Raw genomic sequence first — 72089 nt, 5'->3', positions numbered from 1 at the left:
AGTGTTAAGAAAAAAAGCTAATAAAGAGAGAATTAATTTATCCAATCAGCTGAAATAATTAGATGAAGAATAGGCTTTGACCTCAGATCCTGTTGTATATAAAAGACAGGTTGAAATTAAAGCTAAATATGATTTTTTAATTAACATACCCTATTGAAATTCAACTCCTAAAGGATAAAAGTCAATTTTATAACCATGGAGATAAAACAGGTAAATTATTGGCTAACCAAATTAAAACTTCTAGTGCTAAACGACAGATTAAAGAAATTTATAAAGCTAACGGTACTAAGACAACTGATCATTTAGAAATAATTTATACCTGTAGAGAATATTATTCTAAACTTTATAGCTCTGATCTTCTTAAAGATAATACTGTAATGGATAACTTTTTAGACCAAATAAATATCCCTATGCTTTCTGTTGATGACCGAAAACAGTTGGATCAATATATTTCTCACGAAGAAATAGCCAAGGCTGTACGTTCGTTGGATTCAGGGAAAGCTCCAGGTCCTGACGGATTTTCTGGAGAATTTTATAAGGCTTTTTCTTTTTTGCTCATACCCCATGTATGTTCAGTTTTTTCAGATTCTTTTAAGTCAGGTAGGTTACCGCAATCTTTTTACAAAGCTTCTATTTCACTTATCCTTAAAGAGAATAAGAATCCAATGGAATGTTCTTCATATAGACCAATTTCTTTACTTAATGTTGATGCTAAAATTTTATCTAAAGTTCTGGCCCGTAGGATAGAAAATACCTTACCATCTATCATTTCTGATGATCAGATGGGTTTTATTAAAAATTGATATTCTCATTTTAATATTTGTTGATTATTAAATGTTATTTATTCTCCTTCTAAGGAGATATCGGAGTGTGTGATATCCTTAGACGCTGAGAAGACTTTTGATTGAGTTGAATGGCATTATTTATTTAAAATTTTAGAAAAATTTAATTTTGGGTCCAACCTTATTCAATGGATTAAACTACTGTATTTATCTCCTTTTGCTCGGGTTCTTACTAATTCTCAGAATTTTAAACCATTTAAACTTCAATGTGTAACCAGACAAGGTTATCCTTTGAGTCCTTTGCTCTTTGGCCTGGCTTTAGAACCTTTAGCTATTGCATTTTGAGAATCTAGCAACATCACTGGTATTTTGCGGACGGTTACTATCCACAAAGTTTCACTTTATGCTGATGATTTATTGCTTTGCATTTCTAATGTCGAAATTTCATTACCTTCTGTGCTTTCTTTACTATCTTGTTTTAGTCAATTTTCTGGATATAAACTGAACCCACACAAGAGTGAACTTTTTCCTTTGAATAACTTGCCCCTCCCACTTTCAAATCTCTTACTATCTCTTCTTTCAGTTAGTTTTGATGAAGGTTCTCGGCCCGAAACATCGACTGTACCTCTTCCTATAGATGCTGCCTAGCCTGCTGCATTCACCGGCATTTTGTGTGAGTATGTGTTGCTTGAATTTCCAGCATCTGCAGATTTCCTCGTGTTTGAGCCTTTAACTCGCATCTGTTTGAGCAGCTTTGCAAGGAAATGGATGCAGAGCACAAACGCCTTCACTTGCACACTGAAGTCAGGTGGCTATCAAGGGGGAGAGCCCTGGCCAGGGTTTTTGAGTTAAGAGAGCAACTACAGAGATTTCTTTCAGGAAAAAAGTCACCACTGGCAGCACACTTCAGTGACGAGGAGTGAATAGCAAAACTCACTTATCTGCGTGACATCTTCGACCTGCTCATTGAACTCAATTTGTCACTTCAGGGGAGAATGATAACAGTCTTCAAATTGGCAGATAAATTGTCTGCTTTCAAATCCAAACTGGAACTGTGGGGACCACGAGTGGACGGGGGCATATTTGACACGTTCCCAACATTAGCTGGGATTTTGGGAGAGACTGAGGCTGCACCGTCCTTCTCTCAGCTGGTGCGCGATCACCTAACTTCACTGTCGACAGAATTCAAGTGTTACTTCTCAACCACAAATGACCCAAGACATGCAAAGACATGGGTCCGTGACCTATTTGCGAATGTCCCCGGTGAATCATCCATGTCAGTGCGGGAAGAAGATCAACTCCTCAAGCTTGCAAATGACGGTGGGCTGAAAAGTATGTTTGACATAACATCTCTGCCAGCATTCTGGATCAAAGTCAAGGCTGAATATCCTGAGATAGCCACAAAAGCTCTGAAAATGTTGCTTCCATTTCCAACATCATATCTCTGCAAAGCGGGGTTTTCTGCAATGAATGCAATGAAAACTGAATTGCGGAATAGACTGGACATAAGGAACCCCCTTCGAGTATCGCTGTCTCCCATCACCCCTTGAAGGGATCGTCTTGTTGCAGGGAAACAAGCCGAGGGCTCCCACTGATTCAGTGATATTGGTGTATTGCAATAATTTTTTATGTTCATATGAGGAAAATATGTGCTGTGTGTTTAATATCCAAACGTTACTTAAAATCTTATGATGCTATTGACTTATAAATGACTTATAATTGACTTATCACTATACTCATGCAAGGAAAATATGCGCTGTGTGTTTAATATTAAATTCGTTAGATAAACCCTTTTAGAAACGAAATTGAGTGTATTAGCTACTTATAAGTGACTTATAGTTGACCTATCACCTATATTCCAGTCATGATTAACACCTCCCCCAGCACCTGTCTGCTGGTCCGCAAGAATATTGTCAATATTAAACCAGTCCGCGGTGCAAAAAAGGTTGGGGACCCCAGCTCAAGTCCCAGCAACATCCCTGTAAATTTTCTTTCAATCTTATTTGTATCTTTCCTATAGATAAATGACTAGAATTGCACATAAGACTTCAAATTTGACCTCACCAACATCTTATATAACTTCATTATAACATCCCAACTCCTGTACTTAATACTTTGATTTATGAAAATCAATACGCCAAAAGCTTTCTTTACAACCCTATATACTTATGAATTCGCTTTCAAGGAATTTTTGATCTGTATTCCAAGATCCCGCTGTTCAACCATACTTCTCAGTGCACTACCATTTATTAAGTCAGTCCTACCCTAATTTGTCCTCTCAAAGTGCGACACCTCAAACTTTTCTGTATTAAATTTGAGCAGTCAATTTTTAGCTGGTCTAGATCTTGCAACAAGCTTTGATAGCCTTCCTCACTGTCCACTACACCCCCAATCTTGGTGTGATCCACAAATTTGCGGATCCAGTTTATCACATTATCATCCAAATCATTAATATAGATGACAAACAAGAATGAACCCAGCACTGATCTCTGTGTTACACACTAGTCACAAGCCATCCAGTCAGAGAGGCAACCATCTATTACCACTCTCTGGCTTCTCCATCCATGCCAATGTCGAATCCAATTTACTACCTCATCCTAAATGCCAAGCAACAGAACGTTCTTCACCAGCCTCCCATGTGGGACATCTACTGTGATGAAGTGCTTTGAGAGATTAGTGATGCCTAGAATTAACTTCTGTCTGAGCAAGGACCTGGACCATCTACAATTTGCCAGCTCAACAGATCTACAGTGGATGCAATCTCACTGGTATCCCACTGTGCTTTGGACTGCTGGACAATAGCAATATATACGTCACACTGCTCTTCATCGATTTCAGGTCAGCATTCAATGCCCTCATCCCCTCAGTACTACTCCACAAGCTTCAAAACTGGGGTCATTGTACCTCCCTCTGCACCTGGATTCTTCACTTCTTCATCAGGCAACTTTAGTCAATATGGATAGGTGATAACATCTCACTGACAATCAACAGATGCACCTCAAGGACCCACTACTCTGCTTCCTCTATACTCATGATTGTGTGGATGTGCACATTTCAAACTTTATCAAATATTTTACAATGATACCACTTTTGTTGGCAAAATCTTAGGTGGCTATAAGGAGGCATACAGGAGCAAAATAGATCAGCTGGGTCAAGTGCTATTGCAACAACAACCTTGCACTCATCCTCAGCAAGACCGGGAATTAGACTCCAGGAAGGGGAAATCAAGAAAACGCACACCAATCCTATTGAGGGGGTCAGTGGTAGAAAGTGTGAGTAGTTTCAAGTTCCTGAATGTCAACATGTCAGAGGATCTATCATGAGCCCACCATATTGAAACAATCATGATGAAGACATGCCAGTGGTTGTCTTTCATTAGGAGTTTGCGGAAATTTGGTATGTCTCTGAAGACTAGCAAATTTCCACAAATCTACCTTGGAGAACATCCTGACTGGCTGCATAACCATCTGGTATGAAGACACCAATGTACAGGATCATAAGGGTCTTCATAAGGTTGTAGACTCAGACAGCTCCATCATGGACACTAGCCTCCCCACCACTGAGGACATTTTCCAAAGATAGTGCCTCAAGAAGGTGGCATCTGTCAGTTAGGGCCATCATCATCTAGATTATGCCTTCTTCTCATTATTACTATAAGGAAGGAGGTACAACAGCTTTATGACCACTATTCATTGCTTTAGGAATAGCTTCCTCCTCCTCTACCTCAGATCTCTTAATGGTCCATAAATGCCACCTTGCTATTCCTCTTTTGTATTATTTATTGATTTAATTTTACTGCAACGTATAGTAATTCGTTATGCCTGCACTGTAGTTCTGTCAGAAAACAATTAGGTCAGTGACAATAAACCTGATTTTGATTCTAAAAAGGAAATATTCAAGTGATACAATCATATTAATTCATCCATCATTTGAGATTTTAAGTATCTTCAGTGCTTTCTTATTCTCAGTATTGACTAATATGCTCTGTTTTGAAAAGTGGTAGAGAAAGCAATACAGATGAAGTGTTACCTGACACATGTACCCATTATAAAAGGAAATCCAGAACTTGATTAAGTCACTCTTTAAAATTAGGTTAATAAGCTTGCAAGAATTATATCAAAGTTACAATCAGATTTTGGAAATTACAAAGATATTCTTAAGAGTATACTTCACTATTTCAAATAATGAATTAAATTATTGCTTTGTCATCACTCTGAAATATTTGTAATCCCTGGGTAATGTAATCTGAGCATTCAGTTAATTTTACAATTATGCTTGAGCCATTCAAATGCCATACAGACTCATTTACTCTAAATATGTATATATTGTGATTTATATTTTGTGCAGTCACTGATTTGTGGCTTTCACATAAAAACTGAATGGAATTACAGAATTATTTTCATTCATGTAAAGAAAGTGGACATCACTGACAAGGGCAATACTCAGCTTTGAAAACTAGTAATGAGCCATTTGAACTGCTGCAGTACTTTCAGAGCAGGGCATTGAAACTGTGTTTCACCGGTGCCTCTTTCCCTCTTTTCACTGATATGACATTCCCTCATCCATCTATCTACCTCACAGATGGTTACTACTGAGGCATTTACTTCAGACAAAGTAGTTACAACTTTAATTTTGTCAAGTTGCCCAAATTTTAAATTCTCAATTCATTCTCATTTATTACCAGAAACAAAGTTCAACTTCAAGTTCAAAGCTCAAGTTCAACTTCATTGTCATTCAACCCTACTCAGGTATACCACCAATCAAAACAACATTCCTATGGACCAAGTGCACAATGCAGTACATATAACTCACACACACCACAAATAAATCAACAACTGACGTGCATTTATGACACAAGTTGAAAATAAACCAAAAAAACACTATGAAAACATCATGTGTGATGATCCTGGTTGGTGGCAGGGAGTTCAGTAGTCTCAATGCCTGGAAGAAGCTGTTTCCCGCCCTGACAGTCCTTGTCCTAATGCTGTGGTACCTCCCGCCTGATGGTATAGGGTAAAAGAAATCATTGGATGGATGGAAGGGATCACTGATGATGCTGAGGGCCCTGCATACACAGCGCTCCTGATAAATATCTCTGATGGGTGGGAAAGAGACCCCAGTGATCCTCTCAGCAATCCTTGCAATCCTTCATAGGGACTTGCTGTCAGATATTTTGCAGTTCCCATACCAGACGGTGGTGCAACTGGCCAGAAAATTAAAAATACTTAAAATTAGAATGAGGAAAACTGAACCATTATTGAGAGAGATTGAGGCTGGAGCCAGCACGTTCTGGGCCAAGTGGATTTTGAAGAATGCTGCTAATGCAAGGGAAGGGAAGATGCATTTAATAGATGCTTTAGGTCAGGGGTCCAAAATTTGATGAGGCAATATGTTTCAGTAGGAAATTATATAGATTATGATGTCATAAACCAGCAATTTTCCAAGTACAAATGCAATCAATTGATTTACAGCTAAAACTAGAGTGATATTGGCAGTACAGCCTTGAAAGATGTCCAAAAACAAATTATAGTCATCTAGAAGTACAGCACAGAAACAGGCCTTTCCGCACATCTAGTCCATACCAAACCATTGAGACTGCTTACTCCCATCGACCTGTACCAGGATCATAGCCCTCTACCCCTACTATCCCTGTACCCATCCAAACTTCTCTAAAATGTTGAAATCGAACTTGCATACACTACTTGTGTTGGCAGCTCATTCCACTTTCACGACCCTCAGTGTTTCCCTTCATGTTCCCCTTAAACTTCTCACCTTTCACCCCTAACCCATAACCTCTGGTTGTAGCCCACCCAACCTCAGTGGAAAAAGCCTGCTTGCATTCACCCCTTATAATTTTGTATACCTCTATCAAATCTCCTCTCATTCTTCTATGATCTAAAGTATACAGTCCTAACCTACTCAATCTTTCTTAATAACTTGGGTCCTTCAGACCCGCAACATCCTTGTAAATTTTCTCTGTACTCTTTCAACCTTGTTTACATCTTTCCTGTAGGTAGATGACCAAAGTTTCTTTCAAGTATGCAAGATTTCTAAGACTATACAAGTAAATCCAAGGCACTACTAAAATTTAGACAGCAACAGGATTTCAATACTTAAAAGAATTTTGTTAGCTGGGAAACCTGGATGATCCAATGTGGGCTGCATCTCATGAACTGAAGGCAATATGAACTATGAGTCTTTTGGAACCTGTCTGGAAAGGGCTTGCTTTCAAGCACTGGCTGATTTTGTGGAATATGGAAGAACTATGTATCTTAAACTTGCAGAACAATCTTGATACTTATGTTCCGAGCTCTTCTATGAGCAGATTACAAACTGATACTGGGTAATGAATGCTCAATTCAGAGCAAAAATGGATACATCAGTTAATTTGCATACAAAAACTGCCTATCTCCCCTTTGCAGATTCCAGCATAAAGTAGTGAGGAAGGGTAGGGCAACTAGACATACAACAGCAACAGGGCAGTTAAGATATTCTGCACCATTTTCATGGAGCTATTGCTCTTTTATTGTCCACAGAAGGAAGTATCAAAATTCATTTTATCTTTGAAGAAAAAGATCCTAACTGTGATGGTGAAATTGAAGATCCTTTCTAAGTCTGATGACATTAGACGCTGCTTCCTCATTTGTGCTTCTCTTGTCAATTTGTGGTACAGTGTTGCAGTCATACATGACCAGATGTGAACTCTCTGGAAGTTTATTTGAGGTCCAGAATTAGATAAAGATTACTGTACATCATAGTATTAATATTTTATTCTGAATAGGGACAAGTACACTATATGCTCATTTTATATTTGGAAAAGACTTAAACTTGCTTTAATCCTTCGAGAACTGGATGTTATGAATTCTTGTGTGCTTATGTGGTAGTTGCATGCAAATAGAAAAGAGTATAAATTATAATGCCTGATTCCTATGAAAATTACTCTGCAATCAGTTTTCAATTTAGCTAAAAGAGTTCATCCTGGATTACTCAAGAGTTCTGTGGAAGAATCCTAATGACGTTTTCTGTAATTATCTAAAAAATATAATGAAGCACAATAATGCAATATCATAAGGCTTTTTCTTTAAGTGATTTTCACCATTTTAAATAATATTTTATTTAAGAAAGAACATAAGGAGTGGAATGATTGACAAAAACTTCTGGGATTCCTTCAACATATAAATAATCGTAAAGATGGTGGTTGTATCGCAATTTAAACATAGTGAACACATTTTACACTTATTTCAACCACAAGATCCGGGCAATGGTACTAAAGTTTTAGAAATTAGGGCAGGTTTGCTAATGTAGATTTAAATCATTTTTTTTCTTACTTGCAAGTTCATCTGAAAAGGTAAAAATGTTTACGCTAGAAGAGAATAGTCACAATAGCTTTCCAAGGTTCCTCTTGATTTGAATAGGGAGAATATTGTTGCTGACACCTATTTCCACATCTTACCTATCGTCACCCTGCAGAAAAATCAGTTATAAATCAAAAGCAACAGTGCTATATTTTCATAGATCTGTGACCTATTTACAACCAGAAGCAGCTCATTCATGATTATAGTTTGTGACATTGACAAGCATGTGACCTTGAACATGTTGCTAATCACAATGTTTTATTCGAAGTCAATCAATGGGTATTTGATCTGCATGAACTTTATTCACTTTTTTTTCTCTTTTGCTTTTCCCATTGGCCCTGATTGGCCTGGCAAGATGGTACCAGTGACCAACAGTGACATCCTGCAGACAGCTCACAAAACTACCAGATATTACTCTTCCTCTAAATATATTTCTTCAGCTCTGCGATTTGATTGCAGCCTGTAATTTCCTTTTTAAGGATATATTTTTGAGCCAACTAAATGATCTGGCACTTCTGCAATCTCCTGGGGGATTTGGTATGGATGAGAGCAGAGCGTTCAGCGGCCAGCTCTTAAGGGTGGAACACAAACTAGTGTTCAGCTCCCTTACTCTGCATCAACTAAAGCGTCAAGCAAGAGTGAAATGATCAAGGAACAGCAGAAAACAAACAAGTGTTCAGCACCATCTGCCTGCATTTGACCAGTCTCTTCTCACTGCTGCCAGCGGGCGTAAGGTGCAGGGGTCTTAGGTCCCACATCACTGGGTTTGGGAACAGCTGTTGCACTGTAGCCATCAGGCGATTGGACGGGTTTCACTCTTCGCAGTGCTGAACATGTTCCACAGCTGTGAACTCACTTTCAGAGATTCTGCAGTTCACGTTCCTTTTGTTTTGGTTTACTTCTTTTTAACTGTTTTAGCAATTTGATCAAGACGCTTCAGCATTCAACTGACTCTGCCTCGCCTCAGTGGCTGTGGACTCACTTTCAGGGATTCTGCAGTTACTATTATTTGTTTACTTTTTATTGCACAATCTGTTCTTTTATTTCACACACTGGCAGCTTGATGGTATTGTGTGGGTTTTTATTTCTTTAAACTGGTTCTATTGTGTTTCTTTCTTTTGTGGATACCTGCAAAAAGATAAATCTCAAGGTTATATACAGTAAATATGCTTTGATAATAAATGTACTTTGAATTTTGTTATACAAAAGAACGATACAATGATATGTATAGTAATTTTCACACCAGGTACATTTTTTCCTCCCTTGTGACCAATATTATTCAGTGATCCTAGAAAATAAATGGTCAAGTCCTTAATTTCTTTAAGCACCTCCGCATTTGCACAAATTTTGTTCTCTAGAATTTCTGAGATACATAATCTAAGTGAAGAGAATTTTTACTCATCTTAGTCCTAAACAGCAGAACACTTGAAATAAAATATCCTTGTTTTGGTTTGTTCAGATTGTGAACAACCTTTAGTTATAACTGTTGCACATTTCAGTGAGATAACTATTCAGTGATCTCAACTTGAAAAGTTCCATATTACTAGCACTTCCAACCATATCTCTGTATATTAGGTTTCCCAAAATGAATCTGGCTTTTAATTGATTTGAAATTATAATTTTCAACCAATATGTCATAGTCAAAAAAGACAAAATTGATAAATATGACCTTATTAAATTCTAAGCTTTTAACTTTTCATTCTAAAGTGTTGTATTTAAGTTTCTGACTTCAGAAAGTAGACCTCACTATCCATGTTCATTCCAGTTCTGCTTAATATGTTCTCAGTTTTTTTTTGTCTTTCCCAATTGAGAAGCCTTTTGCATCTTTTATTTGGCTTTTAAGATTATCGAACAAAACTAAGAAAATTTATTGGTAAAGTCATAGTACAATGGATTCTGGTTAATTGGGGCAACTGTTATGTGTATGTGGGAGAATGCTTAAAGAAAATAAACTTATTAAAGGAAATTGCCAGGAATCCCTTTGTTTATTGGGGACACTATGCCCCTTAACTGTGGCATCAGACTGGTGCTGAACAGGTTCTAACTAGGGTCAGTTGCGTGCATTTATGTGGCCGTTAGGTACTACACTGAGCTTTGAGTAAGCAGTTTTTAAATAGCGTCAATTGTTAGTGTTTGCGTTCGAAAAGAAGTGATCTATGTCATTGATAAATTGTGAGAAATAAGCAACAAGACAATTCAGGATTCTTTTGCTCATTGCATTTTCAAGCATTCAGGCTTGGAGATGCCAACACTGGCTGGGAGTGAAAATGAAATGGTATCACAACTTCAACAAGTTATCAACTACAATGAAATTGAAGGTATCAGCAATCACCTTGAATGTTACAATGACAATGAAGATTAAGAATGCAATCGTCAGCAGCACTATGTGAAGGCAGTCCATATATGCATAGGTGTCTGCACTGATTTTGTTCATTATGTACATTGGATGAATTCCTGTTGATAACTATTAGGAACTAATACAGTTTTTTAGCACTCTAGTACTATTGGTAGTGTTCTAATTTGTTCTGTATTTCACTTAAATACATAATTTGTTATTTAGGTCTTTTTAATACCTTTTTAACTATTTCCATGAAAATTCAGCTAAATGGGACAGTCACTTAATTGGACCAAAACGTACTGGTCCCGATGTGACCCAATTAACCTGAATCCATTGTATATATTCTCAGGTAACTGGAGCAATCTTTAAGTAGATACACAGAATTGTTTTCAACCACTGCCTTAAATGTTACCATTATTTTTCTTTACATGGCTTTCTTTCTTAACTTGCCCTCAGTTAGCTGAGGTGCTTGACAGAATTTTTACCACATGCCAAGCTGAATGAAAATTTTCCAGTTAACAGTGAGACCAGACTTCAAATATGTGAAGTTGTATTTTAAAAAGCTACTCATGGACACTCATCTAAGTCAATATTGCTCTACACATACCAAAACTTTCCTAAACTTAAAAGTCTTAATTAAAAGTACATATACCAAACTATATATTAAAGCAAACACATTTTTGTCAGTTTCTTTCTCCAATTTACCATTACCATGATATAAAAGTAATTTCCAGAATTTATAGTTGTTGCCACTGCATTATTTCTATCAGTTCAGTCTATCAAATTTCCATTTTCAGTGGGGGCCTGTGTTCTGGTAATTAGAGCAGCCGTAGGTCCACATCTATAGCATTATTTCCCCTACAATGTGTCTTAGAGGTGTGATAGTGTACCTTTCGATGAATAAGTCGGCCCTTGGCTTGTATATTATTTAGCTAGTTTTAACATTCCAGAAATGGCAAACCTTACCAATCCTCTCCCTCACCTACCAATTTCTCTTATTGGGGCTATTTAAAACTGTTGAGACCGCTTTTACGTTTTGTTTAATGGGACACAAATCAGATGAAGACAATATTTAAAAAGAATTGTAAAGGATAGTTGTCAACGAGTGACACGTCCATGGGGCCTGCACTAATTTTATCCCTGGACAAATTTTTGCGTGTGCAAAAACAAACTCCTCGTTTGCAGGATTTGATAACGCACCTTTTACCCTTTCGTGCGCTGCATTATTTTGTTGCAGTTACTGCAGATTTTGCCCGATTCCCGTGGTTTTGTTGTTGCAGCGCCTCTCAACCTGCGCTCTGCTCTACCCTGCGGCTCAGACTGCAACTCCTCAGCTGCCTCGCTCTGACGTAACCCGAAAAGCCGGTGCGGGCGGGCGGGCGCGCGCGCTCGCTCAGCCCGCCGCCGCCGCCGCCAGATCGAAGCCTAATTGGCGGGGCCTGGCGCCGGGCAGCGTTCGGCCCCTGTCAGGAGACGGCATCGCGCCGCGACTCACAGCACAGCCGGCTGCAGCACGACGAGCAAGTTGCCGGCTTACATCGAGTGGGCCCGCCCAGCGGGGGGGAAGGGCGCCGAGATCAAGGGCGCGCCTCGGGCCCCGTACTGAGGTAATTGAAGGGCGGAACTAGGCCGGGTTAAGGCCGCAGTTAGGCCGCGGCCCTGTTCCTCCCGCCCCATTTGGCTAGTCCGACATAGGGCTTGAAATCTCAGCGGACCAAAAGGAAGAAGCGCAGCGAGATAGGAAGAAAGAGACGGGGGAAATTTCGACGGTTAGCTCGGACTTTCGGCCGTGGTGGTGGAGGAGGAGACGGCGATCCGAGAGAGAAGTTGGGAGTGAGTTCGTCTTTTGTGCGCGACCAGGTTCAATTAAGTTAAACAAAGTGAAATACCAGGGAGGAAAGGAGGGTGCGGTGGCCTGAGCTGGAAGCTTAGGTGTTGGTCACCGGTTTGTGCTGAGGTAACCTCCCCCAAATCAGCGAGGACAAGCGCAGGGGGGCAGAAAACGTAATATGGCAGAAAAACAAGATGTCGGCCGCTGGGCGGGTGATTGGTGTCTGACTCCGGGGGAGGGGGGTAGTGGTGGGGGAGGGGAAGCGGCCATGATCGGCCTTCTCTCCTTTTCTCGTGTTTCAAATTCACTGCAACCCTTTCACCTTCCACGGGGCTGTGGCTCTGATGCAGTTGGAAAATAGCGTGTCTGTCTGTGTGTGTGTGTGCGCGCGCCGAGCACACACAGCAGAGTGATTTGCAGCATTTTGCAACAGACATGACTGTCCGGATAGTGACACGCACACATTTGCCGCTCGTTTTTTGCGGTTTGAGATGGTACTCGTCTTCTCTGAGCGAGATTACCTCTAATAAAGTCACCCATTGCAAATCCTCCGATGTTGCATCTTGTTGGTTTAGCTTTAAAATATTGTTTTAATTTATTGTACTCTTAATATTTTCCGATTTAAAATATGATAAATTAGAATAGAAGATTTATATCTTTGTGTTTAATATTTCTACGTATTGTCACTAAAATGGCATTAACGGTTTTAAGCTAAATATATTTGATCTGATGTCTCCATTCCCTTTGTGCCAAGATTCACAAAAACAGTTCCCGCATTTCAAACATGTCGTGAGGTTTCCGGTTTGAAATGTGCATGTGTCATATCTGCCAACGGGCAATACCTGTGGGAAAATGCTTTCGGGGAAAAGTGGTTAAATCTTCTTTAATTCTGTAATTTTACAAGAGCCTATTTAGAATAATGTTTCGACAGTAAAGCACGTTTTGTGCAATCCATTAAATATTGTCAGTGTTGATAGAAAAGAATAATATGGATCCTAGAAATATGACCTAAAACAGAAACATTTGGAAATACTTGCCAAGTTAGGAGGTATTGGTGTAAACAATGGAGGTGATCAATGACCAAAGGTCACACATTTGATATACTTACTGTTTCTTCTACTAAGGTACAATCAAACCTGGTGATTATTTTCAGTGTAAACAACAGGAATTCTGCAGATGCTGGAAATTAAAGCAACATACATCAAAGTTGCTGGTGAACGCAGCAGGCCAAGCAGCATCTATAGGAAGAGGCGCAGTCGACGTTTCAGGCCGAGACCCTTCGTCAGGACGAAGGGTCTCGGCCTGAAACGTCGACTGCACCTCTTCCTATAGATTATTTTCAGTGTTTCCATTTTATCCTCATGGTGCAGGAACAAGAGTTGATGGGTTTATGGTGTTAGTTTCCTTATACTTTTAATATAGTTTCCCTGAAGTTTGTATTAATTTGCTGAAATTGCAGCAAATCAAATATCTCGTTTTAAGGCAACTACAAAAATTATAATAAATACTTTTTGGTGATTGCATTGGAGTTTCTTATCTAGCTATTATTGGTTAAAATGGATTGTACTTTGGAAATATAACTGCTGAATATCTGACTTCTAACAATGTGATATCTGACCTGTGAAATTATAACTGCAGGGATAATGTGACAGTTGTGTATTACTATATACTGTGCAGTAAATATTGGTTGTCAGTCATTCTCAATAGAAAAACTGTTTACTGCTACAAGCAGCAGCTTGTAATTTTAGGCGTCCACATATGCCAGTGGTATAATTTTGTAATCTTGACATTTCTAGGATGAAAATCTTTGACTGGGCTCTTATTGTCCAATGTTGCATCTGTGCCTGTTTCTCAAATATCTGGTTATAACAATACAGTGCCGTGTACAGTACTACAATTTCCCGTAAAGACAGGAATTACAGTAAAAAGTATTGTGATAATTATTTCACCTACCTTGTGCTCTCATAGGCATTCTCTCCATCAGATGTATTTTGAGCAAACTATATTTGACATAAGTAGTTTTCAGTGCAGAAGTTCTAGCTTTTTGGCTGGTTATAATATGATGTAAATTCATACAGAATTATCATTGAATTGTTAAGTAGAATTTGTTCAAAATCAGAATCCTAAACTTAAGTTTTGATTTTTAAATGACTTATGATGCCATCTAATTGTACAAATGTTTTTACACTGGATCTGAGAAACTGGTTGTAGATGATCTGAAATTAAACTGTATTGAAAGAAATCAAAAGAATGCTGCAAATTATTTTCAAAACACCCCATCTTGATATTGTGCAAACAAAATAATTCCTGTTAAAATGTTGATTTAAAATAAAAGTAAATTGGTTTATTATTGTCATGTGTACCAAATTACACTGATAAAGTTGCCTTGTATACATTCCATACAAATTGTTTCATTTCAACAGTACATGGAAGTACAGCAGAAGGAAAAATAATAACAAAATGCAGAAAAGGGTATTACAGAGAAAGTGAGTGTAGACAATAAGGTGCAATGACATAAAAAGGTAGTTTCAATAGTCTTATAACAGTGTTATAGAAACTATCCTCAATTCTGGTGTTATGTGCTTTCAAATGTTTGTACTTATTACCTTTGGGAAAGGGGAAGAAGAGAATGAATATCTGAGGTTGGTGGGAATCTGGGAAATGTAGACAAAGTCGATAGAGGGATAGCTGGTTTCCATGATGTGCCGAGTTGCCCACAACTCTGGTTTATTGCGGTCACAGGGCATTTTACAAACTAAGCCATGATACCTCTGGATAGAATGCCTTCAATGTTGCATCAATTTAAAAATTGGTGAGGGTCAAAGGGGACATGTTAAATTTCTTTGGTATCCTGAGAAAGTAGAGGCATTGGTGAGTTTTCTTGGCCCTGATATCTATCTGGTTGGATGAGGTCAATCTACTGGTGACGTTCACTCCTCGGAACTTGAAGTTCTCAAGCCCCTTAACCTCAGTACCATGATGTAAATATGGATCTACAACAGGATTTTGCTTTTGCTTTCCATTTAGTAAGCTTCAGTTTTAGTCAACTATTTAAAAGTTCCAGGTACATTTATTATCAAAGCATGTACGCAGTATAGAACCCTGAGATTCCCACAGACAACCAGGAAACAAAGAAGACCGTGGAACGTGTTCAAAGAAAACATTAAACACCCAACTCACAAAAAAGCACAAATTATGCAAATGACAAAAAATGAGCAAAACACACAATATAAAACATCAAAAAAATGAGTCCTTGAAACAGTCTAGGAATGTTGAATTGAGTTCAGTTCAATTTAGCACTGTCATTCATTGACTGTCGGCCAAGAGCCAGTCCACCTCAATCAAAATAGCATTAAAAAAAAGAGTAACCAGAAACAAGTAACCTGAACTGCAGAGGCCGATCCACAAACCACATTGATTAATCCTTGCCTTGGACCTAAGACACCGGCACCATCCTCTGGCAGTGGCAAGCTAGAGGGAGAGAGAGGCCAATCACGCATAGGCAGATACCACTGAACACCCGCTCGCCTTCTACTCTCGTCATTATTGATTTGATTTCAATCTTGCTCGATGCTTTAAACGGCAAGAAATAGAGTCTCCAGGTTTTGTGGTCACCAGGCCACTTACCCCACTCCGAAACTCACTGTATTCCCTTGGAGACAGCAAAGTGCCAGGTCACACAATCGGTCTGAAAACACACCACCAAAATGTAAATTACAGGTTCCAATGGCACACAGCTTAATAGGAGAATGATATTTGAAAGAGGTAAAAGTAGTACTTTTGTAAACTGTCCGTAGGACGTTGCCATTGGTCGCTCACGCCATCTTCTTCTAAAAGCAGAATGCCACTGCATTCCCGTTTAAATTTTGGCATAGTGTGTTCTGGTTTTATTGGTTATCAGAACATATTTCTTTCAGATAATTAAGGTGCCATTATTAGGCTTTTCATGAGTCTTTAGGTGGTTGAATATGTGTGGTGATATAACAGCACCCAATTTAGCACCTCACTCTGAAATTTCTTTTTCCTCCACAATCTTGCTTAAAACCCATCTTTTCTTTTTGGATTGGCATCCATTTATTTCTGATCACCCCTCTGAGGTGGCTTGGGAAGTTTTATACAAATCCAAGGTATATAGGTGATGAGTTAGGCTTGAGATTTTATAATTTTGTTTTGCAGCTCAGTTATATGTGACTGCTGCAAAGTAAATAAAATTAAGCATTGAAGGAAAAAGATCATAAATGTATAGCCTTGTGAAAGATTTTAACGAGAAATGTGCAAGTGACATATCCTCTGTTCATGATGGCCTGATTAAATTTGCATTGACCAATAGTGCTTCACTCTTTAGTATGACTAAGGAAAATAGTAAACAGATTAAAATAGATTCATTTTATAATATGCATTTTTCTAAACTGATGCTTTTAAATAGAACTTTTTTCATGTGAACAGCAGTATAAAAGGTCAAAGCAATCTGCGTTTGGAAATTTGCATTTGCAGGAGCAAGTGAGTTTAGAATTGGCAGTGTTTTTTTTAAGACTAGAGTTTGTCCTGGAGCTGGTATTGTGTTACTCTTATTTTGCATAGTTTGAATTGCAAACAAAGATTTTGTTACTTCTAATATAGAATCAATTTAATTTTTCCTATGCTTTTTAGGTTGCTGGGGATTAGTTTTAATCCTGAAGTTTAATAGAGTATGCTTTTGATCACCGTGTACTTTTATTTTTGGATGATAACAGAAATTGCTGTAGCTTTAAAGTTATGATTGGGCTTTGAAATTCTGTATGCCCCTTGTACTGAATTTTCTGTTTGGTATCTTTTCAATTGCTATCTAGGACTGAACAGGAAGCTTATTTGCCTTTTGTCATTTTGGATAGAAACAATGTGTGCCATAGCCTGAGAAAGGGAGTTCTAGTGATGACCTTGTTGATGTGTTTTTGGTACAGTTCACCTCTTTTTGCTGTCTGCAAGACCATTCCCTATATGCAACAGCAGGAATTCTGCAGATGCTGGAAATTCAAGCAACACACATCAAAGTTGCTGGTGAACGCAGCAGGCCTGACGAAGGGTCTCGGCCTGAAACATCGACTGTACCTCTTCCTAGAGATGCTGCCTGGCCTGCTGCGTTCACCAGCAACTTTGATGTGTGTTGTTACCATTCCCTATATGACTGTTTTGTCCCACCCCATTCTCTTCTTGCAAATGCAGTAGGTGCCACACTTGATTTTACATTATCTCCTTCACCACCATCCAAAAAATGAATCAACCTTGTGAGGCAAAGATTCGTGTGCACCTCCTCCAACATTGTTACATTCAGTGCTCCCAACGTGGTCTCCTTTACATTAGCAAGATTTAGTGTAGACTAGGCAAACAATTTACAGAGCACCTGAGCTCCTGCACTATTTGCACTGCCATCCCAAGTTCCTAGCTGCATGCCATTTCAACTGCCCATTCTCCACTGCCAGGGTGAGGCCCAACTCAGACTAGGTGATTGACACCTCATTGTGCCTGGGTAGTCTACAACCCAGTAGTATAAATATTAAATTTTCCAATTTCTGGTAACCTTTAAAGCTCAAAGTAAACTTAGTATCAAAATACATATATATCACCGTATAAAAAACTGAGTTTCATGTTCTTGTGGGCATAGTCAATAAATCTAATAATCAAAATAGGATCAGTGAAAGACCACACACAAATCATGGACAATCTGTGCGAAAGACAACAAACTGCACAGATACAAAAATAAATAATTATTATAATGGATAAATAAGCAATAAGTATGGAGAACATGAGATGAAGAGTCTTTGAAAGTGAGCCTGTAGGGTGTGGGAATAGTGTAGTTTTTGGGGCAAGAGGAGCTGAGCAAAGTCATCCCCTCATGTTCAAGAGCCTGATGGCTGAGGGGTAATAACTGTAACTCCTGTCTAATTTTCATGGCTTTTATTATGTCCTTTATATGTATGCCAATGATGATAAACGTGAACCTGATCTTCCAATTGATCTTTGCTCCTCCCATTCTTGTTCCCTTTCCCAATCTCTCTCTCCAGCCCCACCCTCCCCTACGACCAGTTCCTATACTCCATGTTTCATCCACTATCGCCCACTGGATCCTCTCTTTCCCTACCCCCATATGGTTCCCTCTGCTTTTTTCCCTCCTAATTGTTCCCATTATCATCTTCCTTACTTGTCTTGCTGTGCACAATAGCATCCATTTTTCTTATCCAATAGTCGTCACTTTAACTTAAAATAATTCAATGTTTAAAACAGGTATCTTGAGTTGTAATGAAGTTTATGTATATGAAAGTTAATATTGATCACTATTGAACCTTGAAGCTCTTTATTGCTTGATTTAGATAAGAATATTGTTTCTGGTAATTAACAATTACATGAATTTCACGTTCAAATTGATTTGTAAGTAATAGTGATTAAAAAGTTATTTCATCTATATTTTGGCTGCGGGAAAAATGCAGCAGTTTGTAATTCAGTGCAACTTTGTAGATCTACTGTCATGCTCATTGGTAACGGCTAAGCATTTGGATCATTATGGGTTTTTGATGTAATGCAGCAGGTTTATGGAAAGTTGTGCATTACATGATTGATGCTAGGGAAAAAGACACATTAAAACAATTGAATGTCACAGGCACGTTTGCAATGTATCACCTTACAGAATTACTAAAGATGTAAGTAGTTTTCTTTTCCCTATTGTCAAGACTTTTAACAGTTTTTCGGTTGCTGGTTTGCGGTAGCACTGAGTCTAGTATTTGACACATTCGCAGTGCCAGACCATCTGTACACATTTCCCTCCAAAACCTTCTTGCAGATTGGTTATTAACTATTAAATACGTCTCTGTAATTTTCACATAGTTACTTGAGATCGGCATCTTGAATGATTGCTTACATGGATTTGAGCCTGACTTGCAGTGGCCACAAAATCCACATATACATTGTCAGTATTAAAGAATTCTACACAGATCTTAAGTTTGATGCAATGGTCAACCTGTTTACAACAAAAGAAACAGCTCAGTACAACTGATTGCTCTTTTCTTCTTTTTATGGCTTAACCTGTAGTAACACTTGTACTGGATTCCAGTTACTTGGGTCATTGGTTAATCGGGGAAGCCACTTGTTTAGGACAATTCTTAAAGAATTCGAAACTAATAGAGAGATGTTCAGGATTCCCTTTGTTTACTTGGGACACTAATTAAATAGGCAGGAGACCTAAAGAAATTAGCATCAGACCTGTACAATTGTGTGCCCATTAGACACTACATCATGCTTAGAGCAAACAGTTTTTAAATAGTGTCAGTTGCATGTATATGTGTTTTTAATAAAAAATAGTGAATTTTGTCACTGATAGTTGGCAAGAAATAGCAGTAAGACAATTCAGAACTCTTTTGCTCACTGAGGTTTCAAGAACTCAGGCTTGAAGATGCTAGAGATGGCTGGGAATCAAAATGAACTATTTCACTACTTCAGAAGTTAACTAAAAAATTTAAGGTATTGACAATCATCTTGAATGTTACAATGATCTGGAGGATGCAGTCATCGAACGGATTAAATGAGGGCAATTCATTATCTACACTGAGGTGTCTGTGCTGATTTTGTTCATTTACAGCCAATCAAAAGAACACAGTAGCATACACTGGATCCATTCCTCCCTCAATAACTTAGGAATGAATACAGTTTTATAGTGCTGTAGTACTGTTGGCAGTGTTCTAATTTGTTTTGTGTTTTATTTAAATACGTAATTTGTTACTTAGTTTCTCATTTTTATACCTTTAACTATTTCCATGAAACTTTGGCTAATTGGGGCAGCTACTTAATTAGTACAAAATGTACTGGTCCCAATGTGCCCCAATTAACTGGAATCAACTGTATTTCTTTTCCATTATTTTTTATGTTCCCTGACAGGTGACAAAAGCTCAAAGTACATCTCACATATGTTTCAATAAGAACATGATTTAAAAGTGTCTCCTCCCTTGATATTTTGGTCTTGTATGCGCTCAACACTGCAATACAAGCAACTGAGCCAATGTTTCCGGCCGAGACCCTTCATCAGGACTGGATAGGAAGGGGAAAGAAGCCAGAATAAGGTGGTGGGAGAAGGGAAGGAGTACAAGCTAGAAAGTGATAGAGGAGGGGAGATGAAGTGAGAGGCTGGAAGGTGACAGATGGAAGAAGGAATCTGATAAGAGAGGCAAGTGGATCGTGGGTGAAAGGGAAGGAGGAGTGCTGGAGGAAGGTGATAGGCAGGTGAAGAGAAGAGAAAAGGTTAGAGGGGAACCAGAATAGGGAGGGGCAAGGGGGAAACATTACTGGAAGTTAAATTGATGTTCATGCCATCAGGTTGGAGGCTACGGAAACAGAATATGGGGTGTTGCTCTTACAAGCAGAGAGTGGCTTCATCATGGCAGTAGAAGAGGCCATTAACCATGCAATTAAAATGGTTGGCCACAGAGAAATCCTGCTTGATGTGAGAAGGTGCTTGACAAAGCAGTCCCCATTCTACATTGGCTCTAACCAATTTAGAGGAGGCCTCATCAGGAGCACCAAACAGAGTAGATGACTCCAGTAGATTTCCAGGTAAAGTATTGCCTTACCTGGGAGGACTGTTTGGGGCCCTGAATGGAGGTGAGGGAGGAAGTCATTGGGCAGGTGTAGCAGGCTTCAGCCGCTTACAGGGATAGGTGCCAAGAGGGAGATTAGTAGGGAGGGACGAATGGTCAGAGGAATCAGAGAGAGAGCGATCCTTGCAGAAAGCAGAGAATGGGTAGGAGATAAAGATATGTTTGGTGGTAGGGTCCCATTGAAGATGGCGGAGGTTGGGGAAAACGACGCACTGGATGAGGAGACTCACGGATGATTGTTAAGGGCGAGGAGCTCTGCCCCTGTTAAAGTAGTGGAAATAGGGTACGGGTGAACGTCCAGGAAATAGAGTGAGGGCAGAATCAGTAACTCTTACAGTAGTTTATTAAGTTAGCAGTTAAAGAAGCTTGCACACTTTCTATTGAACATCTTTTGTTTTGGCTTCATGAAATTGAGCAATTTGATTTTATTTATTGTTAGTTACCTGGCTCCAGAAAGCTAGATATTTGATGCTCCTTAACAGGTAAAAGAAATTCTCCTAACTGGTTAATAAATGAAATTGTTTTGATTGAATTAGAATAGCACCCTTTAGTTATTTATCATTTACTTGATTGAAGAGTCCGGCTTTTTGGATATTTGCACTGTACTTGAGTTCATGCGTAATCGATTCTGGACTGCTTGTGAAAATTATGCATAAAATTTGCATTTCTGGGAATATAATAAATATATGTAACTGAAGTAATATAGAGATTATTTTTCACTTAGAGTGAAAGAAGTGAATATTTTATAATGATAATGGATAGCCTTTTAAGTTTTCAATTTCTGTTAGTCCATCAGCATAGGCTCTGGAAAACTAAGGGTTAATCCTTTTTTAATTAAAATGTTGGTGTCTTGAAGTACTGTAGACATCATACATTTAGTGTCAGCTTAAAAAAATACAGCCACTGTCTCATTGGTGATTTTTCCTGCACTAGTAATTCTGTTTTCCAAACTTTATTGGCTAGTACACTCTTGTAGATTTTATGTGTGTGTGTATATATCTATATATATAAAAAATATGTCTATAAACTGCTTCCTTTACAGTTTTGAGGTTAGAAACAAACAATACCGTGATTTAGAATTTTCTGTTACTTGTATGCTTTAACCAGACAGACTGGGTTTATCAATAACTTTTGTTTTCCCTGAAGTGCCTTTTAATTCTTTTTGGGAAAGTCATGATTTAACTATAGGATAGCCCTGAAATAGCAAATGTGCACATCGATTTAACAAATAAAGACCTCTAGCTGCATCAACTGGGAAATATTTATATTTATGCCCAATGCTATATCCTTGTCAGGCTAAATATGTAGTAAAGAGATTTGACTAAGGATTTAATTAACTAAGGAATAAAGCTGTACCCTACAATGATGTTTTATATTTCAATGATTGGTTTATTTATGTTTGCATTTAATTAAGATTGAAAGGTATGGGGATTGAAATGTTGTTAGACAGATGGAGAGGTATGTTTAAACTTGACATTAAACAGTCACTGATAGGAAGGGGACCAATGGTTCGGACTGTTTCCAATTTATAGACTGCTCTGAAGACTGAATAACCTCAGCTGAGTGGAGGCCACATGTCTCACTGAAGAAAATCAAAGGAAGAGTTATTGCTGGCCAGCTGTTGCCAAGCATATTATAAATTCAAAGCTGCTTGTGCATGTTGGTGAAGTAGAAGGACAGTCTATCAAACATCTGCCATTGAGTCCTAGACTGTCTTTTCCACTAAAAACTCCTTTTTTTTTCAACCTAGCACTATTTAGGACATGCTATATAATTTGAACCCCTATCCATGTATTACCTTTGAGGCATTTTATGGTCTAAAACATAAAAGTTCAGAATTGTACTTAATATTTATGCAAGTTTCTGAGAAGAAAACATGATTTGCTTCATAAAAGTTGGTAATAACTAAATGGCAGGTCTTTTGTTGGCAGATATTTTGGTGCTTAAATGAAGGTACAAAAAGTTCTCAAGCTTATTAGTTCCTATATAAACTAATCTTTTACAAAATAAGTCCTTTTAATATTCATCATGATATATTTAGAGAAATTTTTGAGATCAAGCTTGGTTCTCAGTTCGAAAATAAGGTTTATTGTACAGTGGTTACGTTGATTGTGGAACACAAATAGTGTATTTTCATTTCTTTGTGATCTTTTGAATTCAAAGTTCCCTTTTTCTTCAAAGGAAGTAATAAGCAGGCATAAGATATTGTTTAAAATGTGTCCATAAAGATTGTTGTTGAATGCTATTTGGTTTACTAATTTCCATTAGACTTATGACAATAAAATTGATATGGTTATGGGTGTCAGTTCTCTTGTTCAAAGGTTCAGAGGTCCAAGTTAATGTTAGAGAAATTATACAATATACATCCTGAAATGCTTTTTCTTCACAAACACCCATGAAAACCGAGAAGTGCCCCAAAGAATGAACAACAGTTAAACGTAAGAAGCCCAAAGTCCCCCCTCCCGCGTGTAAGTGGTGGCAAGCAACGATCCCCCTCCCCCCACCAGCAAAAAAAAAGACATATCGGTACCGTCACCAAGCCCAAGCGTGTGCTAAGCTATAGCAAAGACACAGACCATTTTTACCCCAAAGGCTTCGCATTTCATTCAACATTTGACAAACCACAGGTTCTCTCCCTCCCTGGCACGGGAAAGGGAGGTGTCCCCCATTTCCACAGCGAGCAGGAGACATAACAATAACCCGCTGGTTTACGATGTTAAAAGTCTGCTTTTTTCGAGCTCTGTGTCCGAAGATCGCAAAGACCTTGGGTCTTCAGGCCCACAGTGAAAGATTTTCCGGCCTCCTGATGACACGAGTCTCCTGTCGTGACACCGACCCTTGATCCGCCCATTGACAGAGCCCCGAGATCTTAGGCTTCCAAACACAAGCGAGACTCTCAGGCCAAACCCTTGGCATGTTGAATAATGGCCTGTCGTAGAACCCCGAGAATGGGTCCCATTCCTGCAAAGAACCGCAGCCTGCGTGTTAATCCAGGTCAGGGTCTTCAAAGGAACCCTGAAAGAGAAAAATAAAGATATTAACGGTGGAAATAGAGCTGTTTCTGAAGATACAAGCAAAGGAGTCGCCGTTAGGCACCATTAACCCTCCAAAGCTCTTGTGCTATATATAATGTGGGGTTAGCGTCCATCATTGTCTCTGACAATTCAGCTTTGCTAAGTGGGATTGATTAAGAATAGATTTAGCATTTCAGAACTGGGGAATCAGGGAACCAATTAAAAGATTTGTATGCTGATTTAATGATGTGGTCTTTCCTTTGTCAGCCCATCAAGACGATACAGTGGCATGCAAAAGTTTGGGCACCCCGGTCAAAATTTCTGTTACTGTGAATAGCTAAGTGAGTAAACAGTGAACTGATTTCCAAAAGGCATAAAGTTAAAAATGACACATTTCTTTAATACTTTAATCAAAAAAACTTTTATTTCCATCTTTTACAGTTTCAAAATAACAAAAAAGGAAAAGGGCCTGAAGCAGAAGTTTGGGCACCCTGCATGGCAGTACTTAGTGACACCCCCTTTGGCAAGTATCACAGCTTATAAACGCTTTCTGTAGCCAGCTAAGAGTCTTTCAATTCTTGTTTGGGGGATTTTCACCCATTCTTCCTCGCAAAAGGCTTCTAGTTCTGAGATTCTTGGACCGTCTTGCATGCACTGCTCTTTTGAGGTCTCTCCACAGATTCTCGATGATGCTTAGGTCAGGAGACTGAGAGGGCCATGGCAAAACCTTCAGCTTGTGCCTCTTGAGGTAGTCCATTGTGGATTTTGAGGTGTGTTTAGGTTCATTATCCTGTTGTAGAAGCCATCCTCTTTTCATCTCCTCTACTATAAAGATGAAGCCACACTCAGGTTGGAGGAACAACACCTTATATTCCGTCTGGGTAGCCTCCAACCTGATGGCATGAACATCGACTTCTCTAACTTCCGCTAATGCCCCACCTCCCCCTCGTACCCCATCTGTTACTTATTTTTATACACACATTCTTTCTCTCACTCTCCTTTTTCTCCCTCTGTCCCTCTGAATATACCCCTTACCCATCCTCTGGGCCCCCACCCCCCCCCCGTCTTTCTTCCCGGACCTCCTGTCCCATGATCCTCTCGTATCCCTTTTGCCTATCACCTGTCCAGCTCTTGGCTCCATCCCTCCCCCTCCTGTCTTCTCCTATCATTTTGGATCTCCCCCTCCCCCTCCAACTTTCAAATCCCTTACTCACTCTTCCTTCAGTTAGTCCTGACAAAGGGTCTCGGCCTGAAACGTCGACTGCAGCTCTTCCTAGAGTTGCTGCCTGGCCTGCTGCGTTCACCAACAACTTTAATATGTGTTGCTTGAATTTCCAGCATCTGCAGAATTCCTGTTGTTTGCTCTTTTCATCTTCGCCTTTTTTACTGATGGTGTGATATTTGCTTCCAGAATTTGCTTGTATTTAGTTGAATTCATTCTTCCCTCTACCAGTAAATGTTCCCCATGCCACTGACTGCAACACAAGCCCAAAGCATGATTGATCCACTCCCGTACTTAACAGTTGGAGAGGTGTTCTTTTCATGAAATTCTGCACCCTTTTTTCTCCAAACATACCTTTGCTCATTGCAGCCAAAAAGTTCTATTCAAAAGGTTCAAAGGAACATCTAAGCAAGCCTGATGCATTTTGGAAACAAGTCCTGTGAACTGATGAGGTTAAAATAGAACTTTTAGGCCACAATGAGCAAAGGTATGTTTGGAGAAAAAAGGGTGCAGAATTTCTTGGAAAAAACCCCTCTCCAACCGTTAAGCATGGGAGTGGATTGATCATGCTTTGGGCTTGTTTTGTAGCCAGTGGCACGGGGAACATTTACTGGTAGAGGGAAGAATGAATTCAATTAAATACCAGCAAATTCTGGAAGCAAACCTCACACTGTCTGTAAAAAAGCCGAAGGTCAAAAGAGGACGGCTTCTACAACAGGATAATGAACCTAAACACACCTCAAAATCCGCAATGGACTACCTCAAGAGGCGCAAGCTGAAGGTTTTGCCATGGCCCTCACAGTCCCCGACCTAAACATCATCGAGAATCTGTGGATAGACCTCAAAAGAGCAGTGCATGCAAGATGGCCCAAGAATCTCACAGAACTAGAAGCCTTTTGCAAGGAAGAATGGGTGAAAATCCCCCAAACAAGAATTGAAATACTCATAGCTGGCTACAGAAAGCGTTTACAAGCTGTGATACTTGCCAAAGGGGGTGTTACTAAGTATTGCCATGCAGGGTGCCCAAACTTTTGCTTCAGACCCTTTTCTTTTTTTGTTATTTTGAAACTGTGAAAGATGGAAATAAAAAAAAGTTTTCTTGCTTAAAATATTAAAGAAATGTGTCATCTTTAACTTAATGCCTTTTGGAAATCAGTTCATCTTTTACTTGCTTAGCTATTCACAGTAACAGAAATTTTGACCGGGGTGCCCAAACTTTTGTATGCCGCTGTAGCTGAATGATGAGTGCAGAAGAAAATATTCAGGGCAACTCTTCATTTATTGATAACTAAGAATTTAACTGGTAATTTTGCAAAATATGCTGCTCTTTGCTAAGGGATCAGATGATTTTTCCAGTTTGTAAGTGATGATCAGCAATGAAATAATATAGCAGAAGACAATGAATGACACTACTGTTTGCAGAATCTCAGATGGCAGTGAAGAGGCATGTGGGAGTGAGATGGATCAGCTGGTTGAGTGATGTTGCAGCAATAGACTTACACTCAATGTCAGCAAGACCAAAGAATTGATTTTGAAACTCAGGAAGGGAAAGTTGAGAGAACATGCACCAGTCCTTATTGATGGGTCAGCAGTGGAAAAGGTGAACAGCTTTAAGTTCCTGGGCATCAACATCTCAGAGAATTTACCGAGTACCTGACACAAAGAGGGAAAAAAAGGCATACCACCATCTATACATCATTAGGAGTTTGAGGAGTCACCAAAGATTGTAGCAGTTTTTAACAGATGTACAGTGGAAAGCATTCTGACTGTTTGCATCAGTAAATGGTCGGGCTTCAAGGTTAGGAACTCCTGCATAGAGGGTTATGGACTCAGCCAGCTCCATCACTGGCACAACCTCCCTCACCATCAAGGACATCTTAAGATCCTCACCATTTGGGACTTGTCCTCTTCACATTACTGTAATCGGGGGCAGGGGGCAAGTGCCAGAACCTAAAGTCCATGAACATTGCCTCACTATTCCTCTTTCACACTATTCATGCACATTTATTCATTTATTTTTTTGTGGCATAGTAATTTTTATGTCTTGCACTGTGCTGATGCCATGAAACAACAAATTTCAGCAGTACAGTGATGATAAACATGATTTCAGATTCTGACATAGTTACTAGTTATGCATCCTTTGCATAGCTAAGACTAAGCTGTTTTCTGGAAATTCCTCTAAGGCCAATGGGCTCTGACAGCATTCCAGCTACAATATGAAAAAACTGCTCCAGACAGGCTATGTGCTTCACTTTCAGTCAGAGTAAAAGATAAGGAGATATACTCAAAGCCTCTCTTGTGGGGAGATGCAACTTAAGTAGCAAAGTAGAAAACTGGTGGGAATCTCAGGTTCATAATGAAAACACCAATGATGAAACATTCAGCAGGTCAGGCAACAGGTTCAGGGCCGCTTAGAGTGGAGAAGTGGTTTTTTAGGATGGCATTGAGAATCTTATGACCATACACAATACCTAATGTGAACAGGGGAAGGGCCTTGCAATATCTCCATCCATCTATCCTGTCAGCATCGCCTGTCTCATCACATTAATCCCATTAGTCACCTCAGAGCCCACTACATTAGAATGAATTGCTTAAGAAAAAGAAGAACATTCACTGTGAAAATTTCTACACCAGGTTGGCCTGCCTTTGTAGTCAACTTGGTGCCAATGACGATACCCGAACCAGCACAAAGCTAGGAAAGTTTCTCACCAATTAAGGTAAAGCTTATTAAATATTTAGTTAAATTACAATAAATGTGATTGAACTTATAACTAGAAGCTTCAAGTTTGGAAATTGTGTTGGTTTTAACCGTCTAATTTTTGAGAGTTAACTTTGAACTAAGATTGACATATGAAATAAATTCCTTTGCCAGTTATTACATTACTGTGTAGAAAAAAAATTGATGTGCTACTTCTGAGGGTAAAAATGGACAGCAAGCAAAGATGGCCAGTTCTCTTGCCAGACCTGAAACCTTTAACAGTTTTTCTTTCCACAAACACCAGCTGACCTGCTGAGCCTTTCTACTATTTTCTGCTTTTACTTCAGGGATCATTATTGTCTGGTAGACCATGATTTTCGATCTAGGTTTGAGGTCCTGATCTTCAAACACCTGATTCCTCTGGGATCAAGTGTATAGATGAAATAGTCTCACAAATAATATGAAAAGACTATGTGAGCACTTGGATTATTTATCATGGAGCCCAGACCACTTGTGCAATAGATTGTGGTGAAATTTATTAAGTACCAAAGTTGATTAATCTTCAGACCCCTTCCTATTATATAAAGTGCTGTTGTTGATTTTATTGATGTGAATTTCTTTTGATCTACTTCAGACCAGTGACCTCAGTTGAATAAGTATCAGTTTTGGAATGCATGTTATTTATAGCTTGTAAGTTTTACTTAAAAACTGAATACTACAACTTGATATTTCCCTGTAAATGTAGTTGTAATGTCAGTATGTTAGGAAGATCTAAAGCTTCCTATGGGGTGAGATCAAGATATCTGCCTTAGTGTATAAAAATAAGAAAAAGTTGCTGTTTCTTTATGGAAATCTGAATAGTTCAAGTTATTCGATTTTTGCGAAGAACGAACTGAAGGAACTTTGTGGTGTGAGACTGTGAGTGGGAGGACATTTCCTCAACTGAGTATCCAAAAGGATGGGTGAGATGAAAGTAATCAGACAATTTTTGGGTTAAAGTATCCTAAAAGATATTATCTGATAATATCAATACCAGATCATATCATTAGACATTGAAAGGACATTGAATATTTAAATAGTTATGGTGATGAACAGTACATCAGTAATGTACTGATTTAAATAACTGATAGTCTTTCCATAGGGGAATTGTAGATGCACCACAGCTTGGTATGGCAATTGCTCTGCTGAAGACTGCATAAATTTGCATAGTTGTGGATATAGCTCAGTTCATCATAAAAATCAGCCTCCCTTCTATTGACTGCCTATACTTTCTGTTGCCTTCGAATTGGAGCCAACATCATCAAAGACCCCTCTTAATCTGGTAGTTTTCTCCATCCCTTCCATCAGGCAGAAGATGAAAAAGCTTGCAAACACACACCAGCAGGTTCAAGGGCACTTTTTATCCAGCTATCATAAGACTCTTGAACAAAACTCTTGTACAATAAAGATGAACTCGTGATCTCTCAATCTACTTCGTTGAACCCCTTGCATCTTATTTGTCTGTATACTGCATGTCTCTGTAACTATAACACTATATTCTACATTTTGTTACTGCTTTTTCTTTTGTACTACTTCAATGTACTTGAAATGGAATGGATGGCATTCAAAAATTGTTTTTCACTATATCTTGATACACATGAAAATAATAAGCCTATTACCAATTGGGCTATAGTTTTCTATATTTTCAGTTTTGCTCTTCTAGGGGTACGAGTATTGATGGAGTGAAAGAACTCTGTTTTCCTATGGCTGGAGAATCAAGACAGCTGCATTTACAACTACTTTCACAGGCAGATTATTCCATATGCTGACTATTTTCTGGGTGAAAATATTGCTCCTAAGGTTCCCATAAAATCTCTCCCCCTCTCATCTTCAACCCATGACCTCTAGTTCTTTATTCCCCAACACTGGGAAAAATACTATGCACATTAACCCTATCTGCACCTCATGATTTTAAATACCACTGTAAGATCACCTCTCTCCTACGGTCCAAGAAAATAGTCACAGCCTGCTCAACCTCTCTCCATAACTCAGTCTTTCAAGTCCTGGGAACATCCTAGTTAATCTCCACTGCACTCTTTCCAGTTTAATTACATCTTTCCAAACCTGAACAGAATATTCCAAATACACCCTTACAATCAGAATCATGTTTAATATCACCGGCATATGTTGTGAAATGTGTTGTTTGTGTTGTTTTTGCGGCAGCAGTACAATGCAACACATAATAAAAACTCTGAATTACAGTGTATACACACACACACACACACACACGTATATATTAGTTAAATTAAAAAAGTAGTGAGGTAGTGCTTGGTTCAGTGTCCATTCAGAAATCGGATGGCAGAGGGAAAGAAGCTGTTCTTGAATCATTAAGTGTGTGCCTTCAGGCTGCTGTACCTCCTTCCTGGTGGTAGCAATGACAAGAGGGCATGTCCTGGGTGATGGTCCTTAATGATAGATGCAACTGCAGCACAACATTCTAACTTCTGTACTCAGTTCCCTGACTGATGAAGGCCAACACGTCAAAAGCCTTCTTCAGCACCTTGTCTACCTGCAATGCTACTTTTAGGGAACTGTGTACTTGTACTCAATCTCTCTCTGTTCTACAGCACTCCCCCCTATCGTTGACTGAATGTCCTACCCTAATTTGTCTTTCCAAAATGCAACATCTCACATGCATCCATTTGTCATTTCTTGGCCCACTTACCCAGCTGATCAAGATCCCTCTGTATATCCTGATGACTATCTTCATTGCCACCCAAGATGTGTAATAGGGAAATACAAGGAGATGTTAATGGGCATATAAGAGTGAATAGGTTACAGCAAAATAGATGGGGAATGGGATTGATGGGAATACTCTGAGACTTAGTGGCCTGAATGGTGGCTTCTTCCATTGTGAGAAAATATGAAATTCAAAACGTGGTCACAAATTCTTTTAGGTACCAAAAAAATCACAATGTAACTTAAGTATAATTCTTTTGCATCTTCACATAACTGTGGAAATCAGGAACAACGAAAAATTCTGACAGCGATGGATCTGACCTGCTTTGTGGAAACAAGGGGCCAATAAATATTTATATCCACCCACGTTGAGGAATATAGATTTGAAATATGAATTGACAGGTTGAACAGGCCAATGGGACAAAATTTTCCAGCAGCACCAGTTAATGGACAACTGCTAACCTACTGCACTATCCATACCCAGCCTACACCCCAGTGATGAAGCTATGCACAATGGCAGTGCATTGTGCAAGCAGATCTCTTTGTACAGAATGAAGGGGATCAAAGTATTTAGAAGAATTCGTAGTTAACTTCCATTTTGGGTTTCTTTTGGTGCTTAAAAGAATTTGTGACCATTTTCTTAAAGTTAAGTGTAGAGTTGAGGCATTCAGAAAGATTTCATGTTTTTGACAGCTTACTATGTCAGTTTATGTAGCTTAGCTGACTGCCAATTCATTCAGCGGTTTCTCTAAAATCTTTACTTAAGTACTTTTATCTCCCACATTCTGTACAAAGAGATTTGCATGCACAATGCACTGCCATTGTGGATAGCTCAGCTATCACTGAGGTGTAGGCTGGGTATGGATAGTGCAGTAGGTTAGTAGTTGTCCATTAACTAGTTCTGGTGGGAATTTTTGTCCCATTGCTCTGTTCAACCTGTCAATTCATATTTCAAATCTATATTCCTCAGTGTGGGTGGATACAAAACTTGATTGGCCCCTTGGTTCTGCAAAGCAGGTCAGATCCATTGATGTCAGAATCTTCTGTCATTCCTGATTCTCATGTTGTCATGTGAAGATGCAAAAGAAGAGAAAATGCTGACTGGCAAATGGACTGCAGTAGAAAATTAAGCACGATTTGGTCTATTATCTACACATAATTGTCATCTGAACAGTGGGATGCAAGGCCATTTCAGAAGATATTGAAGAGTCAAGCATATTGTTGTGGGTCTAAAGCAACCCAGGCCTGAAGGATACAAATGAACAATGGGTTTTATGACACTGATTTCCTATTCATCATGTTATTTTTATTTAATTACTTAACACCATGATCCACAGCTGCCAAGACTCCAGGGCCTCAGGGCAATAGTTTCATTATGTAACTATTATGCTACTTTTGAAGGTCAGGTGAGGTAACATGGTGATTCCTAGAATGTTATGTATGAACAGGTGAATTGAGAATGTCTTGTTAATGATTTTACGACTGAATATTACCATTATAGTTGATAATCCTTGCCATCTCAATCACAACATTCTGTAAATCGACTCCATGTGGGATTTTCAAAACAATCAGAGATGCCATGAAGACACCTGGTATAAAGCCAAAGTGCATTTCTTGGTATGGTGATGGAAGCAAACTTAGTATTTTTCAAGACAAAGTTGGTTGAAAATGAGAATCAGAATTAATGGGTAGTTCAACCAAAGAATTGACACAGGTGAAATCTGTCAAATGGCCTACTGTGCTGTATGATTCCATGATCTTGTGATAGGAGTTATACTCTATTTGTGTTAGAGGAGTGATTTGAAACTACTTCTTTCCTTTCTGGACAATTAGGGCTGGTTAATGTGCAACATAACTTATTTGTTATCTTACGATGTAGTTAGCCTCATGAATGCTTGAGGAAACACCTTGAATGCTTAAGCACTAATTGTTACACCTTTTCTTTAAAGGCTGATGAAAACTCTAAATCATGGATCAAGGAGGGGGAGGACTTGAACTGCATTCACAGGAGTCAAAAGTCTCTCATGCAATGATAATGCAGGATTTTGGTAAGTAGTTTATTTGTTTAAAAATAAGTATATGAAACTCAAGCTGCTACTTTTTAAATAGAATAATTAAGTACATAGATCACCTAAATATTTAAAGAGATTTAATAGGGAGTCTTAAAACAACAGTATTTTGCTCTGCTGTACCAATTTGATTCTCGCTTACCTCGATATGATAAGAGTCTAAGCAGGTAACTAGACAGATTTAACACAAAGGAAATTAACATAAATGGGATGATGTGTGGACTAGGAAATGTAGTGAGGTATGGTATGTTGAGTTTTAACTACAGCCAACTCAAATATATCAGATACACGTTTCACTTGTTAAGTTGAGAGATTCAATGCAATCCTGGGTAGAAATGCACATGTAATGAATATAAATATTTAATTTTATTGGAGTAAAATTGGATTAAAGTAGCTTTCCTACATTTCCCGTAAGATGTGTGTTTTGCATATCTGAGCGATAATAACATTGGCCAAGTCTGTTTTGCTGTTGTGACCATATTGTAGTAAACTTGGAATTGTAATTAGTAAAATGTTCACTGAAGTTGTCCCTAACTAATCTGTTTGTGTTGCAGTGTCTGGAATGGCTGGTACAGCCCACATTGATGGAGATCATATTGTTGTATCTGTGCCTGATGCAGTACTGGTCTCGGATGTCACTGGGGAAGAAGTTACCATAGAACATGGTCTCACAACTAATATTCAAGAAGTTGTACAGGGTCCGGATATTATAGCTGAAAGTGATGATGTGACAGATGGTGTGATGGTTTCAGACTCTGTCTTAGAAGCTAATGTTACACTTGAAGAAGACTTGAATGCTAATTCAGTTCCTGACCATGTTCTGGCTTCAGATCTTATAACAGAAACTGTTGGTGTTCCAGATCAAGTATTAGTATCAGACCTTGTATCAGTGCAGGATGAGGAGCAATTTGAACACGTGGTCCAGGATTCTGTAACGGATGTTCTTTCTCCTGCAATGGTCTCAGAGGAAGTTATGGAAGTAGATTCTGTGTCAGAGACTGTAATTCAAAACCAAGATTTAGTAGTTCAAAACGAAGAGGCTATTCCTGGCTCAACCATGACTATTGAAGCCCAGATAGATGGAAAAGATGCATCTGAGGATTTCTTAATGATATCTTGTAAGTGAAAATTAATGTGCCTTTTCATGTTTAGCGTTTTTGGGAAACAAAGTAGTTATTAGAGTAATTGTCAGAGTTACACTAGTGAAGATTTGTAGCAAGTGTCCACAAATGATCAATATACAAATAATTTACACACACACAATAAAGAAATTTAAGAAATTGTGAAAATACCATTAATACATTGTTAAGTTGTATTCTTGTTACAAGACAGAGGAGCAGAATTAAGCCATTCAGTCCATCAAGTGTTTTCCACCATTCCATCATGGCTGATTAATTAGCCCTCTTAAACCCATTCTTCCCATGACCTTCGACACTTTTACTAATTAAGAACCAATCAACCATTGCAAGTCAGGGACATTTTATTCAAGTTTTACAGTTTTGGTATTTTGCCAACACTGCCATATTGTAGAAAATTACTGAGCTTGTAGTCCATCTGCTTGACTTAGAAATGTTGAAAGCTGGAAAAGATCATTACTCTCCATCTTAGCCTCTGTCATTCTCTGTCAAATTTCTCCAAATTTGTCCAATTTTCTGTGTATTTGTTGATAGCCATCAGACACCAGTATTTATCTAGGCTGTCTACTCCATACCTTTACTGCCGTCTGCTGAAAGCCATTAAATCTAAATGATCTTTTTATCCTCCAAGTTTAAAGTTTCTAGGCCCCTGAATCTGATTTGCTTCACAAAAACATTTGAATGTGCAACTTGCCATTTTGTATGAATATGTAGAATAAGTGTCCTAACATTTACAACATACTATGCATCACAAATATTAAGTCCTTCTACCTGTAATTACACAAAAATGCTTGTTATTTTGTGCCTATCAGTACATGGAAGGCCCTGTAGATAATTTACTCAAATAGCAAGATTTTGTACATGTGGAGATGTAGAATTACTGCCTGGCATGTAAATTGCATTGTACCACACAATATAGTTTCTAGTTCGTGTGACTGGCTAACACAAGAACATAAGAAATATAGGCGGGATTAGACCATCTTTCTTGTCATTGTAAGTTCTTTTAGAATGTTGAACTAGTTTTGTGTCAAATAATTTACATTGTATACATTTTTATTTTCTGCATCCAATCCTCAGTTCTTTCCTCATATTTTCAGCATGTTTATTTAAACCTTCTACAATCTATTTTTTAAAAATAGATTGAACAGAATTGCACAAACTATGTTTGCTGTGTACCGACCAATAGTCTACCTACTTGAAATCATACCCTGAAAATTGTGCTGTATTTTGACAGTCTTGTTTCTAGCTCTATCAATCATTAAGGTAGAACATAAATAGTGATGAACTATTCACCTGTAGGGCATTTTGCTAATTATTTGCCACCATGTTGATGCAGCTTCTATTGCTGTTTATTTCAGCCAATTTTAATATTACTGCTTTACCTGATTAATCCATAAAATTTGATGCCCCCTTTTTAAAACCTCTTGAAAAATTTTCAAGGTTGAGCTTAAGTCACAGAAAAGGTGATGCATGTTGTGCCTTGCATGAGTATTAGGTATTGCAAATAAGGTACATCTTTGTTTGAAAGACAAACCTTCTTTCTCTCCATGCATCTTTTCATATCTATATTTCTTTCACTTATCCATTTCTCTTTCTTGTTCTCTTGACATATTTCAGCAATTGTTTACAAAATCACTAAAACAGTGCCCAGTCACATCATTATAAGCATAAGTTGCTTCTGTGATGCATTATAGAACTTCAGGGCTTAGAGTCATAGAGCATTATGCACAGAAACAGGACCTTTGACCCAATAAGTCAGTGCCGAACTGCCTGGTCCCATTGATCTGCAACTGAACTGAGCCCTCCATTTCTCTTTCATCCATGTACTTATCCAAATTATTGTTAAATGCTGAAATCAAACTTGTATCCATCACTTCCACTGGCAGCTCATTCCACATCCTCACCATCCTGAGTGAAGAAGATACCCTTGCGTTCCCCATAAATATTTCCCCTTTTACCCTTATTCTATGACTTCTAGTTCTAGTCTCACCAAACCTTGGTGGAAAAAGCCCACTTGCATTTATCCTATCTGTACCCTTCGTAATTTTGTATACCTCTGTCAAACCTCCCCTCATTCTCATATGCTCCAGAGTATGAAGTCCTAACCTATTCCATCTTTCCCTACAACTCAGGTACTTGAGTACCAGCAATATCCTTGTAAATTTTCTTCTGATTTTTCTTTCCTGTAGGTAGGTGACCAGAACTGCACTCCAAATTAGCCTCACCAATATCTCATGCAACTTCAACATAACATCCCAACTCTTGTACTCAATACTTAGATTTATGAAAGCAAGTGTGCCAAAAGCTCTCATTATGATCTGTGATGTCACTTTCAAGGAATTCTAGATTCCTCTGTTCCGCTGCCTCCTCAGTGCCCCACTGTTCATTGTGCAAGTCGTAGCTTGGTTTGTTCTCCCAAAGTGAAACACTTTGTTATTATTAAATTCTGTGCCATTTTCCAGCCCATTTTTCCAGCTAGTCCAGATCCCACTTCAAGCTTTGATACCCTTTTTCACTGTCCACTATGCTCCTGATCGTGATGTCATCTGCAGACTTGATGATCTAGTTTACCACATTGTCATTTATATCAATAATCTGGATGATAAACAACAAGACCCAACACACCAGTAGTCACAGGCCTCAGGTCAGAGAGGCAACCATCTACTATTAATCTTGTGACTTCTGATAAACCATTTGCTACCTCATCCTGAATGCCAAGCTATTGAACCTCTTGACCAGCCTCCCATGTGGGACCTTGTCAGAGGCCCTGCTAAAGTCCATGCAGACAACATCCAGTGCCTTGCCTTCATCAAGTTCCCAGATAACTTCCTCGAAAAATTCTATAAGATTGGTTCGACACAAGCTAACCTGCGCAAAGCCACGTTGATCATCTGACATCTACTATCTGATCAACTGACTGGTGTGTTCACCGATCTCGACAGTCTAAGTACCAACCTGCTTCAAGTGGGCTTCAATTATTCTGGTGCCAAGAAGCATGTGATAACCTGACTCGGTGATGATCGTCCGGTAGCACTTACATCCACTGTGGTGAAGTGCTTTAAGAGGTTAGTGATGAAACATATCAACTTCTGCCTCAGAAGCGACTTGGGTCTGCTGCAATTTGCATACAGACAACAGGTCTACAGCAGATGCCATTTCTTTGGCTCTTCACTCAAGCCTGGAGCATCTGGACAGCAAAGATGCATACATCAGGATGCTCTGTATCGACTACAGCTCATCATTCAACACTATCATCCCTTCAAGCTAATCAATACGCTTCAAGACCTTGGCCTTAATACCTCCATGTCCAACTGGATCCTCAATTTCCTCACTTGCAGACCCCAGTCAATTTGTTTGACCAAAACAGCTCCACAATTTCCATTAGCATAGATGTACTTAAGGCTGTATGCTTAGTCCCCTTCTCTACTCGCTTTATACTTATGACTGTGAGGTTGAGCCATAATGCCATAGCTAAGTTTGCTGAAGCATATAGGAGGGAGATTGAAAATCTGGCTGAGTGGTGCCACAACAACCTCTCACTCAACGTCAGCAAGACCAAGGAGCTGATTCAGGGGGAAACCAGAGGTCCATGAGTCAGTCCTCATCGGGGGATCAGAAGTGGATAGGGTCAGCAGCTTTAAATTCCTCAGTGTTATGGTTATAGAGGATCTGTGCTGGGCTCATCAATTATGAAGAAAGCACCCACACCATCAGGTTCAGGAACAGTTATTACCCCTCAGCCATCAGGCTCTTGGAACAGAAGGGATAACTTCACTCATCTTACTCGTCCCATCACTGAACAGTTCCTACGAACCATGGATTCACTTTGAAAGACTTCGTCTCATGTTCCTGATACTTATTGCTTATTTTTTATTATTATTATTTCTCTTTCGTATTTGCACAATGGTGGTCCTTTGCACGTTGGTTGTTTGTCTGTCCTGTTGGGTGCAGTCTATCATTGATTCTATTGTGTTCCTTGTTTTCCTGCGGGAAACAAGAATCTCCAGGTTGCACATGGTGGCATATGTATTTTGGTAATAAATTTGCTATGAACTTTGAACTATGTTCCTTCATCAACTTTTCTGGTAACCTCCTTGAAAATCTATAAGATTGGTTAGACATGACCTACCACACACAAAGCCATGTTGACTATCCCTAATCAGGCGCTGTTAATTCAAATACTTTATGTATCTGGTCCCTTAGAATACACTCACTGGCCTATAATTTCTGGGCTTATTCTTAGAACCTTTAATAATAAGGCATTTGACAAGGTACCCCATGCAAGGCTTTTTGAGAAAGTAAGGGGGCATGGGATCCAAGGGATATGTGGATCCAGAACTGGCTTGCCCACAGAAGGCAAAGAGTGGTTGTAGATGTGTATATTCTGCATGGAGGTCAGTCACCAGTGGTGTGTCTCAGGGATCTGTTCTGGGACCCCTGTTCTTCGTGATTTTTATAAATGACCTGGATGAAGAAGTGGAGGAACGAATCATAAACACAAAATAATCTGCAGATACTGTGATTAAAGCAACACTTACAGTACGCTGGATGAACTCAGCAGGTCGAGCAGCATCAGTGGAAACGTCGACTCATCGTTTCCACTGATGCTGCCCGACCTGCTGAGTTCATCCAGCGTACTGTAAGTGTTGCTGTGAAGAAGTGGAGGGATGGGTTAGTAAATTTGCTGATGACACAAAGGTTGGGGGTGTTGTGGGTAGTGTGGAGGGCTGGCAGAGGTTACAGTGGGACATTGAGGGCTGTCAGCGGTTACAGCAAAACTGGGCTTAGAAGTGGCAGATGGAGTTCAACCCAGATAAGTGTGAGGTGGTTCATTCTGGTAGGTCAAATATGATGGCAGAATATAGTATTAATGGTAAGATTCTTGGCAGTGTGGAGGATCAGGGGGATCTTGGGGACCGAGTCCATAGGACACTCAAAGCTGCTGCGCAGGTTGACTCTGTGGTTAAGAAAGCGTACAGTGTATTGGCCTTCATCAATCATGGGATTGAGTTTAGGAGCTGAGAGGTAATGTTGCAGCTATATAGGACCCTGGTCAGACCCCACTTGGACTACTGTGTTCAGTTCTGGTCGCCTCACTATAGGAAGGATGTGGAAACCATAGAAAGCCTGCAAAGGAGAATGACAAGGATGTAGCCTGGATTGGGGAGGATTCCTTATGAGAATAGGTTGAGTGAACTCAGCCTTTTTTCCTTGGAGCAATGGAGGATGAGAGGTGACCTGATAGAGGTGTGTAAGATGATGAGAGGCATTGATCGTGTGGATATTCAGAGGCTTTTTCCCAGGGCTGGAATGGCTAGCACGAGAGGGTTAGGGTTAGGGTATCAGGAGGTACAGAGGAGATGTCAGGGGTATGTTTTTTACGCAGAGAGTGGTGAGTGTGTGGAATGGGCTGCCGGCGACAGTGGTGGAGGCGGATACGAAAGGGTTTTTTTAAGAGACGCCTGGACAGGTACATAGAGCTCAGAAAAATAGAGGGCTATGGGTAACCCTAGGTAATTTCTAAAGTAAGGACATGTTCAGCACAGCTTTGTGGGCCGAAGGGCATGTATTGTGCTGTAGGTTTTCTATGTTCTATGTTTCTAAAGAACAGAACAACATTAGCTAACCCCTAATCCTCACCCATGCCCAAGGACTTTTTAAATACCTTTGTTGGGCCATTGCAATTTCTACACTAGCCTCCCGCAAGGTCTAAGGGAACATCTTTTCAGGCTCTGACAATTTATCCACCTTCGTTTGCTTCAAGACAGCAAGCTCCTCCTTCTCTGTATTCTGTATATGGTCAGTTACCTCTGCTGGTTTGCCTTAATGCTATAGATTCTGTGTCCATCTCTCATGTAAATGCAGATACAAAAAATCAATTTAAGATCTCCCCCCATCTCTTTTGGCTCATGCACAGATGACTACACTGATCATTCAAGATGAGCAATTTTGTCCCTTGCTATCTTTTTGCTCTTGGGATTCGCTTACATCTTGTTTGCTAGAATTAACCTCATGGCTTCTTCTAGCCTTCCTGATTTCCCTCTTAAATGTTCCCTTGCATTTCTTATACTGCCTAAGTACCTCATTTGTTCCTTGCTGCCTATACCTGCTATTTAGCTTTTTTTAAAACCAGAGCCTCAATATCCCTCCAAAACCAAGGTTCCCTGAACATGTTAGCCTTGCCTTTAATTCTTATAGGAACATACAAAAGTGAAATTTTGAGAGTATAGATTTTGAAGGCCTTCAATGTCCTTCATCAGAAAACAACCCATCCCAATCCACACTTGCCAGACCCTTTCTGATGTCATCAGAATTGACCTTTCTCCAGTTTAGAATCTCAACCTGAGGACCAGACCTATCCTTCTCCATAATTATCTTGAAATTAATGGAATTATGATCACTAGATCGAAAGTGTTCCCCCTACACACGCTTCTGTCAAGTGCCCAGTCTCGTTCCCTAATGGGAGATCTAGTATCACACTCTTTCTAGCGGGACCTCTATATATTGATTAAGGAAACTTTTCGGAATGCAATTGACAAGCTATACTATCCAGCCCTTTCACGGTAGAGGAGCTCCAGTCAATATGTAGAAAGTTAAAAATCACCTATTATCACAACTTTGTGTTTCTTGCAACTGTCTGCTATCTCTCTGCTCTTCCAAATCCCACTACTGAGTCTAATGGGGTTTAACCCCATTAACATGATCATCCTTTTCTTATTCCTCAGTTCCATCCATATAGCCTGAGCAGACAAGGCTTCCAGTCTGTCCTGGTTGAGCACTGCCAATACATTTTCCCCGACTAATAATGGCACTCCATCCTCTTTAATCCCTCCCAATCTATCATGTCCGAAAACAGAACCCTGGAACATTGAGCTGTCAGTCCTACCCCTCCTGCAACCAAGTCTCACTAATGGCTACAATGTAATAATTCCACATGCTGGTTCATGCTCTAAGCTCATCTGCCTTATCTACAATAATCTTTGCATTGAAATGGACGCCAACTCAGAACATTATTCACACCATGCTCAACATTTCTATTCCTGTCTTTGTATGTGGGATTAACATCTTTCTCCACAAACGCTCCACTAATAGCCCTGGTAGTCTGGTTCCCATCCCTCTGAAAACAACAGGAATTCTGCAGATGCTGGAAATTCAAGCAACACACATCAAAGTTGCTGGTTAACGCAGCAGGCCAGGCAGCATCTGTAGGAAGAGGTGCAGTCGACGTTTCAGGCCAAGACCCTTCGTCAGGACTAACTGAAGGAAGACTGAGTAAGGGATTTGAAAGTTGGAGGGGGAGGGGGAGGGAGAGATCCAAAATGATAGGAGAAGACAGGAGGGGGAGGGATAGAGCCAAGAGCTGGACAGGTGATAGGCAAAAGGGGATACGAGAGGATCATGGGACAGGAGGTCCGGGAAGAAAGACAAGGGGTGGGGGGGACCCAGAGGATGGGCAAGAGGTATATTCAGAGGGACAGAGGGAGAAAAAGGAGAGTGAGAGAAAGAATGTGTGCATAAAAATAAGTAACAGGTGGGGCCTTAGCGGAAGTAAGAGAAGTCGATGTTCATGCCATCAGGTTGGAGGCTACCCGGACGGAATATAAGGTGTTGTTCCTCCACCCTGAGTGTGGCTTCATCTTTACAGTAGAGGAGGCCGTGGATAGACATGTCAGAATGGGAATGGGATGTGAAATTAAAATGTGTGGCCACTGGGAGATCCTGCTTTCTCTGGCAGACAGAGCGTAGATGTTCAGCAAAGCGGTCTCCCAGTCTGCGTCGGGTCTCGCCAATATATAAAAGGCCACATCGGGAGCACCGGACGCAGTATATCACCCCAATCGACTCACAGGTGAAGTGTTGCCTCACCTGGAAGGACTGTTTGGGGCCCTGAATGGTGGTAAGGGAGGAAGTGTAAGGGCATGTGTAGCACTTGTTCCGCTTACACGGGTTATTGCCAGGAGGGAGATCAGTGGGGAGGGATGGGGGGGGACGAATGGACAAGGGAGTCGCGTAGGGAGCGATCCCTGCGGAATGCAGAGAGAGGGGGGGAGGGAAAGATGTGCTTAGTGGTGGGATCCTGTTGGAGGTGGCGGAAGTTACGGAACCCCCCACCCCTTGTCTTTCTTCCCGGACCTCCTGTCCCATGATCCTCTCGTATCCCCTTTTGCCTATCACCTGTCCAGCTCTTGGCTCTATCCCTCCCCCTCCTGTCTTCTCCTATCATTTTGGATCTCCCCCTCCCCCTCCCCCTCCAACTTTCAAATCCCTTATTCACTCTTCCTTCAGTTAGTCCTGACGAAGGGTCTCGGCCTGAAACGTCGACTGCACCTCTTCCTACAGATGCTGCCTGGCCTGCTGCGTTTACCAGCAACTTTGATGTGTGTTCCCATCCCTCTGAAGCTAGTTTAAACACCCCGGAGCAGCAGTAGCAAACCTTGCCTGTACAGGCCCACCTTACCTAGAAGAAAGCCCAATGACTGAAAAATTTGAAGTCCTCACCTCTGCACTATCTTCTTACCCACTTATTAAACTGTATTGTCTTCCTATTTCTGCCTCAGTAGCACAGGGCATGGGTAGCAATCTTGAGATCCTAACCAATGTATCTCTTGTACATAATTAATTACTCCTGAATTTCAATGTCTTTGTATCTAATAATCTTCTTATCTTGATAAATGAACATTTATAATCAAATTTAATCAGTGATCAAGTTTAAAGATACAGAAAAGAAATTCTGATATTGGTGCCATTTTTTTAGTTCTCCAAAGTTAAGTATCAGTAGAGCAGGATTTCCACATTGTACCCATCTGTAAATGCTCCACCAGATGTTTAGAATAGTACAGCACAGCACAGGAGAAGGCTGTACAAATTTAAACTCATAATTAAATACCTAATTAATCCCTTCTACTGACACAATCTTCATATCTCTCCATTCTCTGCATTCATCTAGCTTCTTAAAACGGCTCTTAAACATCTGTATTGTATGAGCCTCCACTACCATCTCGGGAGCACATCCCAGCACCCACCACATTGCTTTTAATTTTAAAAAGATTTTGACCCTAGAAAATGAACAAACTGAAATAATAGTCATTACATAGAATTCAAGGGATTGTCAGTTGCTACAAAGTTCAGTAACCAGTGAACAAGGGAAGTTAATTTTGTTTTTGAGGTCTATGATGTAAGCTTTGTATCAGAATATTAATTGATCTAAATTTATTACAATTATTAATTGCATAATTACTCACATCCTTCAAGTCAGTATTTAGTAATTGGCAGCAATTACAGCCTTGAGTCTGTGTGGATAGATCTCTATCAGCTTCGCACATCTGGACACTGCAATTTTTCCCCATTCTTTACAAAACTGCTCAAACTCTGTCAGATTCCTTGGGAAATCATGAGTGAACAGCCCTTTTCAAGTCCAGCCACAAATTGGATTGAGGTCTGGACTCTGACCTGGCCAGTCCAGGACATTAACTTTGATGTTTTAAGCCATTCCTGTGTCGCTTTGTCTATGTTTGGGGTCATTGCCTCTCTGGGGGGAAAAAAATCGTCATCCAGGTCACAGTTCTCTTGCAGCATGCATCAGATTTCCTCCTGGATTTCCCTGTATTTTTCTGCATTCATTTTACCTTCACAAGCCTTCTAGGGCCTGCTGCAGCGAAGCATCCCCACAGCATGATGTAGTCACCACCATGCTTCAAGGCAGAGATGGTCTGTTTTTGATGATGTGCAGTGTTTGGCTTATGCCAAACATAGTATTTAGTCTGTTGGCGAAAAAGCTTAATTTTGGTTTCATCAGCCTTAGAACCTTCTTCCAGCTGACTTCAGAGTCTCCCACATGCCTTCTGGCAAACTCTAGTTGAGTTTTCATGATAATTGACTTAATTGTACTCAAGGGATATTCAATGACTTGGAAATTTTCTTGTGTCCATCTCCTGACTTGTGTTTTTCAATAACCTTGCCGCAGAGTTGCTTGGAGTGTCCTTTTTGTCTTCATGGTGTAGTTTTTGCCAGGATACTGAATCACCAGCATTTGGACGTTTCAGATACTAGTGTATTTTTACTACAATCAATTGAAATACCTAGACTGTACATGCGTGATCTCCATTTAACTAATATGTGACTTCTAAAACCAATTGGCTGCACCAGTGATGATACGATTTGTCATATTAAAAGGGGTGAATACTTATGCAAACAATTATTTTGTGCTTTATATTTGTAATGAATGTAGATCACTTTGTAGAGATCTGTTTTTACTTTAACACGAAAGAGTATTTTCCTGTCGATCAGTGTAAAAAAAAAGCCAAGTTAAATCCACTGTGATTCAATGTTCTGAAACAATAAAAACTTCTGGGGGGGGGGGAATGAATACTTTTTATAGCCACTGTATATCTGTAACCAGTCATCACTCATTGAATGAAGAGCCTTAAGGCATAAAAAAACAAAAATTACTTTAGAATAATATAAAGCAGCTGACAGTAATTAAAACACGGAAAAAGTTTGAATTTTTAGGGAATCCTTTGACCAAATAAAGACTTTAACTTTGTGAATAGCAAATGAAAGTCAAAGCTCAAATGTTGTTGTTGTAAGATGAATTGAGTTTTTTTTCCTACATTTATGCTTCAGGCATGATGACATGATCTCATCAATATTTCAACAAAAAGAAATACTAATGTTTGTGAAAAATGTTCATTCCACAAACTCTTTAGAGTTGACATTGATTGAGGTCTAAATAGATAACAAACACAGTTCTAATAATAAAAAAAATCAAGGAATGAATTTGGTAGGGAGAAAACTTAAGGTCTTTTACTGAATATTTTATAAATAAGTGTTTAAAGAACAATTATAGTCACATTTTCTTAGTATGATGTGATGTCATACGTACAATATGTATTGAGTTTGTAAGTAAGCTAGTAGCCAGGATAATCCATACGACCTTAAGTTACAGAAGCAGATTCAGGCCTTTAACTCTACTTCACTGTTCAATTATGGCTGATATTTTTTTTCCAAACCTATTCTCCTACCTTCTCCATGTAACCCTTAAATCCCTTTGCAATCAAGAAGCTATCAATCTCTGCCTTAAATATACCCAATGACGGCCTCCACATCTGTTTGGCAACAGATTCCACAGATTCAATGCCTTCTGGCTGAATAAATTTCTCCTCCTCTGTGTTCTAGAATCTAAAGATGTCCCTTCGTTCTGAGAGTCCTTGGATTCTGGACTCTCCCACTAATGGAAACATTCTTTACACCTCCACTTTAACCAGGCTTTCTAGTATTACATGGTTTTATTGAGAGTTCCCTCATTCTTCTGAACTCCCTTGAGTACAGATAATTTCTCATTACTTCACACTGGAGAGTACATGCGGCAGCTACTTAATCTCTCCTCAGATGATGTCCCCAGAATTATTCAGGTGAACTTTCATTGCACTCCTTCTATCACAAGTATCGCTACAAGAGAAAGTTTGTGAACCCTTTACAGTTACCTGATTTTCTGCATCAATTACATCAATTACTCATAAATTGTGGTCTAATCTTCATCTAAGTTGCAATAATAGAAAAACACATTCTGCCTATGCTAATAACACAAAAGCAATTGTATTTTGTCTCGTTAATACTGAGCACACCATTTAAACATTCCCAGTGTAGGTTCAAAAAAGTATGTGAACCTCTGGGGTAATGCCTTCTACAAAAGCTATTTGGAGTCAGGTGTTCCAATCAATAGCTGACATTTGAGATGTGGGTTGTAGAGGTGCCTGCCTTATGTATAAAAAAGACACAAAGTCAGGTTACTGACAGAGCCTGCTCTTCTCAAGAAAGATCTGTTTATGTGCACCATGCCTCGATCAAAACAACTTTCAGAGGACCTTAGAAGACTTGTAGAGATACATCAAGCTGGAAAAGGCTACAAAAGCATTGCTAAGGACCTGATTGTTCATCAGTCCACAGTAAAAGGAAATTGTTTACAAACGGAGGAAATTCAATACTGTTGCTACTCTCCCTAGGAGTGGGTGTCCTGCAAAGATCACACCAAGGGAACAATCTGCAATGCTGAAAGGTGAAAAAGAATCCATGGGTAACAACAAAAGACCTGCAGAAATTTCTACAACTTCTCAGTTCATGTGTCCACTATAAGAAAAACACCGAACAAGAATGGTATTCATGGAAGGACACCAAGGAGGAAGCCACTGCTTTCCAAAAAAAAACACATTGCTGCATGTCTTAAGTTTGCAAAAGATACCTGGATGTTCCATAATGCTTCTGGGACAATGTTCTATGGACAGATGAGAAAAAAGTTGAACTTTTTGACAGACATGCACACTGCTATGTTTGGAAGGAAAAGGGCACTGCACACCAACACCAAAACCTCATCCCAACTGTGAAGTATGGTGGAAGGAGCATCATGGTTTGGGGCTGCTTTGCTGCCTCAGGGCCTGGACAGCTTTCAGTCGTTGAGGGAACAATTAATTCAAAATTGTGTCAAGATACTTTACAGGAGAATGTTAGGGTCGAAGTCCATCACCTGAAGCTTAATAGAAGTTGGATGATGCAACAAGACAATGGCCCAAAACAAGTAAATCAACAACAGAATGGTTTAAAAAGAGGAAAATTCATTTTTTGGAATGGCCCATACCTTAACCCAATTGAGATGCTGTGGCATGACCTGAAGAAGGCTGTTCATGCAAGTTATCCCAGAAATACTGATGAACTGAAACAGTTTTGCATGGAGGAATGGTCTAAAATTCCTTCTTGCCGTTGTGCAAGTCTGATCAGCGGCTGCATTTGATGCAGGTTATTGCTGCTAAAGGAGGTTCCACTGTTATTAAATACAAGGGGTCACATACTTTTTCTAGCCTGGACTGTGAATAATTGAACAATTTGTTCAATAAAGACATGAAAAGTACAATTGTTTGTGTGTTATTAGTTCAGGCAGATTGTGTATGTCTATTATTGTGACTTAGATGAAGATCAGACCACATTTTATGAGCAATTAATACAGAAAAACAGGTAATTGCAAAGACTTCACAAACTTTTTCTTGCAACTATATATCCTTCCTCAGCTGGGAGAGCAGATCTGTGGCCATTATACTGGATGTATTCTCACTGGGGTCCTCTGTAAGTGGAGCAAACATCTCTACTCTTGGACTCAAGTCTTTTGCAATGAAACTCACCATACCTTCCTACTTGCTTGTTGAGCTGCATATGATTTGTGTACATGGACACCAGATCCATTTGAACACCAAAACTTTTCAACTTCTCACTGTTGTTCCTCAGTGTTTCCACCAAAGCTGGAGACCTCACATTTCTTTGTTATGTCTCATCTGCTATGTCCTTGTCCATTTGCATAGTCTGTCTATATTATCCTGCAGCCTTCCTGCATCCTCCCCTAAGCCCATACTGTCACTCATCAGGAAATTAGATACATTCTGCTTGATCCCTTCCTCCAATCACTGGCACAGATTGTGAACAGCTGAGGTCCCAGCACTGAGATACCCAATCCCACAGATTCCCAACCTGAAGGTGGCTGCTTTCTGTTCATTGATCAACCTATAACCCTCACCAGGATATTATTCTCAGCACCATGCAATCTCGTCTAATGGTCACCTGAGCAGAAGGGTACCTGATTGAAAACATAAAAGTCCAAATCTATCAACAGCTTCTTCCTTAATTGTTTTTCTAAATACAGTCGGAAAAAACTTGTACAGGTTTATATCCCATGTGTATGAAACAACTTTTGAAAATTGACTACTTTTTGATTGGTTATCTAGTTTTTTTTTAAATTACCTTAGAAAGAGAAAAACAAATCAATTGATTATATTGCAGTCAGTTATGAACAAATGATATTAATTAGTTATTAAGCTTAAAGCCACACACAAATTTTTGATGACTTCTTAACTTCTAATCTTCAGAACTGAAATAGGGCAATGGCATTTTTGTAAATCTGGAAACGGTTTGAACAGGGAAAAACAACAAGGCATCTGTTCAGTGAATCCGGCTAAAAAAATCTTTAGAAAATTGTTAAAATATTTAATCCAATGAAAATTAATTTTAAAAAGTCACAATAAAGAGAAAGAAGTTGCTATGAATTAGAAATGTGGAAAATGTTATACCAGTAAATCTTCAGTACTAAGAAAGTTGTTTAATATTAAGATTTGGTGATCTCAGTTACACATGAATAGACAAGGCTTAACACTTTGCTGGTGTTTAGTTGGTAAGCAAGGATTTGGATGTTCCGTCTCTGAGGTACACCAGAATAACAGAGGAACAAGGCTACCCTACTGCAACTTGTGTAGTCACCAGAGGTTATTGTCTGATTTATGCCACAATAGTGGTATTCAAAGTGAATTTATTATCAATGTCACTATATACTACTCTGAGATTCATTTACTTTTGGGCATTCACAGTAAATACAAAGAAATGCAATGGAATCATTGAAAAACTACACACAATGATAAACAAACAACCAATGTGTGAAAGACAACAAATTGTGCAAATACAAAAAGCAAATTAAGATAGTAATAATAGATTAATAAGTAATAAATAGTATTGAGAAGATGAGTTGAAAGTCCTTGAAAATGAGTCTTTAGGTTGTGGAATTAGTTCAGTGTTGGGATGAGTGAAGTTATCCACTCTGGTTCAGGCGCATGATGGTTGTGGGGTAATAACTGTTCCTGGACCTGATGGTGTAGGACCTGAGGCTTCTGTACTTCCTTCCTGATGGTAGCAGTGAAAAGAAAGCAGAGTCTGACTGTTGCGGTTGGTCCTTGATGATGGGTGCTGCTTTTCTACAATAGTTCTTGTAGATGTACCCAATGGTAGTGGAGATGGACTGGTCTCTATCCATTTTCTTTTGTAAGCTTTTATGTTCAAAGGCATTGGTGTTTCAGTACCAAGTTGTGATGCACCATTTAGTATACTTTCCACCATATATTTCTTGAAGCTTCAGTTGACGTGCCAAATCTTCACAAGCTTCTAAGAAAGCAGAGTTGTTGCCACTTACGTGCTAGACCCAGGACAGATCCTCTCAAATGATAATGCCAAGAAATTTAAAGTGCTGATTATTCTAACCACAGCCTTGAGAGAATAAAAATAATTGGAGGCTAGTAGTAGTAATTTTCTGGAGGCGTGTGGATCAATGCATTAAAAGCAAGTGCAAAGGAGGTTTGACTACTGCTTGAGATAGATGGCCTTCAGTCTGGATAATATAAACCGAAACTTTGGAACAGGCAATAAAAATAAATGTGTGACAAAAATATCTTAGTTTATAGAGGCTAAAATAGAACGAATTTTGAATTACTGTTAATTGCATTTAAACAGAGTTGGTATTATGTTGTCAGATTAACAGTCTTCTGAACAGGCTATGCCACTAAATCTACGCCATTTTTAACTCAAAACGAAGGCCAATTCATTTGAAATGGTTCACAGAAGAGTAGCCATTATGAAATAAGGTTGGGATGATAAAACTAACAATCGTGAGGCTCCTTGCCATAAGATAGAGTTTGGTGAGGCTGGGTGTGGAATTACTTCTCAATTAATCAGTTGTTAAATGAATGGTGTGAGAGTAAGATACATGATTGAATAATACGTATTCATTTTACATGGGCTTGATGGAGTGTTGGCCTTTCTCAGTTAATAACATTACTTTCACACATTATTGGACATATATAACGTGGTATTAGGCAAAAACGTTCCTTGGAAACTTTTACTTTTTATTAATCGTTAGGATCCAAAGGAAGAATATTAAATAACTAAATTCCATTTCCTCGTCAAGAAAACATACAGTAACTTTCTGCCAGGCTTCAGCCAATGCTGTTCTTAATCTGGCTACTGGGAGGTGAATGACAACCTGTAAGCACCAAGTCTCCTCTTGTCATATCTGAAACCTGATCATACTTTACCAAACTGAAAGGCCATTCCATCACCTGCGTCTCATTTGGAACCATAAGAAGTTTTCAGCAAAGTGACCTACGTTGGCCTTGTTGTAGATTCATAAAATGTGTAGAAAATGGTACTTCTGTAAGAGGGATTTTGAATTTGGTAGAATTTGTAAAGACGGCTTATAATCTTCACTGAATTGATGTTTACTGGTCAAACAACAGAATTAAGTGGGGAAAAAAGTACAGTTCTGAATAGAAATGTTCCTTTAATGGAAGGGATTAATACATGAAATATTTCAATTTTTAGAAATTAAGGTTTTTGCATCGTTCATGTTTTCAATTAATTCAGAATTTTACAAAAAGTATATGCTTTAAAAGAATCAGCCCTATCTTCTGATTTTATAAATTACTTCTTAATATTATTGAAGTGTTGCCGGCTTCACATTGTATTTTTGATAATATTGTTTTATCACTTTTTAGTGATCATGTGCTTATGAAATGTGAAGATTGATTTTAGCATATTGTAAGCTTTGTTGTAAATCATTTGAATGAATCTTCCTGAATCAGGCCCACCACCAGGAGTTGGCCATGTTACAGTTCTCATCCACCGGCACTTAACTGGATTGGATGACAAGGGAAGATCATGCCAGCCTTCCATAGCTCCAGGGTTTTGCGGTCAGGTGCCAAGCAGCTTCCTTAGCACACAGTGATGTAGCCAAGGAGAGATGGTGCTCCTGTAGAAAGTTGTTGGAATGGGGGTGGGAGCCTTGCAAGCCTCAATCTCCACAACCCACAACCACAACACTGGTCACAACCAGTGCAATTCATCCATTAGTTGGCTGTAAGAAATATTTCACTATCCTAGTTTATGATAGAGTAGAACCTGAATCGGCTGTTATAGATAATCTCTGAATTTAACAATTGATAAACATGATGATATATAACTTGGCAATGATTTTCATTTTAGAGGCTTATTTTTGTAATGTGAAATGTGTACTTTCCAATGTTTTGATGTATTTTAATGTTAAAATGAAACAAAATTATATATTGCCATCAGTTTGAACAATAATAGTAAAAGGAGAATGGGTCCCTTAACATAACATTCTGAGGACGTTGGAAGTCCTGATAAAGGATCTCCGCCTGTTTACTTCCCTCCATAGATACTGCCTGACTTGCTGAGTTTTTCCAGCGTTTTATGTGTGTTGCTCAAGAGTCCTTAATATTTTCTGGTTTTCATCTACCTTTGTATATCCTTTTGACTTCGTGCACTTAATATTAATGAGTTGTTGAGGCCAGCATTGGGTTGAGGATGGAACAGTCTAAGTAACAAAATTCATGGAAGTGATTTCAAAAATCCAGCTCTCATATTTAGTATGACTCAGAAAGCCATTGCATATTTGTGGTGTGCAATCTTTGTTGTGGCTCTACAGCTTTAATGCCATATTGTTTTGTGCTTCTGTGCTCTTGTCACCCAAATAGCCTAGCTATCAAAAATAGAAGTGTAGTTAATATGTATAATAACAGGATTAAAAAAAAACATTCAAGTCAGGAAAATAGAAGTGATTTAATTGAAATTATGGTTGTTGTGAGTTATGCAAAGGAAAGAATATGCATGAAAAACTCGATAACATTCAGAAATTTTCATGGGTCAAGAAATTAATTGTGAGACCTAAACACGAATAAAATCTTTTAAATTTGAGGTTTATGCTGTACTATAACTGTTTTATACAGTAGATGACGTTGGAGAAAAGATGGACCGGATAGAAAATGCACCAATAAAAATAAGCACTGATATTGAGCAAGATGATTCTTCTAAAGAAGATGGATTTGGAGCTGAGGTCATTAAAGTATATATTTTTAAAGCTGAACCTGAAGATGATGTGGAAATAGGTAAAAATTGTTTTATTGACATGTATAGTTAATATCTTAAGTTTATTATCTATATCAATCTTCAATAATCAGAGTACAAAATGTGAAAATCATAAATGCATTGCAATGACAGTATTTCCTATTTAGAAACGATAGTTTAACAGTATAGTTTATCCAGTTATGTTATATGGATCAGAATGTTGGACAATATCTAGTAACATGAGGAAACGAATTGAAGCAGCAGAGATGAGGTTTTTGAGGAGGATGCAAAGAATATCATGGATGAAACGAATATCTAACAAGGATGTCATGGACAGAGCAAGCACAAAAAAAGAAATAATGTGTGAGATCGTGAAAGGGCAATGTGACTTCATTGGACATGTGATTAGGAAAGAGGAGTTAGAATGCACGGTAATTATGGGAAAGATTGAAGGGAAGAAAGCAAAAGGAAGGCAAAGACAAATGATGATGGAGACAGCAGCCAGAGAACTGGAAATGAATACCAATGAATTGATCCACTTGACCCGAAACAGGAGTGTGTGGGCCATGGTAGTCAAAGCTCAATCTGGGCACGGCACCTGATGATGATGATGATGATAGTTTAACAAAGAATGCAGGCTGTAATTAGGCATATTTCACTTCCCTTGGCTATTAGGGTAAGAATAGTATGTACTGTATGAGACATGTTTCTTTACCAGAATTGAAATTTACAATTATCTTTAGGTTGCTGATTGAAGTCCATATCTTAGCAGAACTCCTATAAAAACTGGACCTCTGAGCGGCTGGATTCATGAACTTTTGTTCTTGTACTTTTAACAGATATGAAGGCCACCTGAGGCTAGAGTTTCCCCAAGCAATTTTGTACTTCCAGTGTTTCTTTTGAATCAAACAGTCTTTAGATAATAGTTCTATTAAATTGAATGATGGTATTTTTTCAGGGATACTGTCAGCTTGCTGTTTTACTATTGCCTGACCAGATTGCTGGTTTAGTTACCTGAAGGAAGAAAAGCACACGGGTGTGGTAATAATGAGGGGAACTGTACAGCAGTATATAACTTGTTAATAAGAATAGGTTTTGGAATGAGAGGGAAGGGGTAAAGCAAAGAGAAAGATTAGAATGAGGATACCATTCAGCCCTTTGCTGGCTGTAGCTTTATTGATTTGTGCCTTGATGATAGCAGGTGCTGGTTCCTGTGCAGATGTCCATTTCAATTTAGTTTCTACTGCTTACAGTTCATGTCATTTCTTAAGAAAGGAGGTTGGTGAATGTCTTGGAATGTGTTTACATGAATATGCCTGTTATTGACTGTCCAAAAGTGTGCAAGTGTGTGTTTCTGAGTTTTTCCAGCAGAGCTGCGCATGTGGGCATTAAGGAATGGTGCTGTTAATATTTTAGTCCAGATTGAGAGAGATTGCTGATAACTGAGTTATTAGTGTGTTCTGAAATAAGGCTGGTGATGCATTTGGTATGTTTATAATATTTGAAGATTATTTTATTGACCTTGATTGCAAGTGTATAGTTGTTGAACTTCTGGCAAAGGATCTGTGCCTTGTCCTTGAGTTCTAGTATTGAACATTACAACTATTTGCAGAAAAACTTCGTTAATATTCCACATCAAATTTATTTTTATTTTGCATGGAATCCATGCACTCATGTATTAATAGTTGCATTAGGTCAGCACCTCATTGCTTTCAGGTATGTCTGGTGCTGCACTCATTAAACTCATTTAATAGTCCATGATCCCATTGCTTGATTCCAATGGTAAAGTGAGGAATGTGTCAGACTAAGTGGTTACAGACTGAAGGTGTGTGTTTCATTTAATATTGATGGTCCACCTTTACTAATGACTGTCGAGTTTGAGTTGTCGATCAGTATTAAGTCTATCCTAATTAGCTCACATAATGCTAATTTAATGTGGAAAGAGTTCTCAATGTAAAGATGGAACTTCGGTTTCACTGGGACAACAGTGCCCACTTCTACTAGTGTTTTGGGCAGTACTGCCTGCCAAAGGTAGATTGATTGAGGATCTTGCCCTGGCCTTGTATTTTTTATTCTGGCAAATACAGACAGGACGGAGATCCACTGGTTTAGTCTTTTGATATTTTCCTCGTAACGGTGATTTGAAATGTATAGCTTTTCACTGTCTCTTTATTAGTTTTGATAAGACAATTGTTTTTTTTATTAGCGTCTGAGTTAAATATATATTTGAAAGTATTGCTGTAGTAAAATCTTACAATGTCGGATGGAGCCTGCTATATATCAACATTTTTTATTCGAGAGCTATTAATCTCCCTGCCATTAGAAAACAAAAGTGGAGTTCATTTTTTTGGATGCTCTGACACTATACTGACAACTTTCTTGTTAAATCGATGAAGAAGATAAAGAACATATTTAAAATGCTAAGGAGGTCTAAGGGAATGCTAGACATGAATCCAACTGAAAAATAATTGTAATTAATTTTTGACATTGATTTTCTTCACTAACAAATTATAAGTAAGCTTGTAAAATGAATGTGTTTAAAATTTAGCAGGTGTTGATTTCCTTTTTGTGGTAGGTATAGATTATGATGGCCATATAAAGTATTTCGGTGTTTGTTCAAAGAATTGTGAAAATGAAGGTTTAATCCATTTGTTGCAGAACAAATTTATGTGAGTGCAGAATGCCTTCAAGGTTTTTTGACCAATTGCATGGCTACTGTTATTTTTTTTCTCCTTTGTCATGGTACTTGTTAGTAAAACAATTAAGTACAAAGTAAAATAAGTAAGGTTGATTTGAATTTTTATCTTAATATCGGTTTGTTTTCTGTTTCAAGGTGAAACTGAAGTAGTTGCAGAAAATGAATATCAGAATGGTCATGTCATAACCAACATGCTTGATCAAGGGAATGTTGGTCGAATGTCTCGGGAAAAGATGGTTTATATGGCAGTTAAAGACCCATCTCAGGAGGATGACATTAGTAAGGAATTCTATGTACGGTTTCCTTTTTTAGTGTTTGTTGAAAGGAGAATTGAAACTTGTTATTATTTCAGTCATGTTGCTTATTAATCCAATCACTTCTCTTTAATCCTGAGCGAATGATTGAAGATCTAGATTAGTTATTTTTCAAAAATAAGTTCCGTTAACTTGTAATGCAGCAGTGTTGAATAAGCCAAGTCTGTACTCTTTCAAAATTAAATTTAACACAATTTTTAACAAAACCTTAAAAGCTCATTTGCAATTAATCAGCAGACACAAAAGATAGAAGAAATAGGTTTTTGTTTAAATTGTACTGTATTAATATAGTCAGCATCAAATATTAAAATAGTAAAATGGAGCATTGTGTCAGCAGAAAACGTCATTGTTTGAATATAGTCACATCATTAGCTACATGATTGACTTGCATATTTGCTTAATTTCTATCTGAGATTGCAATATATTAGTTGATGTTTCAATTCATCAATCTGCGTAAACTAGTCCTTGTCTTATTAGTGAGTTACTTTGGCTTGGGCTGTAGATTTGTAGTTCAAATAAAAGAAATAGTAGTTGCTGGAAATTCAGTGTAGTTGGCTCAATATTTGGAAGAGAAGACACTCTATATATGACAGATAAATTTCATGGTGAAAATGTCATGTGCACTGGTGTTGATGAGACATTTGACAGATGTACAGTATTAATTTTAAAAATGCAACCGCAAATAGGGTTAAAGGTCTGAAAGCAGATTGTGAATTGCTGGGAAAAGGCTTGATGTCTTTTCCCTTTGTCAATTTTTATATGACGTACTTTTTGACTTTCTAATGTAATGTTGGATTACCATACAAAATTTAATCCTTTCTAGCTGATACTAGCATACCTTTATATATTTTCAATAATATTTTTAGTTCATTGTTCTTTCATGTTTCAGTGTTCATTATAGAAACATAGAAAACCCACAGCACAATACAGGCCCTTCGGCCCACAAAGCTGTGCCGAACATGTCCCTACTTTAGAACTACTTAGGCTTTATCCATAGCCCTCTATTTTTCTAAGCTCCATGTAGCCATCCAGGAGTCTCTTAAAAGACCCTATCGTTTCCGCCTCCACCACCGCTGCCAGCAGCCCATTCCACACACTCAGCACTCTCTGCGTAAAAAAAACTTACCCCTGACATCTCCTCTATACCTACTTCCAAGCACCTCAAAACTATGCCCTCTCATGCTAGCCATTTCAGCCCTGGGAAAAGCCTCTCACTATCCACATGATCAATGCTTCTCAATATCTTGTACACCTCTATCAGGTCACCTCTCATCCTCCGTCGCTCCAAGGAGTAAAGGCCGAGTTCACTCAACCTATTCTCATATGTTTATTTTAAGAAAGACGTTACACAATGACATTGGTCCAACTTCCTAAAAGCCTTAATTTGTGAAGGAGCAACCAAATAGTGATCAGTGAAAGAGGTAATAGACCTATGTAGGAGATACAATCACCTACATCCATTGGAGGAAGTTATTAGCAATTACTAAACCGAATTGACTTAGATGTGAAAATACCTCCCTCACAGAAAGAGGACATACTGTATGTGGCAATCCTTTCCTTAAATCACAACTGTTTGGAGATTGTTAGGAACAGTACTCTAAATGAGTATGGTGACATCAACTATTCAGCTGCAGAACTCTCCCTACATATCAAGTTTGTATAATTTATACATTCTTTGATAATAAATGGATCTTGAATAAATGAATATCCTGAGTATTTATAAAATATTTCAGAAGCATTATTCCATCAACGTGCCATCCATTAACAAATTAAGCAATTGTAATGCAATAATTCTTTGCTAATTGTTGTGGATTTATGGACAGCACATGTAGCACTTTAAATGTAAATTTGATTCTTCAGTGAACTGTTTAAAATATGGAAAATCTGCAGTCAATTTCAGCTAAAGAAATTGTATTTTCAGATTGTGCTGATATCGCTGATGAAGTTTACATGGAGGTCATTGTTGGAGATGAGGAAGCAACAACAGTTCATGAGACACAGACTGAAGATTCTAGCATCAGCAAAGCCTTTGTACCTGTTGCATGGGCTGCTGCATATGGTAGGAGTTGTGATTTACAATTAATATTTAATATTTGGATTAAAAATTTTTATACTGTATTTATGCAGGTTAAAAAATCTAAAAGAAAAGAGGTATTTAGTAATTCATTAGAAAGTCTTGCAGTGCAAAAGAAAGACCGATATAATGTTCACCATTTAAGTAGAAAGATAAAGCATGTTTAGGGAACTTTACATTTTAACCATATGGGGGGAAATATGGAACCTTAGAAAATGAAAATAGAGAGTCATAAGATCCAAAAAATAAATATATGGTCAAAAGAGAAAATCCTTGACTAACCAATCTGAATTCTTCTTAATGGTTAGAAGAAAGCAGGCAAAGTATCACCCAAGTAGATTTCTGAAAGGCTTTCAGTAAGATACAATGTAAGACTAATAATCAGTGTCAGTGTATGTGGAGTCAGCTTTCTGCTAAGAAAGTAACGGTAAAGAGGAGACTTCAATGAAGCTATAAACACAAAGGAGTACCTTAAGGATGTTAGTAATGCAGCACAAGATACGCTTTCCTCCCTGCAAAGTCTACACCAACCATCAAGCATTTGTTTGCATTAATCCTACAATGATAGTATTTTATTGTCCCAAGTTCCCATCAACTCTTCTTGGATTCTACCAGTCACCTACACACTAGGGGCAATTTGCAATGCCCAATTAACCTACCAATTAAAATGGCTTTGGGATATGGGAGGAAAATTGGAGCACCCAAGAAACCCAATCAGTCACAGAGAGGATGTGCAAACAAGAGGGCAAGATTGAATGCCTGGAGCAGTGAGACAGCTTGTGTGCAGGGTGTAGTCAACAATGAGAAAGATTGCAATAAACAAAAAGATATCTCAAAAGTTGCAGGATGAGTCTGTGATCGGCAAATTCAATTTCAACGTGAGTAAGGTATTACATTTTGCTGAGAAAATTAAAATCACCCATTACTTTGAAAATAAATATCTAAGGCAGGGGTTCTCAACTTGGGGTCCACGGACCCCTCAGTTAAAGGTAAGGCTCTATGGCATAAAAGAGGTTCGGAGCTCCTGATCTAAGGATATACAGTGGAAAAGGGATCTCTAATTAGTGACAAGTTAAAGGGACATCAAAATAACAGCTTTATTTTAAGAGGAATAGAATTGAAAAGTAGAGGTGCTCTGCACAAGTATCAAATATGTTAAGCAATACTAATTTACTTTGGGTAAAAAGGCATTGAGGAGGTACAAAATATATATAATAAGGTCATATATCTTGGGAAAGGTGAACATTTTTGGATCTCTCTTTGGAAAACAAATAGTTAAAAGGTAACCTTAGAGTTCTTTTAAAAATCCATGAAAATGTTTAAAGAATAGATGCAGAGAATAGGTGATGAACATATGTAGAGGATTTGATATAAAATAATTCGCAAGAAATCAAATGGTGAATTTAGAAGACATATTTTTGTCACATCACTGCAGAAACTGGCTGAGACAATTGAAGAGATGCATTTTAGAGGAAGCTGAATAAGCACATGGAGGAGTAAAGTATATGGTTACATGTAAGGAAGCTCAAGAGTAGCATGAACTGATCGGACTGAATGGCTTACTTCTGTACTCAATATACTACACTGGAAATTAAAACTGATATCTGATTCACCTGAAGTGGATGGTCATCGTGACCAATGAAATATTGTAAAATATTGATTTCCTTTCCAACCTTGATGATATTTAAATGTACTTCATCACAAAATTGACTACTTTCAGAATCAGAATCAATTTAATTATCAGCAGCATTTGACGTGAAATTTGTTAACAGCAGCAGTTCAATGCAATACATAAAACAGAAGAGGAAACAAATAAAAATAATAATTAATAAATACATAAATTAAATAATTATGGTTTATGTATGTTGAATAGGTTTAAAAAACGTGCAAAAAAAAAGAAACACTATATATTTTAAAAAGTGAAGTAGTGTCCAAGGGTTCAATGTCCGTTTAGAAATTGGATGACGGGGGAAGAAGCTGTTCCTGAATCACTGAGTGTGTGCCTTCAGGCTTCTGTACCTCCTTCCTGATGGTAACAGTGAGAAAAGGGCATGCCCTGGATGCTGGAGGTCTTTAATAATGGACGCTGCCTTTCTGAGACACCACTCCCTGAAGATGCCCTGGGTACTTTGTAGGCTAGTACCCAAGATGGAGCTGACTAGATTTACAACCCTCTGCAGCTGTCATGGTTCCTTCTGGCAATCCCCTGCCTTACTCTTTACCTCAGGAATTGGGCCTCAATCCCCTCATTTAATTTGCAATCATTCCCAGGTTCCACTAACTACACACTCCTGCTTTCTATCAGAAAATGCAGGATAAAGACCCTGTGATCACAACAAGGAGCTGCCAGTTCGTCGGTTGACTCCAGTGTGAGTAACCTCGTTTCATGGTTCTTAGGACTGTCAGTTCCAAGTCTAGCATTGCTCCTGGATTCTCTCCAAACCCAAGACTTCGGGTAAAGACTCTCCTGAAAACCGATTCCACGCTCGCTACGGCAATAACGCCTCCCGACTCTGCCCCCCCCCGCCTGTGTTCTGCATTTGGGTTCGTCCACCGCCACGCTCGTGTAACAGAACGAACTGGCCATAAAGAACCCAGCGGACACGGATCCCATACAACAGGCCCTTGCCAGCCTGGGCGCCCATGACCAACTACTTAGAGAGGTCACGGAAAACCCTCGGATGCTATCCACAAATGTTCGGAAGGTCAGTGAGCAGGTGGACCGAGTTTCCACTTCCCTTTCTCCATCCCCTCCAAGAACCCCGACTACCCAAACTGCACTGCTCGGGATGGCATGGCCCCTGGGATCAGCAACACAGTCCCCTCGAGAGCCATCCGTACCCGAGCCTGTACCCTACGCTGGGGACCTAGGGAGGTGCCGGGCCGTCCTGTTACAGTGCTCTCTGGTCTTTGAGCTACAGGCAGGTACCTACACTTCAGATAAATCCAAGATTGCATACATCATTGGGCTGTTACGAGGGGATGCCTTGGCTTGGGCAACCGCAATATGGGATAACCGACCAGAGGTTTGTTCCTCCTTCCCCTCCTTTGTTGCTGAAATGAGGAAGGTCTTCAAACAACCCATTCGTGGTACGGACGCTGCTAAACACTTGCTGACTTTTTGGCAGGGTTCGTGAAGCATAGCAAGGTATTCCATCAAGTTCCGGACCTTAGTCGCGGACTCAGGGTGAAATGACGAGGCCCTATGACAGATGTTTCAACAGGGTCTCTTGGACAAGATGAAGGATGAACTGGCAGCGAGGGACGACCTGGACTGTCTGGATTCTCTGATCTCGCTAGCCACTAGGTTAGATAATCGACTTCAAGAGCGGTTGAGAGAAAGAACCAGTCGCCCCACTCCTCGGGGAAGCCCACGGTCCACCTTATCAGTCTCAGCCAACCTCCCTTCCCCAGTCACTCCAAGTGTGGCTCCTGCTCTGACTGTCCCCATCACCCTGTGGGAGGAACCGATGCAGCTGGGACAGAACCGTCTCTCCCCAGCCGAATGACTTTGGAGGTGGAGAGCTGGGGATTGTTACTATTGTGGCCAGCCAGGACATTTCCCGGATGTGTGGCCTCAGTGGCCAAAAGGGAAGGCTCACCAGTGAAAAGGGGGTCCCTGGTGAGCTGGACGATACTCCTTTCCGCCCCCCCAGACTCGGATGCAGATCCCGGCTGCCTTGAATTACCAATGACAGTCCCTGTCCCTGTCCGCTTTGGTGGATTCCGGTGCTGAGGGAAATCTGCTGGACGAAGACATAGCCTCTCAGGCTAGAATACCTTGCGAGCCGCTCACTACCCCCCTGGAGGCCAAGGCCCTGGACAGAAAACTGCTGGCTCGGGTGACCCACTGTACCTTGATCCTATCTGGCAACCATCGGGAGGAGGTGCGATTCAGTCTCATTCATTCACCTCAAGCCCCGGTAGTTCTAGGGTATCCATGGCTGACCCAACACAATCCCCACATCGACTGATCTACCAGGAGGATAGCCAAATGGAGCCAGTCTTGCCATGCCAACTGTCTGCGGTCAGCCCCATCTCCCAGGGAAGCTACCGCGACCCCGCCTGTCCCGGAACCCCTCAATTTGTCCTGAGTCCCTACAGAATACCATGACCTGGGACAGGTATTCAGTAAACAACGAGCCCTTTCCCTGCCTCCGCACCGCCCATATGCTTGTGCCATCGACCTTCTCCCCGGGGCCTCACTACCCACCAGTTGCCTTTTTAACCTATCCTGACCGGAGAGAGAGGCCATGGAGAAGTACGTTAGTGAGTCCCTCGTGGGGGGCATTATCAGACCTTCATCCTCCCCGGTAGGCGGCGGTTTCTTCTTTGTAGAAAAGAAGGACAGGTCGCTTCGTCCTTGTATTGATTACAGAGGCCTAAATAGTATAACAGTTAAGAATAAGTACCCTCTACCCCTCATTAGTTCGGCTTTTGAACCACTGCATGGAGCCACCACCTTCTCAAAGCTGGACCTTCGTAACACCTACCATCTAGTCAGGATGAGGGAGGGGGACGAATGGACGACGGCCTTCAATACACCTCTGGGCCACTTCGAATGTCATGCCATTTGGCCTCACGATTGCTTCCGCCGTTTTTCAAGTCCTAATCAATGACATACTGAGGGATTTTATTAATCGGTTTGTATTCGTTTACCTCGATGATATCCTGATATTTTCTAGCACCCCCCAAGAATACATTCACCATGTCTGTCAAGTCCTCCAGTGACTGTGGGAAAACCAGTTATTTGTGAAGGCAGAGAAATGTGAGTTCCATGTTCCTTCGGTCAGCTTCTTGGGTTATATCATTTGAGAGCGGGCAGGTGAGGGCAGACCCTGAGAAGATCCTAGCAGTGAAAGAATGGCCTAGGCCCACGACCCACAAACAACTTCAGCGATTCCTGGGGTTTGCAAACTTCTACCGCCGATTTATCAGAGACTACAGTCGAGTGGTGGCCCCCCCTTACCCGGCTTACCTCGCCCACTACCCCCTTCTGTTGGGACTCCAAAGCTGACTTGACATTCACCGACCTGAAGAGGCATTTCACCACCGCTCCCATCCTGGTCCGTCTGGACCCAGCCCGTCAATTCATTGTTGAGGTGGATGCCTCTGACTCCGGGATAGGAGCAGTCCTGTCCCAACGCTCAAGTTCAGATGAAAAGCTTCACCCCTGCGCCTTCTATTCTCGCTGACTGTCCCCCGCCAAGCGTAATTACGACGTGGGGAATTGGGAACTCCTGGCGGTCAAACTAGCATTGGAAGAATGGAGGCACTGACTGGAGGGGGCAGAACAACCGTTTGTGGTGTGGACTGATCATAAAAACCTGGGGTATATTCAGACCGCCAAACGTTTGAACTCCTGCCAGGCCAATTGGGCATTATTTTTTGGATGGTTCAAGTTTTCCCTCACATACCGTCCAGGGTCCAAGAACGGGAAGCCGGACGTGCTTTCCCGCCAATACGACTCCCAAGGCGGACACTTCCAGCCCAGGGACTATCCTCCCACCATCCTGCATGGTTGACACCCTCACTTGGGAGATCGAGTCCAAAGTAAAAGAAGCCCAACGGGACGACCCCGACCCCGTCAATGGACCTGGCAATCGCCTGTATGTGCCCATTTCTGTCAGGTCTCAGGTTCTCCAGGGGGGGCACGCATCGCGGTTCGCCTGCCACCCCGGGAGTGATCGCTCCCCTGGCTTTCCTGAAAAAACACTTTTGGTGGCCGTCCATGGAGGCGGATACCCGTTCCTATGTCTCAGCATGTTCCATCTGTGCCCGGAGAAAAGCCTCTCATCGGCCACCTGCGGGTTTACTGCGTCCTCTACCTGTCCCTGGTCACACATTGCCCTAGACTTCATCACCGGTCTACCCCCTTCACATGGAAACACCACCGTACTCACTGTGGTAGACCGGTTCTCCAAGGCGGTGCACTTAGTAGCCCTCCCTAAACTCCCTTCCTCTCAAGAAACCGCAGATCTTCTTGTCCGCCACGTCTAAAGGCCTCCATGGAATCCCGGCGGACATTATCTCCAATCGAGGTCCCCAGTTCATCTTGCAGGTATGGAGGGCATTCTGACAAGCCTTAGGTGCATCGGTCAGCCTGTCATCCGGCTTCCACCCCCAGACGAACGGGAGACGGAACGGGTCAACCAACACCTGGAGGCAACTCTACATTGTGTAATGGCAAACAACCTGTTGACCTCGAGTGACCACCTCCCTTGGGTTGAGTACGCCCACAACCCTCTGGTGAGCTTTGCTGTTGGAAGGTCTCCATTCGCGTGCTCCCTGAGGAACCGACCCCCACTGTTCCCCGCGCAAGAAGAGGAAATTGAGGTACCATCAGTTCAGGACCATATCGATCGTTGCCTTAAGGTTTGGGAGGAGACGTGCATGGCCCTACTCAGATCAGCAAATCGCAATAAAAAGACGGCCGACCAACACCGGCCTCTGGCGCCTGAGTACCAACCGGGGCAGATGGTGTGGCTTTCAACCAAGGACATCCTGCTCAAGAATGAGCAGAGGGAACTCACCCCTCCCTTCCTGGGACCATTCAAGGTCGAAAGTGTTATCAGTCCCACAGCAGTCTGCCTAAAACTACCAAGATCTATGCACATCCACCTGACTTTTCATGTTTCCCAGTTAAAGCCAGTTTCCGTCAGCCCCTTGTGTCCCCCGGCTGAGACTCCCCCACCTGCCTGTATCATCAACAACCATCTGGCATACACTGTCCAACGACTACTGGATGTGCGCTGTCGGGGCAGGGGTTTCCAATACCTGGTAGACTGGGAAGGGTACGGTGCAGAAGAGAATACCTGGGTCCCCCGCTCCTTCATCCTAGACCCTTCCCTCATCCAAGACTTTTATCGGGACCATCCAAACAGGCCTGGAGGATCGCCTGGAGGCTCCCATTGAGGGAGGGGTACTGTCATGGTCCCTTCTGGCAATCCCCCACCTTACTATTTGCCTCAGGAATTGGGCCTCAATCCCCTCGTCTAATTTCCAATCATTTCTAGGTTCCACTAACTACATACGCCTGCTTTCCATCAGAAAATGCAGGATAAAGACCCTGTGATCACAACAAGGAGCTGCCAGTTCATTGGTCGACTCCGGTGCAAGTAACCTCGTTTCATGGTTCTTAGGACTGTCAGTTCTAAGTCTAACATTGCTCCTGGATTCTCTCCAAACCCAAGACTTCGGGTAAAGACTCTCCTGGAAACCAATTCCACGCTCGCTATGGCAATAATGCCTCCTGACTCTGTCCCTGCGCTTGTGTTCTGCACTTGGGTTCATCCACCGCCACACTCGTGTAACAGCAGCTTCTTTCGGTCCTGTGCAGTAGCCCCCCCTCCCCCATACCAGACGGTGATGTAGCCTGTCAGGATGCTCTCCGCCGTACATCTATAGAACTTTTTGAGTGTATTTGTTGACATGTCAAATCCCTTCAAACTCCTAATGAAGTATAGCCGCTGTCTTGCCTTCTTTATAACTACATCGATATGTTGGGTCCAGGTTAGATCCTCAGAAATCTTGACACCCAGGAACTTGAAAGTGCTCACTTACTCCACTTCTGATCCCTTTATGAGGATTGTTATGTGTTCCTTCATCTTACCCTTCCTGAAGTTCTCAATCAACTCTTTCGTCTTACTGACATTGAGTGCCAGGTTGTTGCTACGGCACCACTCCACTAGTTGACATATCTCATTCCTGTATGCCTTCTTGTCACCACCTAAGATTCTACCAACAATGGTTGTATTGTCCGCAAGTTTATAGATTCTATTTGAGCTATACCTAGCCACACAGTTATGTGTATATAGAGAGTAGAGCAGTGGGCTAAGCACACACCCTTGAGGTGACCGTCAGCGAGGAGGATATATTATCAACAATCCACACAGATTGTGATCTTCTGGTTAGGAAGTCGAGGATTCAATTGCAGAGGGAGGTACAAAGGCCCAGGTTCTGCAGCTTCTTAATCAGGATTGTAGGAATGATGGAATTAAATGCTGAGCCTATAGTCCATGAACAGCATCCTGACGTAGGTGTTTGTGTTGTCCAGGTGGTGTAAAGCCGTGAGGAGAGCCATTGAGATTGTGTCTGCCACTGACCTATTATGGCAATAGGCAAATTGCAATGGGTCCAGGTCCTTGCAGAGGCAGGAGTTCAGTTTAGTCATGACCAACCTTTCAAAGCATTTTATCACTGTAGATTCACCATTGCCATATTCTACAACTCTGCAGTATCTCAGCCTATATACACGGTGAAACCCAAGATTTGTTTTGTCACCAAGCTTGGTTAATGTTCCACCTTCAACTCATTTAATTACTAAAATAGTCCTTTGTATCCGACATGAAATTGCACTAATTTTTCATGACTACACATTGGGTCTACACTATACCCTAGTGTAATAAATTTAAACATCCAGTTAATTTTAATAATGATTGTTTGTTACAACACCCAACTATACTTGTGTACAAGTTCTACTGTCTTGCTGAAAAGGCCATTACTAAATTAAAAGTCAGAACAATGAACAACCACAGCTGTGAAGGAAAACCAATTTTCCTTGCAGCCCTAATCTCCTGCCTTCTCCCCTTATCCCTTCATGTCCTGACCAATCAAGAATCTATCAACCTCTGCCTTAAATATACATAAAGACTTGGCCTCCACAGCTGCCTGTGGCAAAGAATTCCACAGGTTCACCACTCTCTGTTAAAGAAATTCCTCCTCATCTCCATTCTAAAAGGATGTCCCTCTATTCTGAGGCTGTGTCTTCTGGTCTTAGACTCTGCCACCATAGAAAACATCCTCTCCACATCCACTCTATCTAGACCTTTCACCATTCGGTAGATTTCAATGAGGTTATCCTTCATTCTTCTGAATTCTAGTGAATACAGACCCAGAGCCATCAAATGCTCTTCATATGACAAGCCATTCAATCCTGGAGTCATTTTCGTGAACCCCCTTTGAACCCTCTCCAGTTTCAGCACATCCTTTCTAAGATAAGGGACCCAAAACTGCTCACAATGCTCCAAGTGAGGCCTCAACAATGCTTTATAAAGGCTCAACATTACATCCTTGCCTTTATATTCTGGTCCTCTTAAAATGAATGCTAACATTGCATTTGCCTTCCTCACCACAGACTCAACCTGCAAATTAACCTTTAGAGAATCCTACAAAAGGACTCCCAAGTCCCTTTGCGCCTCAGTTTTTTTTTCCGCATTTTCTCTCCATTTGGAAAACAGTCAACCCTTTAATTTCTTACACCATAGCGCATGACCATATACTTTCTGACATTGTATTCCATCTGCCACTTCTTTGCCCATTCTCCTAATCTAAGTCTCTCTTCTGTAGTCTTCAGCTCCTTCAAAACTATCTGCCCCTCCACCTGTCTTCATATCATCTGCAAACTTTGCAACAAAGCCATCAACTCCATCATACAAATCATTGACATATAACCAAAAGAATCGGTCCCAACACAGACCCCTGTGGAGCACCGATAGACACTGGCAGCCAACCAGAAAAGGCTCACTTTATTCCCAGTCTGTGCCTCCTGCCAATCATCCACTGCTTTATCCATGCTAGAATCTTTCCTCTAACATCATGGGTTTGTAGCTTGTTAAGCAGCCTCATGTGTGGTACCTTGTTAAAGGCCTTTTGAAAATCGAAGTACACATTATCAAACGATTCTCCTTTCACTGTCATACTTATTACTTCTTCAAAGAATTCCAACAGATATGTCAGGCACGATCTTCCCTTGAGGAAACCATGCAGATTATGACTTATTTTATCATGTGCTTCCAAGTACTCTGAGACCTCATCCTTAATAATCGACTCCAACATCTTCCCAACTACTGAGGTCAGACTAACTGGCCTATAGTTTCCTTTAACCAACACACATAAAAGTTGCTGGTGAACGCAGCAGGCCAGGCAGCATCTCTAGGAAGAGATACAGTCGACATTTCGGGTTGTCAGGATAGTTTCCTTTCTTCTGTCTCTCTCCCTTCTTGAAGAGTGGAGTGACATCTGCAATTTTCCCGTCTTCCGGAACTATTTCAGAATCCTGGGCTGTATACTATCTGGTCCAGGTGACTTAACTACCTTCAGACTTTTCACTTTCCCAAGAACCTTCTTTCTTGTTATGGTAACTTCACACACTTCATGACCCCTGACACCTGGAACTTCCACTACACTGCTAGTGTCTTCCACAGTGACAACTGATGCAAATATTTATTCAGTTAGTCTGCTATTTCCATTACTACCTCTCTATCAAAGTTTTCCAGTGGTCTGATATTCACTCTTGCCTCTCTTTTATACTTTATGTATCTGAAGAAATTTTTGATAGCCCCTTTAATATTATTGGCTAGTTTACTTACGTATTCCATCTTTACCTCTTAAAAACTTTTTTAGTTGCCTTCTGTATTTTTAAAGCTTCCCAATGCACTATAGTTATTTGATTTGCCACTCCAACAACATAGAAGGCCTTTCTTTCTCAAAAAAAAACTACTTGCAGGAAAGTCTTCGGCATGAATATACTTAGAGTTGCTAAAGTTCACACACATTAGTTTTAACAAAATTATGAATCCCCATTTGTTAAATGAAAATTTTTTAACTACAGTCTTTAAAGATTGTATTGTTTTGCTCAAGGTAACAACTTTGAAGCAAAGATAGAAAATAAGAATAGCACTTCAAGTCAATTCCTACAAATAAGTGACAGTACAAGCACTACCAGAGCACTGAAGCAAAAAGCCAGGAAGAAGAGAAGGGGTGAAGGCAGACAATGGCATACAGGTAAGTGTAGCTAATGAGGGGAAATCATAATTGGTAATTATCTTTTCTCAGTGGATAAATATCTGTTGTATACCATAACTCCATAAGAATTATGGAGAGTATAAATATATTCCCACAGGGAAAAATTGAGATGCTAGCAGTCTTCAAATGTTATGATATCTGCATTGCATATTGCCACTAATATTTTCCATAAAGTATTGACTTAATCCAGTTGATTTTAGGATGCAAGCAATAACACTTCTACCTGAAGATTAACTTTTCCAACTGGGACAGTTATTCATTAATTGTATTTTATTTTGTGGCAAAACATATTTTTATCATATCTTCTTTCATAGCTCATCACTGACCTAATCTCTAAGATCCATTAATTTCTATTGACAATAATGCTTTTTTTTTGGGAGAGAGAGAGTTATGTGGGAAAACATCTGTCAATCAGGCTGTTTCAAGTTGATTTAATTTTCAGATGTAATGATCATTGAATTTTAACAGTTACTTCAATCTGTTTTTATTTTTTCTCTTAAAGCTGTCATCATAGGTCCAGATGGACAGCCCATAACCGTATACCCATGTCACATCTGTGGGAAGAAGTTTAAATCAAGGGGTTTCTTGAAAAGGCACATGAAGAACCACCCAGAGCAAAGTGCAAAGAAAAAGTATCAATGCACAGACTGTGATTATACAACAAATAAAAAAGCAAGTTTTCATAATCATTTAGAGAGTCACAAGCTCATCAACAAAGGAGAAAAAGCTTATGAGTGCAATGAGTATGGAAAAAGATTCACTCAGGCAGGGACACTGGCTACTCACAAACTGGTTAATAGGGAGAAAGAAACTAAAATGCATAAGTGCAAATTTTGTGATTATGAGACAGCTGAACAGGGTCTTCTCAATAGGCACCTGTTGGCAGTGCATAGCAAGAACTTCCCACACATTTGTGTGGAGTGTGGGAAAGGATTCCGTCATCCTTCAGAACTCAAGAAACACATGCGGACTCATACAGGGGAGAAACCATACCATTGCCAGTACTGTGAGTACAGGTCTGCTGATGCTTCTAATCTGAAAACCCACGTGAAAACCAAACACAGCAATGAGCTGCCATACAAATGTGACCACTGTCCTCAAACATTTTTGGATGACAAAGATCTGCAAAAGCATGCCACTTTATTTCAGGCACATAGGACCCATCAGTGCCCTCATTGTGACCACAGAAGCTCCAATTCTAGTGACCTTAAACGTCATATAATATCTGTGCACACCAAGGAATTCCCACACAAATGTGAGGTCTGTGATAAGGGGTTTCATCGTCCATCGGAGCTGAAGAAACATATGTCAACTCACAAAGGGAAAAAGCTTCATCAGTGCAGGCACTGTGATTTCAAAATTGCAGATCCTTTTATACTTAGCCGTCATATTCTTTCAGTTCACACTAAGGACCTTCCTTTTAAATGCAAAAGATGTAAAAGAGAATTTCGACAGCAAAGTGAGCTTAAGAAGCACATGAAGACACATAGTGGAAAGAAAGTTTACCAGTGTGAATATTGCGAGTATAGCACTACTGATGCTTCAGGCTTCAAACGCCATGTAATATCTATTCACACAAAGGACTACCCTCACCGTTGTGAGTTTTGTAAGAAAGGCTTTCGTAGGCCATCCGAAAAAAACCAGCATATAATGCGGCATCATAAAGAGGCTATAATGTGACATACAGACATGAAAATATGTTACACAAACTTACTTAACTTTCAGTTAATTGGCATGGCTCGTGAACTGTTTCTCCTGGTCTCGACGAGTGTTGTTTCTCAACCTACCTTTCATCCTTTGTATTATAAGTTGTCAAAAGGTCTGAGAATAGGGAGATGGAGTCATTTGTTCAAATGTTTTAGTTTCTTTACAGAATCTGACAAGTAGTGTTCTGGGTTGCCATTATTGTGAAGCCATTCAGTGAGTTCAATGTCTTTTTTTAAAACCAATTTCAGGTGTCTTGAGTTTGTTTCATATGCAATTGCAAAATATTGTATTCCACAGCAATGCTGCAACACTCACAGCTAGGCCTTCTAAAATTAGTTCTGTCTTACATTTAATCCTGGTAAATATCTCATTACTGGAAGAGGTGTTTAAAACATCTACTTTTAACTTTTTTAATCAAAAAATTCCCAATAAATAGTTACTTGTGATAAATAGCCTAGCAAGTACTGACCCATGTTCTAAAAGCTTGTGAAAAAAACTGGTTCAGTGTATTCAAGATTTCTTATAGTTCACTTCAGTTGCTGCAGTTTGGACAGACTTGCTATTTTAATATCAAAGCAAGAATGGTTCTATGCAGCCAGTGTGGATTAATTCATGCTTAAGAGTTGGACTACTTTTTACTATAGGGCATGTGTGATAATTTATGCATTCCTTTGCAAATATTATGAACCATAGGTAATAACATGGGAGTACTTCAGGAACCAAACAATTTGGTAGGGCTATTTAATGAATACAAATTTTGTTTTGACATTGTTATACATATAATGTATAGGAAGTGGTTATGTGAATATAGTTTTTTTTTAGCTGGTTACTGCTCACACATTAAATGGTTGTTCACTTCGTGAATTTTTAACTTTATTCATTGTGTTGTGGTAGTTTTTGTGTTTCTTCAAATGTTGTCAGATTTTGCTTTGCACCAGATGAGAATCAGTTGCTCGAGAATTCAAAATGTCTTTTCAAAATTCAGAATGTTAATTTAGCAATGCCTCTTAGATTTAAGAAAAACACGTGTGTTTTATGTGGCTGTAAAGGTTGTACACTCTGTAAAATAAGAAATCTTTTGTCAATGTTCTGTGGGATTACTATTTCTAAATGTTCTTAATGTGATGAGTATATCAATAAAAAATCTACATCTGTTGCACTGAAACTTGATCAGTTCTACTTACCCAGGCACCCCAATCACATTGCAGTTTTACAGATCAACTCCTAATTGTTACATTCTCTTGCTGTTAATTTTTGTTAGTTACGTGGCTCCAAACATGCACCTCATTTTCACAGATTATGATAATTTGGTCTATGAAGCCTGGATAAAGATCAGTGATGAATATTTTGCTTCCGATTAATATCTGATTTTTTTTACTGTTTTGCTCCTGTAAGGTGATAGTACAGTTTATAGAAATAAAATAATTAAATTCCTATGAAATAAGTGACGTAAGAAAAAATTTTAAGAGAAAATTTATGAAAAAAATTGTAGAGCAAAAAAAAAGCATTTTGGGCTTGCTTTGAAGTGTTGAAATCCAGACCAACCAGAAGTCAGATGTAGTGTGGATGTACTTATTCCATACGACCGTACAACATAGGAGCAGAATTAAGTCATTCAGCCCATCAAGTCTTCTCTGCCATTTCATCATGTCTGTCCCCTCTCAACCCCTTTCTCTTGCTTTCTCTCCATAACCTTTTATGCCCAGACTGATCAAAAACCAATCAACATCCACCTTAAATACACCTAATGACCTGGCCTTCCCAGCCGCATGTGGCAACAAATTCCAATGTAGCCCCCCTGGCCAGCCTCAGGGTCGCTCAGCTCGCTGTCATCTAGGGAAACAGCCCTCAGCTCTGACAAACTGGGTAATTAGTTTGTGTGGATGCTGTGTGACGTACCTCACCCCGCCCAATACACCAGATACGATTAAATGATTTACAGTTTATAGATATTACTGAAACTATATAATAGAGAATAAAATATAAAAGGTGCCACACTTATCAAAATTCAATCTCTTTGTGTACAAACAGTTGGAGCTCAGGACCCTTCTTCACCCAGTGACCCCTCGACCACCTCGACCGGCCGCCTGGGACCAACAGCAGTGGTCGACCAGACGCTCCACGCGAGTCCGTCTCCATCTCCTCTCCTCGCCGAATGCCCCGCTCGGGGTCCGACCCCGTTAGTGGACTCACAGCACCTGGTCCAGCCTCTGTCTCTCTCTCTCTCTCCCCCACCTTCTGCCTCCAAAACCCCGCGCATACCAATCTTCCAGATACACCAAAATCATAACAACTATCCCAATTGGTTCGTAACATCTTCTTATCACCACCTAACCCAAAACAAGCTGCTAGCGCAAAACTTTCTCAGCGTTTAACATAACAAAGAAGCATTCCCAAGTATAACATAAGAAAGAAGTATTCCCAAGTATAACATAACAAAGAAGCCATTTTAATTAGCCTACGCAGTAACATAAAGACGAAACCCCCTTACACACAGATTCACCACCCTCTGGCTAAAGAAATCCCTTTTCTCCATTCTAAATGGATATCCCTCTGTTCTGAAGCTGTACCCTCTAGGCCTTTCAATATTTAATAGGTTTCAATGAGATCCCCCTGGTTCTTCTAAATTCCAGGGAGTACAGGCTCAATGCCATCAAATACTCCTTATACAATAACCCTTTCATTCCCGGAATCATTCTTGTGAGCCTCCGATGTACCCTCTCCAAGGTCATCACATCCTTTCTAAGATAAGGGGCCCAAAACTGCTCACAATACTCCAAATGAGGTTTCACTAGTGCCTTATAAAGCCTCAGCATTATATCCTTGCTTTTATATTGTAGTCTTCTCAAAATGAATGCCAACATTGTACTTGCCTTCCTCAGTACTGACGCAACCTGCACGTTAACCTTTAGGGAATTGCACAAGGACTCCCAAGTCACTTTGCACCTCGTATTTTTGAATTTTCTACCTACTTAGAAAATT

General features: G+C 39.9%; 1 protein-coding gene across 4 annotated transcripts; it reads left to right on the top strand.

The window, feature by feature from the left end:
• Nucleotides 1-11944: 11944 nt before the first annotated feature.
• znf711 (zinc finger protein 711) lies at nucleotides 11945-70292 on the top strand. Of its 4 annotated transcripts, none has more exons than XM_063060638.1 (8): nucleotides 11945-12082; nucleotides 32529-32627; nucleotides 33203-33766; nucleotides 51391-51549; nucleotides 54342-54485; nucleotides 56442-56579; nucleotides 67236-67379; nucleotides 67903-70292. In XM_063060638.1, exons 2-8 carry the CDS (start codon nucleotides 32549-32551, stop codon nucleotides 69078-69080), a joined length of 2406 nt encoding a protein of 801 aa, XP_062916708.1. In that variant the 5' UTR covers nucleotides 11945-12082; nucleotides 32529-32548; the 3' UTR covers nucleotides 69081-70292. The 4 variants fall into 4 exon arrangements, with proteins under 4 accessions (XP_062916708.1, XP_062916712.1, XP_062916710.1 ...); XM_063060639.1 differs by lacking the exon at nucleotides 11945-12082 and adding an exon at nucleotides 12109-12308; XM_063060642.1 differs by lacking the exon at nucleotides 51391-51549.
• Nucleotides 70293-72089: the final 1797 nt, after the last annotated feature.

This window comes from Mobula hypostoma, chromosome 10, assembly GCF_963921235.1.
Source record: "Mobula hypostoma chromosome 10, sMobHyp1.1, whole genome shotgun sequence".
NCBI lineage: Eukaryota > Metazoa > Chordata > Chondrichthyes > Myliobatiformes > Myliobatidae > Mobula > Mobula hypostoma.
Note: the sequence above shows the minus strand (reverse complement) of the source record. Positions and strands in the feature narration are given on the sequence as shown.

What these genes read in the sequence shown, in the direction of transcription:
- znf711 (XM_063060638.1), top strand. Translation starts at nt 32,549, where the DNA reads ATGGATCAAGGAGGGGGAGGACTTGAACTGCATTCACAGGAGTCAAAA. An exon ending in GGATTTCTTAATGATATCTT is followed by an intron (nt 33,767 to 51,390) that starts GTAAGTGAAAAT and finishes TGTTTTATACAG; the next exon opens with TAGATGACGTTGGAGAAAAG. An exon ending in TGAAGATGATGTGGAAATAG is followed by an intron (nt 51,550 to 54,341) that starts GTAAAAATTGTT and finishes TTCTGTTTCAAG; the next exon opens with GTGAAACTGAAGTAGTTGCA.